This window comes from Argiope bruennichi, chromosome 8 (assembly GCF_947563725.1).
Source record: "Argiope bruennichi chromosome 8, qqArgBrue1.1, whole genome shotgun sequence".
Classification (NCBI taxonomy): domain Eukaryota; kingdom Metazoa; phylum Arthropoda; class Arachnida; order Araneae; family Araneidae; genus Argiope; species Argiope bruennichi.
In genome coordinates, this window is record NC_079158.1 from 7,592,760 (window position 1) to 7,664,848 (window position 72,089).

Here is a 72,089-nt window from a genome sequence, read left to right on the forward strand (position 1 = left end):
TCCGGAATGGTCTTTGATTCTCAACGCCCTAGTGGGTACAGAAAGTGTGGGAGTCAGCTATCCTCTTCCGATGACATGATGTACCTCCTAAGGGAGTGGTTGTACCTTGACTGATGATGGCCCTTAGGACTTAACAATAGTTTCCTCCTATGCTGTCTTTGTATCCGCTCATTCTGATAAATCCGAATACTTTCGGGCGAGCCGGAGTAGCTGCTTAGGGTATCCTTTACGATCATAGGTTGATTGACATAAAAAATAAGTATTCCACATAGTTTATGTTCTCTAAGAGATTCATAGTTTAGTTTAGTTAGATTGACATCCCGTTTTGAAGTTAAACGAGGATTGTTTTGGGATGAACATCGTCATTCTGAGCCCTGGTGAAAGAAAATCATAAATCAAATAGTTAAGAGGAACATCATGCGGGATTTGAAGTATTCTCCCATGACTCAAGAAATTTTATTTTCCCATTCTCTAACGCTTTGCTTCTTCGTGTCATAATTGGCCAGAGTTTAAATTTAGCATAGCAAAATTATGCATTGCAAATTTATTTTTCTACTTTTGTATTAGAAAAAGCAAAGGTAAATTAAAGCATTTTCAAAATCTAATTAAATTTATAAAACTAGCTATATTGTGAGAAACTCATTTCTGTATTGCATGTATTTCTTCCTGAAATCAGGAAAAGATAATAATGCAGAATATAAATATGGCTACATTTTTCGGCTTGATTTAGGAATTCTTTGTTCTTTCGATATTTATTGTTTGAATTTTCATTCAGACAAGCAGAGGCGGCGACAGACAAGACATCACCGACGGAAGACGGAGACTCAAGAAAAATGTTTCTAATTTTGATTACAATAACACACCGTAATTAATTTGCTATTTATATCAAGGTAATTGTGATTATTTCCTCAACTTTTCAAGTCTGTAAGATGGCAATAGTTGTTTCGAAAATTTTTGGTTGTAATTAAAAGTTTTTAAGTATTGTCTAGTAAAGTATTGTTTAATAAAAATTTTAAAAAAATTGTTGATAAAAAGATTTTTTTGCAGAAAAAAAATATTTTGAAGCTTTTTAATTAAAATTTTATTTGCTTAATTGCAGTTCAATTTTTTAACTATTCAAATAACTTTGAAGAAATCTGCATAAAATCAATTTTTTTTATTACTATGCACACATTTTCGTCCACAGTGATTATCTTTTAATGTTCTGCTATTGGCAGATATTTTTGAAATGAACAGAAACATCCATTTCAATTCATCTTTATGATCTTGTATTTTTTAATAATTTAATTTTGATTAGTATAAAAGTCAAATATTCTAAAAACTTAAACGCAAATGTTTAAAATACTTAAAAACATAAAATACGAATTATATTTCCATTTCTGTTAAGTAGTTACTGATTTTCAAGAAATGTCGATGTTGCAATTATATCTACATTTATTAAATGAAATCAGCTCTTAGGAATAATGACGTACAATGTAAACTTTCATTAGACTTTTCAATTTTGAAATTAAATTTTTGTAGACATTAAAAATTTTATCTTAATTCCTAATATTTATGAAATTACTAATATTATATTCATTTAGGTGCAATAAATGTATTGTTAAGAATAAAGGAATACCATAATGAAAATATATTTCTTTATTAAAAATATTGAGAGGTGAACAAAAACACAAAAAATGCAAATAATTATATATAATTTATCATTTAAAAGTAATCTCTCTATATCATCTTTGGCATTCAAGCTTCCAAAGATTATCACATTAATCGGAAAGTGTAAATACAGTTTCTTCCTTATATGTGCAACATGAAAATGAATATCATTCTTCATTCATTCTTCTATGGGCAACTGAATACATTATTAAAGCATTAAAAAGAAAATGCGGTTTTTCATATTTTTTTTGTTATTAGATTCAATTAGACAAAAATTATTTTGTGTTTTTCAATTGAATAATCCACGAGACATCGGGATATAAAAATATATGATTCATGAATCACATTATTTGCAGCAATATTTTTTTATAATATTTGTCTTATTTGATGCACTATTTTTAAGCACATTGTATTAATGAGATAAAGCACATTGTATTAATTAGAATTTGAGGTCCATGTTAATTGTCTCTAAATATATCAAATAAAATCAATAAGAATAAATGCATATTTCCAATAATCCTACCCCTTTCTTTCTCTTTAAATATTATTAACAAAAATTCAAAAATCACAAATATATTAATCTTTTTTTTATTTGTCTTGCTTTAAGATATATTCATAGTCAGCGTTGCTTCTACAGTTCCCCTTTCGTTGGCATTTCATAACTGGCAAGTGAAGGTGATTACATGGCAAATTATTTGAGTTTTAACATCATAACCATGTTTTGTAAACATAACTAGATGTAGGTAGCTGGTGTCTATTCACCATTATACTTCATTACGACTCATTAGTTCCCTTGAAATAAAACGTGTTCAGCCCAATAGACCCAGACCTCCTCCTCTTCCAACTTCTACACCAAAGTACAATTTGGAGTTCATTCCGAGAGAAGGTCTTGGCAACAACGAAGTTACTATGTTCCTTGCCACTCCCAACGCTCCAAGAGGTAATAAGCTACCTAAACTTCCACCACCGCCTCCTCCTCCCCCAATTTGAACAGTAATACCACGTGGAAGTGGTCCGATTCCAACCCCTATGCTGCCCAATCTATCGGCATCATTCGTTCTAGGTACATCCGACAAGTTCACATCTCCTAAGGGGTCAGAATTTGACGGGGGAGGCTCATGGTGATGGTGGTGGTGGTGATGATGGTGTTGGCCGTCTTTAGAATAATCCACAGAGCTCTGTGCCACTCTTTCATATGACGCTAATGACGAACCAGACAGACTCTTAGGAGGCGGGCGGTCGTAGCTTGTTTTGGTATGAAATGTCTGAGGGGGAGGAGCAAAATATTGTGGTCCATTATTCGATAGATCAGATTGGAAAGGATTTGTGGAATGTTGAAGATTGTTGTTAGAAAGAGTCGATGCTAATGAACTTGGATTGTTATGTGAAGGTGAGCTTGGTGGAGGAGAATGATAAGATGGAATCTGACCAGAAGGATGATGGAAGGATGGATTGTCTTGAGGCGAATGTTTTCCATAATCGAGTGATTGTGGCCAGTTCTGGGATGGCAGAGATTTTCCAAAAGAAGCAGACGGGGGGTTTTGATTAACAGATTGAGATGGAGGTGCACCGAGAATCGGAGGAGGTTTGTGGAATAGTTGCCGAGCTGGTGCTGGACCTGGAAATGATTGAGACTGAGAAGAGAATCTTTGTTGTCCCTGAGAACTTTTTTGTTGCTGCTGCAGAACATTAGGAAGCACTGGATTCGGTGGTACTTTTCTAAAAGTATTACTTGCTTTGTTTGCATTTGCATTAATTGGAGGAATTTGTACAGAATTTACACTATTTTGAGATGAATACAGTGATGGTAAATTGCCTGTTATTTTATTAAAATTATTTTGTTCCTGTTGAGGTTTTGAATCATGGTAAACTTGATGCAGGCTAGTACCAAACTGTCCGTTATATCTGAAATCATGATCATTAGTCTTACCTTTGGATAACGGTTGCGTGATTCCTCCATTTCTATTTACTACGGAATTTGCTTTCGTTGCTGCCGCGACTTCCTCAACTTGGGAATGACTTTTTAAAGATTTCAAATGATAATTTGCCTCACCATCAGTATGCATTACAGTGGGTTTTCTGTTTCCCCTCATTCTCATGTTCAGTTTAACATCTGGAGACTTTGTTTCAGGAAGCATAGAAGCCGAATTTTCTCTAGAGGATTTTCGACTTCTACTAAAGGCAACATTTTTATCTGGAATTTCTTGTGAAAATTCTTCAGAAAGCCCGCTCTCTTCAGCTACTAAATCCTCATCATCATGGAGAACTAGTTTGCCATCGAATCGCCTGCCTTTAGGCATGTCTCTCGGTTCATCTGCTACCGGCGCAAATATCACAAAGTTCTTTGGATTCTTTGGAATGGGCATATCAGAAATAAGTCTTGATATTATATCGGACACTTTTGGATTCTCTGAAATGTTTTTCACGCTTGCAGATTCAACAAATATTTGCGTAGGTGAACTTGTGCTCTTTGACTGAGTCTTTTGAGTGCCGACTTTCATGATGACTGGTGGAATAGTTGAAACTTTTGAAGATATGCTATTTAACTGGAAGACATCTATATCTTGATCGTTCCGGTTTTGAAAACTATCTATCTATTAAAGAAAAAAGAGACAAATTAGTTATATCTAAGTATAAAATTTATTTCAATTTTCTGCATGTAATTATTAATGATAAGAGACAAAACATAATATTATTTAACAACTATTCTTAATAAAAAAATGCATTCATCAAAATAGCATCAATAATACAAATGTTCAGAGCCACAGGGCAATACACATTTTGAAATAGGGGAATTTTTCGCTGTTTTTATAGGTATTTCAAGTATTGAAAATAAATATGACTTTAGTTTTAGCCCACGAGTTCGTATTAATGAGATTTGATGTTATGCTAATAAAATTAACGCATTAAATTTCGCTCAAGTTATGAACGTTAAATTAAAGACGGCTATATCTATCTATACTCATAATAAGCTGAATGTGTGTGTGTGTGTGTGTGTGTGTGTGTGTGTGTGTGTGTGTGTGTGTGTGTGTGTGTGTGTGTGTGTGTGTGTGTGTGTGTGTGTTTGCGCTGTACAACGCAAACCATTTGACTTACAGCGATCGAATTTGACACATGTATACCCTGGACGTTGGGAATGTCCGCCTCGGGGTGATTTTTTGAATTTTTAATTAATATTTTAATTAATTAAAAATTAGGCGAAATTTTGGCATTTTTTCGCTATAACATCCAAAATTATTGTTGTATAAAATTGATTTTTACATCACATTGAAGTTACAAAATTATTTTTCCAATGATACTAATATTTTAACCAAAAAATTAAATGTCTGTTTTTAATGAATTTTTTAAAAAATAATTTAATTAGATTTTTCAACAACTTATTTCACTAAAAATAAAAATTAAATTAAACCTGCACGAGCACGTTACGCACCCATGGGAAAAAATTAGCTTTTATCAACGAGTTGCCATCTGTTGACAAAAGCTCAAATTAAAGCATAAATTAAATATTACTACAAATCTAGAAAAGTGTAATTTTTCAGCACGTACGTGTATAAAGTGAAATAAATAAGAACAATAATATTTTCTAAAAAATAAATGCAACACAAAGTACTCTAGGATCTTTTTCAATATCTATATAATTAATTCAATAAATCAGCTTTATTTAAGACAAAAATAGTTTTATATATATATATACTTTCAATTCAAGGCCCAAAGGTTAATTTGTAAACCTTTAATAATAGAAAAATATGTGTAAAATGGTTCAAATGAAATAAATAGTTATATTATATGTAATTTGAGTCCATAAATGCTCTAATAAATGATGAAAGTTTAGTTTTTATCTAGATCCTCTCTGTGAATTATATTTAACAAAATATTCTTGAGATACTCATGCTTTAAAAAGAAAGGGTTGCACTCTAATCAATTAAATCAGTCTCTAAAACCGACTGATTTATGAATATTTGAATATCACTATCAATAAAAATGGGTGATTTTAGACCACTTCATCGACCTTCTCAAGGATGATAATCAGTGTCCAGGATTTCTCAAGACTGATTGGTCTAAGATTATGAAAATGTTGATTGTTCTAAACTATTCAATTCGAATCTTGATAAATCGATCAGATTTGATAACAGAGGATAGAAACGCTCATTTATTTATTTAAAAGTTGAAATGTCAAAAATATTTCGCAGAATATGATTCCTTAGAACCAAACGACTGCATAAAATTTAGACCATAATTTTTTGTAGTATGTTTATAGACCGAAACAAATTAAAATATTATTACTCACGTCATTTAAATCCTTTTGAAAATAAAATTAAAAAATTAATTTTCTGAAAAATCTGAACATTTTTTGAATAATTCTTGGGATATTACATAAATTATGAAAGATATTCTGTAGTGCACATAAGATTAAAATGCTGAATGACTCTGTTTTCAGTACTCATATTTTAAAAATATGCTTGGTTCCAGTAAAAAAATGTTTTTATATTAATTGTAGTTTAGTCATTTCCACTTTAATTTAAAGTAGACATTTTATGGGAGCTGATGTTATATAAAATATTTAATTGAAAGTTTTAACGAGCATTAAATTTGGCGAACCGGCTAGTCTTTAATAAATTATGTAAAACAATTTAACTGAATAAAAAACATAATAACCTCTTTTAAATTTATAACAGTTTACTAAAAAATTAGAAATGAGAAGAATCAAACAAAAACAAAGCCTTTTTTTTTCGTTCCAAGGGATTCTTTTGTTTGACATTTTAGAATGAATTTTATTTATGTAGCTTCTTAACTGATTCCATAGTAACGTGTAATCAAAGAGCCATAAAATTTGGCTTGTATTTATTCTCCATTTTTTATGTCATTGAGAAATCGTTCCTTTTTCATTATTATTGCTGAGAATTTCAAAGAAATGATTCGTGTGACTACACTAAGATTATGGACATTCAATTAAAAAACTTATCCCTTAATGAGATTTGTAAACATTTTAATTAATTGCGAAAATGCATTAGAACTTCTGTAAACATTCAATAGTATAATTAAAAGTAAGAAATGAAAAAAAAGCATTTATTTTCATAACATTTATTTTCTTTTACACCGAAAGCTTTTTTTATTTTGATTCTTCTAAGTAAACACTATATACGGATTTTTTTTGAAGATTACAGTGATAATTTGCCATTATATGAGTATTTCATTAACCTGGTTCTCCATCCAGTCTTTATATCACCGTTTTTTGACTCCTACTGTTTTTAGGGTAACTTGCTTTTAAAACATTTTTTTAAATTTAGCTACATTAAATCAAAAATTAGACCTATTAAAAAATTATTTTTATATTTGAAATCAGTGCAAATATATAGTCAAAAACCGTCAAGGTATTCAAGTTTCCAAAAACATTTTATTGCCTTGAGTTAAATATTTTTATAAATATTATAACAAAATTTAAACATATTGCTGCCATTTTCTTTCTTCTTCGTGGGCAAACTTTTTATAAATTTCAACAAATCTTCAAATTTAAAATAGAGGCCTTATTGCTATGCACTTGTATGAAAAGAGATGAAAAATTATTTTAAGGATATGCAAGAAACAAGCTCAAATCCAATCGTTTCACTTGGGAAAAAGCCAGGCAAAATGATTTCAAATTATACAGAGAAGTTACTCTTCAGATAATACAGATAGACAAAATCCAGAGTAACAGTCTATCTGTCACTGGCGAGTGGAAAGACTCATTTCGAGAGTTGTAAGCTCAAAAATTAATTTCTGCGATGATACTGGAATTGGCTAACATGAACATATTTCCGCGATTTCCTGAATACGTTCCTGAAGACATTACAAAAGTAAAAAAAAGGTTAAAGAATATTTTTAAAAGTTGAAATAAAAAAGTTCAGTGATTAAGGAATTTAATGTAAATTATTATCAGAAACAAATATCAAACAATTCATCCACTGAGTTTCTACTAAAGAGTATTTGTTGAAAATAAACAGAAATTTTATAATCCCAAATTTAACCTCTCATAAAAATGCCACCATAACAGAGTCCATTATCGAACTAATATACTCTATAACTAAATTCAACTAACTGACGAAGCGTTTCACTCACTCATTACGCTCAATTTTTTTTTCTTTTTAGTTTTTGTAACAGCTTATTAAATTTAAAGTAGACGATAAAATACCGCAACGTGTTTAATGCTTTGAAAAATGATTACTTTCGAAAGTTATGTTTACCTATATTCAAAAACATTTATAATCAAACATACGAATTTTTATGTCGCATTTCTTGTCTTCAGATTTTGCAAACATAATTATGTTCATTGCGCGCAATAACATTACAGCAAGCCGTTGTCATATTCTATTGTTTGGATTTCCTCAATAGTTTGACACTCTTTTAAAAGAATCCTTCATAACCATTATTCAAAACGAAGTGGAGGTTCAGTGGCGATTTTTTTTTCCTCTAGCAGCTCTCTCCGAAAATTTCCTCCTTCATTGTAACTGTCACCGTGGCAGTTGAACCAGAATATTTTTAATGAAGCTGATCTAGCTGAAATCAAATAACATGCGTTTTTGATTTCACGATTATGTGTAAATGAATGACTTTATTTTGATTTCTGTAAACATAGCCCAAAATAGAAAGTAAATAAAAAATAATAAAAGAAAAACCATTAAAATAAGCAAATAAATATTGTTGATGATATTTTAATGATATTTACATCCATATAGCAAGCACTTTTTATCGCTATCATTTTGAAGTAAATCTAGGCGATAAATGAATAAACCTGTGTTTGACATAAATGAAGCCTAAATACTGATGATTAAACTTCCCTTATAATAATTTCTTTTTTTTATCAGTGTTTTGCCATGCATCAGTAAGTCTGATAATGAGAATGATGTATAAAAATAGAGTTTTGACCGTATAATAAATCAAAAACAATCTCTCTGAAAGGTGGTTCAAAAAATTTCAATTACTTTGATACTAGTCACTGATGCAATCATCTGCGATTAATTAAACTTTCATTTGCTTTACTTTCTCATTACTCTCTCAAATACTGTAATAAAATGTTTTCTTCATTAATTCGAGTGGTAAGATGTGAATACATTCAATCAGAGATTTAAGATTTTAGTTTCTTTGGATTATCTGGGATATTAAGAATTGTCTATCAACAAAAACTCGATATATTATAAACTGAGATCGACAACCCATCACGAATCCGACTTTGTAATTAATTATATGGCTAATGCTTTCTTAAATTTGTTGAAAATAGTGTCGCTTTAATAGAACATCTCTATAGGATTTGAAACTGAAGAATTTTTATCGGCCGCACCGTATTTAAAGGAAAATCACTTGTTTGTTGAGAGAATAGTCATGCGAGAATAGTCATACGAAGAGAAAAATAAGTAATAAAATAATTTATAAAAAATGACAATGATTGCAAAATTCCTTTCCAGCTACTCTAACTGACCCTATCTAGACTTTTTTTTTAATTAAGTAATACAATTTATTTATTAAAGATCACGGACCATCTTTTTCAAAATTTACATACAAACGTAATTGGTGAAAACGATTTTCAAAAATTTCTTTCATACAATAACGTGAACACTGTACAAGCGTTATTATCGTTTGATAGCTATTATAGTATAATCGCTGCAATAAATGTGCTGTGACTTTAGGATGAGATAAAAGGGTATTGTGCATACCTAAACATTTAATTCTTGGGATATGGATTAAAAATAATTTGCCTTTATAATTTAAGAGTATTTGCAAAAGATGCATAATAAAATGTTGATTATATCCCCTTAAAGAAAGTTCCTTTCAATATTTTGTTAAAATTTGTTAAATTCTGTTATACAGAGAAATAGATATTTACAATTCTTCAAGAATCTCAGGAGTTTATTGTTTTCTTTTTGTATATTTTAGTCATCAAGCCGTTCGTTATTTTAGTGGCTTTTTTATTTTAAAGTTTGTTAAATTTCAAAATTAAATTAAACTAAGAGTTTTTAAAATTTGGAATCACAAGCAGATTTAATTATATTTCACAAAGATTCAATATTTTCAACACGCAAATTTGTTTAAAAAAATAACTCTTAATGAAGACATTAAAAACTACAGAGAGAATAAAATCTTTGTTTAATTTACTACTCTTTAAGAATCCTTAAATAATATTTATTAGTTTTTCTTTTATTGGTAATAGATTACGTTTGAATCTTAAATAATTTTTGAACTAAAATCCAATTTATCATGGAATTACATTTTCATTTGTTCTTAACTTTAAATATAAAAATTTGTCAAATGTACAAAATAATTAGACAGCAAAATCTTTAACTAATATTATCCAAAGGAATTTAATTTTTTTTTCTTATTTTTATTCTTAAATACAACCTCAAAAATACCAATTCATCGAATGAGTAATTTATTTTGTAAAGTATTTTCACATACATAGCCAGTTTCTAAAAAATTCTAATAAATTTTATTATATTATTATTAATATTTTATATCAACATGGAAAGAAATTTCATAATTTATTTCTGTAAAAAGAATTGCTAATTTTTTTAATTAGTAATTCTTTACGAATTTTATTTTATTTTATTTAGTAGCAAAAATGCAGGAAAAAAAAGATTGCAGAATTTTCAACGATATATCTTTGAGAAAGAATCTTAGATCTCTCTTTTAAATAATTATCAACGAACTTTTGTAACCTCTAAGACTTAGAAATATATTAGATATGAAATTCGATTTTATTATGCAATTTAAATAGCCGCAAATAAAAACAAAAAATATTTCATATAAGATGCCGTGTAATCAAACAGGAAATATTGTTTGATAGAAATAACTTTATTCAATAATGCACGCTATCAAAAGAGTATAATATCCTAACAATAATTTTGATGCTGTGAGATGTTCTGCATCTGAGGCACATTTTGAACATTACGTTTAACTAATCAGAAAGCATTTGAACAGGCAAAATGTCAATATGTTTAAAACAAGAGGATGTATAATTACACCCCTTTAAAATGTTAATGCAAGAAATTGAAATATTTAAACAAAATTTAGTTTTTAACAACAAATGCTAATAATCCCACATAAAGAAATTTTATATGAGTAAAACATTTCCTCCAACTTTGGCTACCCGGTCATCAGTAGCATTCCTTATCGATTTATAACATATGATATCAACGACTTAAATAAGAATAGATATTTCCAAAGAATTTTAACCAGATAAAATAAATATTTTCAAACATTATTCAAAATTATTTGATAGACACTTATTATTAACTAAATATATGAGTGAAATATTTTTTTAAAAAAATCACATGGCATGATTTTGTGGATTAAATAAATTAGAAATTTCTTGTTGGACATTCACAATTTTGTTTCTTTAAATAATAAGCACTTTTGTCTTTTTTTGAAATCACCGTTGCTCATCTTAACATCATAATAAAGTTCCATCAGCACTATTGTTTTTGTAATCATGCTAGAATAAGATTCCGTTCTAACCATGCTTAAAAATTGTTCACTAGCAACAGGATTCGGGAATAGGGTACTTTCGGCGTCTTTCGTAATTTTTTACTATATACACATACCTCTGTAGTTTTCATCCAATTTCAGTAGCAATTAAGGAAATTACGTTATCTTAGAGAGTATGTATATAACCTCTAATTATATGAGAGTCAAACTAATTGTTTGACTTAATGGAATTTTTTCCATGCACGTGAAACGCGGTAGGTTTTGAGAAGTGATTAGGTGATTCTTACTTTTATAAATATCATCAGTTTGTGCCGTCGTTTGTGGTGGTGTCCTTAAGTATGACTTTATCCGGCAACTAATTTATATTTAAAAACAGCAATTTTGAAAAAAAAGAGGAAACTACTTTTACAAATAAAAAAAAAAATTTTAGGTTTCCCAACTCAAGAAATTCAAATCTAAATATTTATAAAAATGAACATGGGATGATAAATTGACTCATAACGTCATCAAATTTTGAGAAGTCAATTTGATCTTTCTAAATATGGTTCCGATTTGAAGACCCCACTGAACTGAAGAAAAAAAAATGCCCCAAACCTTAAACAAGAATACCTGAACAGGACACATTTTAGAATAGATGCGTTGACGGTCTTGTTATTCCGGTTACTAAAGGACATTAAGCTCATGATCAGAGATAATTTAACCTTAGCATCACTCACTACGCATCGCTGCTTCCGCATAGCGATTTTCCAATTATGATTGAAGTTAATTTTCTGTCAACAGTTCAACTAGGTGAAAATAGTACTTGCTTGGATAAAGGTATCCTGCTTTTAGAATTTGTGCATTACATATTTTCTTTTAATAGAACCTATTCTCACGGTATAGTTATTTATGTGCATAATGGACCGATTATTATGGAGATCGCTTAAGCGAATCTTCTTTCTTCCCAGGAGAACTGTTTTCTCCGGGGGCAATCTCTTTTGCTTCTTATAATGATTTCAGAAGTATTTCCAGCTTCTTGGAAATAGAAGAACTGTTTCATTTCTTATGATAACTATGATTTATATTTAGGTAAGAGGAAAATTTTCATCAAAACATAAAAACTCTTTCTCTTGAAAAAGGATTTCTTACAAATTATTATTTAAGGTTCGCTACCGAGTCTGTAATGTCCTTTCGTCTAGCAGTAAGCCTTATGGAACAGCCTTTCGATTTTTTATTATAAGCACTTAATACCTTTATTTACCATCATACCATCATTTGCCGTCATATCATCATTACATCATACCATTACCATCATTTGTGAGTAAAACTGACCGCGTTTAAACTCAATTAAATCTTACTCACTTTGGTCTAATTGATTATTATTATTATTAAATGACAGGACTTGGAAATGGCAACAGTATTTTCTCCGAGTAAAAAAAAAATCACAGATAACAAGGGAGGGAGGCGAGTAAAAAAAATGTTAATACATGAAGTATTCTGAAAAAGTTCGCATTAAATTTCTGCGGTATTGCATAAGTTTAATGGGTATCGGATGTGATTAAAATTTTCCACAGTCGTCAAGTCTCATTTCATGAAGAAACTCCATAAGCATAATTCATATCAAGGATTTTTACTTTGAACATGTTCTAGCATTATGTCTACAGCTTTCAACACAGTCTTGTTCAAATGAAAAGCTTTTGCCATACCGCAGCCAATTACGTAGAGGAATAGACCACTTTTCTCTACGTAGGAATAACAGCTGAATGAATGCAAATGGAATCTGAGATCACAAAGCTATCCATGACTTGTGATAAATTTATTAATTTTATTTGAATGAAAATTGGTTAATTTTCACTTGGGGCATAAATAGAAACATTGGATATCACTTTTTCGACCGATTTCATTTATCATGACAAAAGAAACATTTTTTTTTAAAGGAACATAAGGAAAAATTAGAAAAATTGATCCTTACGTTAACTGTATTACCATCAATAGTCTAAATGCGATGATTAAATATACTTATTTCACACATAGGAAATACTGAAAAGCTGGAGAGCGACATAAAATTCACAAACAATAATGCACTGTATCTTAATAAAATTGTTTTGCAAATAAATTATAAGTTTGTTCATTTCATAAATCCATTGATTCTGCCATTTTATTGTTTTTATTACAAGCAATGATATAAGCAAAGGAAAATGAGCAGCCGCCCAGTTTTAAGAATTTTTATACATCAAAAAAAATATCGTGACAAATTTAGAAGCATTTATTCCTTGATTTGATAAACGCTATTAAATGTGTAAGGATGGCATTTTTTTTGGTGAGACGAAATGAGACGCTCTTGCAGAGGTCGACTGTCTTATCAGCCCTAAGTGAAATGACAGATTCAGACATGATTGGATGAAAATGGCAATATCGTCAGGAGGAGAATAAGAAATTATTCTTCTACTTCTGATCTGTTTTGAATGTAACTGCTTCAATATTACTTCAATCCATTTTACGTCATATTTAGTCCTAATTTGCATGATTTGATCCCTTAATCCAAGTAAATTGAACACATTTCCATTCGAAAAATAGATATATTACAGAATTAGTAAACCTATGTAACTAGACTTAAAAAAAAAGGTGAAAATATAATTTAAAGTAAATATTCATTAATTATTTATTTCTCTTTCTTAAAAGAAACAATTTTTGTTTTTTTATTATCTGTCACTTCCAACTGTATAATTTTCTTATAATAACACAGAGTTATTATCTAATTTTTAAAATGATTAATACTTAAAGAAAGACAAATTTACATTTATGTAAAAATTTTATCTGTTTATGATTATTACTTTTTTGCATACGTACTTGATTGAACTGAGCCAAAATTCAATGTCACGCGCTTGAAATGCCTTTCAAATGTGAAACAAATGTGCATTTAAACATGTGAAGCCTGAACTGCTTTATTCGAATCTCTTGTAATTCTTGGGATTGAGAATGTAATTACATTTCTTTATAAAATAAGTGATCACCAAATTTATATTAGCAAATGATGTTATCTCTGCTTAATATAAAATTAATTTTTATTAATATTTGTACAAAGGATTTTGGTTTGATATATTTCATGTTTTCTTTAACTTTTCTCACCCAATTTAAAAAAAAAAATACTACATCCATTATTTCAACCACAAAATTTGAATGAACGCTAATAGTTAATCCAGAATTTATGATAATTAAAAATTAGTAAAAATAATTTACCTTCAAATTTTGGCTAAATATTTTAAGTCAAAACAATTAAATCGATAATATGATGCTATTTTTAAGCTAGCATATTATCTGTTAATTGTGAGATGTGTGAGACAGATATAAAAAAGGGAGATCATACTAATATTACAATGAATGGCTTCCAGAAACCATCTTTGATTAAAAAAACCATTAATTGATTAAAAAAAGTAACTCTATACGAACAATTATGTTTTTGAATAGAAATTCGAGTTTTCTTAATATAATAATTTATTATTTAAAATATAGTAGTTTACGCAGATATCGAATAACATGATAAATCGCTACATTAGTTTCCTTGACGTGTATATTGTTCCATGCAATTCCTTTCAGGACCAAAGCCTCCCCCTCTAGCATGCTATTACTTTCACACTGATTGTTTCCGTTCTTATCAGTCGGACACGTATGAGGAAGCTCTGCCATCTTCTCGAAACTATATTCCATCATGAATATTTGCATTACTAAAAAAGATTATTCACCACTTACAATTAAGCAATCCCTGAACTATTTAGAATTGCGCTGCAGTGCAAACAAACGACCTGTTTGATGTGAAGAGTGAAACGCTTCAGAATGAATCACTTTCACCCACACAAACAGCTCTGCCTCGGAGGAGGACTTTTCACTTACTTCCAGCTAGTATCTCCTTAAACTGTTATGTTAAAAATGAGTTTACTGCTGTGCCGCCCGACTTAGAATGCTCAATTAAAATGGTGGCAAATGACATCATTCTGACTTGGTTACTTTATACTTGGACTTAAGTGCAGGTTTAAAATGTAAAATTTAAAATTCAGCTATTCGATGTGCGAGTCAGCCAGATCAGTTGCATGTGAGGGGGTTAGTCTGTGGATCCGTCGTAAAAGAGGGAGGAGATTTAATATAATGGTAATATACCTTTAAGATGTTCATCCGTCAAAATATTAAAACGCAACAGCCAGTTTCGAAAAACTTTCTGTATGACTTATATTCTAATAATGTGTCCTCCGCACGGACGATGTAACGACCGCAGGCGGTAAGGCAGTGGCTTAACACTCACAAGGATTGAGTTCGGGGACTGAGATATTGTTTTTCACTTTTTTTTTCTTTTCAAAATTATTTCAAATAAATTTAACAATTTAAAAATAGTTTTAATTAATATATTTTCATTTTTTATGCAAAAATAAAGGTTTATTTCCTTAATTTTGAATTCAAAATTTTTTTAGCAGAATAATATTGATAAATTTACATACGTTTTTAAAAAAATATATTCAAAATTACTTAAATTAACAACTTAAAGATGATATGGTTTTCATTAATATTTTACTCATTTTTGCATTCAAAAATAAATGTTTTTTCCATTAATACTTGAATTATAATTTAATTTATAAAAGCAAAATAATCATAAATTATAAAAATTGTTTAAATAAGCAACTTATAGATAGTTTCAAATCAAGTACAGTATGAAGAAAAATAATTTTTACATTAAAAAATTAGTTACATATTAATTGAAAGTATCTGTAAGTGATTGATTTAATTTAAATATTTTTATACTTTTTTGAAAAATGGGTCTGTCTCTTTTCCTTTTATGAATTAAATTATAATTCATGTATTAAGAGACAAAATATTTATTTTTGTGTGCAAGAATGGGTATCATATTAATTAAAACAATTTTTACATTGTTAATTTAAGTAATTTCGTATATTTTTTTAAATCGCATGTAAACTTATAATTATTATTCTTCTAAAAAGCAAATTATAATTCAAGAATTAGGAGAATAAACATTTATTTTGCATAAAAAAGAAAACTTCTTAGTTAAAATTATTTCTAAATTGTTAAATTGGTTTGAAATAATTCTGAAAGGAGACAAAAAAAAAAAAAAAAAAAAAAAACGAAAGGCACTAGCCCGGGTCTCGTGAATGCTAAACCAGAGCCATCCCGATTGAGGTGTCCAGATCTTCAGTGGATTATTAGAATATAAACTATACAGAAAGTTTTAGGAACTGCCTGATATGCCTGGTCGGAAATCGCTACTGAAAAAGTGACTCTCTCCACTATTGTAGTAGATCACCAGAAAAATTTACTGCTGGTCATTAGAAATTACAGTTTTATGTCAAATGATATGAAACAGAAACGATAAGCTAAAAAGGGATGCAGTGGAAAAAAATCGAGCAGCATGAAGAGTTTGTCGAATGACCGTAAAAACGCAAAAAGCCTGCATATAAAGATTTAAAAATGCATGTTTTCGTGCGATGATGGTCGCTTTTGTATTTTCTGAAAAGAATTGGAGCACGCATCAGACATCATCTTTTATTCATTAACTGCAAAAATGTAAGTGAACATTTTAAATTAAAACTTATAATCTGTTATTTTATAATGGAATTTGCATTTTTCAATATTAATAAAGCAAGTACAAAGACGTTAAGACGAGCAGATAAAAGGTTAGAAAAAAACACATAACAGATTCTTTTAAAAAAGTAAATGGGTTTTAAGTAAATTAAGTAATTTATTGGAAAGCTCTCTGGGGAAGCCATTCTGTACTTTGATAAACGCTTTTTATAGTCATTCCATAGAAAGAAATTAAAATAAAACAAAATTTTATTCCGGCCAACAAGCTATCCATCTCTAAATAATCCCCGAAACGAAAAAAAAATGAAAATGGAAGATTTATCACTTATTTATCCAATTGCGTGATTGCATATTTATGAGTTTTCGAAATATTTTGAGATTATTTGCGCTGAGTACACGCAAATAAAGCAATGTGTAAAAATACATTTTTGGGGGGAAAAGATTTTTTTTATCATAGTTGATTTTAAAACATAAAAAAAATGCATTTATGAAAAAAAAACTTAAAGAAAATGGAATCACTAATCTGAAACTTGTAACAGAATAAGGTTTTCGTCTACATTCGTATATTTTTATTTAAATATTTATCACCGATAACGTGATTAAACAAAATGTATTTATTATTATTGTAACAAATTTAAATATAAATCCAGAAAATAAACAATTAAAATTAATACTAGAGAGAATAAAATAATACTAATTAAAAAAATAAATGCTACTACTACTAGTAGTAGTTACAATAAAATTAATACTAGTTATAATAATAGTAATACTAGTTATAATAATAGTAATACTAGTTATAATAAAATTAATACTAGTAGAGAATATTTTAAAAAAAATATTTTTAAAGTTCTATCAACCTTTTACATTCGGATGGCACCTTTCAGACACCATTCAAGAGGGTGCATCATTTTGACGTTTTATTTATTTATTTATTCGATTTACGATAATTAAAAAAATACCTACAAAATGATAAGAAGATATAGATTAATTTTTCGGGAAAATTTAGCTAAACATATTTATTTTTTGAAGTAACAAACAAGATCTCTTATTAGGTAAATAATTATGAATAGAATTATTTTTCGAATACAAAGGATTAAAATCACAGAAAAAATGAATTGGAAATAAAATGAATGCCAATGAATTTAATTTCAATTTTCAAATAGGGATAAAATGGCATTTTCTCAATAGCATACTCCGAAAGTATTAAGGAAGATGTTAATCTTTTGCTTCTTGCATTTGAATCGTATCATCTTAAATTACTATGTACTTAAATTTGTTAAAAAATTTCTAGTAATGAGTACCCATAATCCAAGAAGTAAGTACCAAATATAGTAGTTATATATCCAGAGATTTTGAAGAGCTTTTTGAGAGGGTTTTTTTTTCCATCTTACTTGTCTCAATTTACAGAAAATAGGTCAGCTTTATGTTAAAATGGATACAGATAGTCCTATAGCTATAAAACACATTTTTCAATTTATTACATAATAAGAAGTACAGAATAATTTTTTTTTCTTTCAAAGAAAGAATTTTAAAAATTAATATTATTATTATTAGTTTTTGTGGCATTTATTTGGAACGATAATAATGATTATTTGGGGGCAAATCTCACAACATTGAAAGCACATTCAGCCACCGTTGACGACGGATTTTTGATAGTACCACGCCTCGAATCCACAATTCTTTATACACCTTTAGTCAACAGGTTCTTGGGTTCATTTTATTGTGCTGTAGCCAAGGTAACCGATAACTTAATTAATAATCTATTTCCATATTAAAGCATTTTTCAAGATAAATATTTTATAATGTCTGTACATAAGAAGTTTGTAGTACCAATTTGTTAATGTTTATTTTTGACAGTCATTAGTCATAGCCAATAGATATATTAGAGTATATTCGAAGACATTAAAAAATATTTAGGTAGCTATACAATAATCATTGCTGTAATGAAATATAATGTGTTGCATCTTATATTGAATTCCATTACCAAAAATTGCATTAAAAACTATGACTAGAAAATATTTAAAATGACATTTACTGCAATAATGTTTTTAATTTCTCAACCATATGAGAGTTATTAAATACCTCATTTACGTTTTCTTGAATTTTAAAACTTATTTGCTACTAGAGAAAATGTATTTAGAATAATACCCAAGATAACAAGCACTACATACGATGCAATATTGTTCAATATTATACTGCATTATATGATATTGCCAGTATAACACGGCATCAAACTATATTATTTAATGTTATAAAATATTGACAGAATAACATGGTATCAAACTATATTGTACAGTATCTTTGTGTCACTGGGGCCAAGGTATCCGCGTAAAGAAATTTTAAAACCGTTATAACTTTCAGAGTTATTACTAAACTGCTTTTGGTGATTCAAGAAATTTCATTCGTAGAAATAAAAAAAAAAATTTTTACTTTCAAAATTTTTGTGAGCTTCTTAACAGAGAAAATAATTATTACTTTCTAGTAAAGGATGTATACATAGTATACATAAAAAAAGATGGTAATCTTCGAAAATTTTGAACTCTAGTTTTTTTAATCTCTACGTCTCTTTGAGTAGGGAAAACGCATTTCTGTGTACACGATAACTTAAAAAACAGCTTTAAGCTAGAAAGATGAAATTTGGTTTTTACACCGTATTTGCTGATTTCTATTAAATTTTCAATAAAATCCACTCTGAAGAAATCGGTCTGGCTGTCCAAGTGTACATGATAATTCCAAAACAAAAAGCTAGACAGATAAAATTTGGCACAAAGTTTTAACATCTAAAGAGTAGATCCGCGTCACATTTCGAACCTAAGTTGTCAAGGAGTTAATCCTCTGTTGTTCTGCATTTTTGTATTACAATTCAAAAACTTAAAAACTTAAATAAATGAAATTTGATACGTTAACTTTGACTACGTAGTTCTATGTCATATCATAGTTGTTTTTTCTGATACTTGCCAGAAAAACAGAATATTAACTACAGGCCAGCAATATAGCCCAAAATGCTAAAAATCGTTCGCTAGATTTAGATAAATATCGATATTTCTTTGCTATAGATCTTCAATGTCATGCAATGAATGCGGAAGTACTGGCTTTCTTTACCATACTACAATGCGCATAACTCTCAAGCTTCGGCTTACGAAAATAAAGATGTGAGCACTCGCGACATCCATGTCCTTGCTCAAGATCCTCAATTTCATGCATGGGGAGAGGGACAGCTCCTTTATTAGAAAATATCTGAGAAGATTTTAAGGAGACTATCCCACTGGTTTTCTTTGTTTATTTCAATTAAATCCTTCTAAAGAAGATTCGAAATCCAGCGGAAGAAAGAAATTTCACAGAAGTTTATAATGATATGGATGGCAAAAATAAAAAGAAACCAAACAAAGAACGACATTAAATTTATCTTTTTATGAAGCCTTATTTCAAATATAATTCTGAAAAATAAGTGGTTAAGCAGTTTTATTTAACTTGGTTCGTGTTTATAAATATCGAATTTTGAAATCGCTCTTTCAATCACTTCCTAATAGATAAGAAAAGTGAAATGTTAAATTTTTGTTTGCTCTCAATAAAAATGCATTGTTTTAATAATTTCAGAACTTAATAATGCGAATCAATCCATTTTTATTGTGTTTTTATTTTATATTCACAATATTTAATACAAGCCGGCGTCTTGGCCTAGGGGTGGCGCGTTTTCCCCGTGATCTGGGCGTGCCGATTAGAGCCCCGGTTCGGGCATGGTTGTTCCTCCCCCTGTATTCTATCTGTGTGACGCGTGAAAGAGACCCCCTGGAAAAAGGGGTTGTGCAAACGAGGGACCTTTACCCTCATAAGCTACTGCACAAACTCAGCTTATATTGCTGACTTCATCAGCGGGTTTGTCTATGACAAGTGCATAAGTAAAAACAACAACATATTTAATATAATGAATCATTTAAAGACTGAGAAATTAAAATAAAAAATTTCTGTCTTTTAATAAAAATCTATCTCTTAATAAAAATGCATTTTTAAAAACTGCTTTGATTAAATTCATTTTATTTTTTAATTAAATTTTTAAAACTTACCCAAAAAACTTCGAAAAAAAAACTTTTTTCAGCCCGTTTACCTAATTTTTCTATTTCATATATAATCAAACCTCTTTAGTGCGTCATTCAAGCACGAATAAACATCTTTTCTTGGAATATTAGGTCAAAATGGTCACAAAAAACCTAGCTTGATCAACCCATACTGTAATGTGCGGGTTGAGCAAGTTAAAAACCCGCACATTATATGTGATCTAAATGCATATTCGAATTTCGGATGCTACTAACCGCATCCGGGAATTTATCGCTAATGATCAATATTTTTTTAATTATTGTTTATCAGTATCGCACAAAGCATCCGGGGTGTTACCCAAGGCCCACAATTTTACGCGGGAAGGAGGAGGTTATGACCTTTGTCAGAGAATCTGTGAGAAAACATTGGGGGTACCACTATTACTGGTTTTATTTAAGATGGAAGATTTTTAACAAATTATGACTAAGATCTCGAATAATCGAGAATTTACCTCATTTCTAAGGACTTTCTGAGTATCCACTATTTGATCAACAAAAACACAAAAAGTAATAAGTTGATCATTTTAAGATTTTCTGACCATAAAACGTGCTGAGTTGTCTCGCAATTTTTTTTCGAATGACTTGCATTAATAAAAAAAAAATGATCTCTAATAAATGAGCCAGATAAGACATTCAGAAGAGAATCAGAACATCGTCAAATGCGATGTAAATAAAAAGGAATCATCTGGATTTGATGGTCACTGTCATTGGATGCCCCAATTCATTGGGCTTAATGAGCATGTCTACAGTTCGCTGAAGGATTCATCACTCAATATTTAATGATCCGTGTTAAATAATGAAATAGTGTAGATACCTTCTACATAATTCGGATGAATGATTACAATTTTTCTTTAGTCAGATGTTCTGTATTTTATGCACCCACTTTCTTTTCTATTTAATCCTTTTTCATGTCTTACTTTATAAAGAAACGCGGTATTAAATACAAAACATTTTCTCTTTTTAATTAAAAAATGATTTTTTTTTTTAGTTTGACAAACATTTATTACTTTGCAGGGATCTAATGAAATGTTTTATTTCACTGTGTAATTAATATTTAGAATACCATCATAGATATTAAAAAATAAACAAATAAATGAACATTCTTCCAATCAAAATCTGAACTTTTCAGATTTGTTCGTTCAGATTTCGTTCTATCTTTCAAAATACAACAAAATATGTTTCAAAGTAAAATAAAATATCTTTCAAAACTAGTTTTAGCTACTATTCGGAATTTTTTAAGCATTTTTCGAGAGTAATCCTTTTTGTAAATTCTCTATCAGAAGTAACCCTTTCCTCTCAGTTTACCTTTATAGTAAAATCTCTGAAGGGAAAAATTTCTGCCACTTTGCTCTTATATTGCGCTGTGAACCACCGTTAGTTTATCATCTCCTCTTTCGTAACTATGCCTCCGGTAGTAATATGAGTCGAAGTTAAAAATTTCAAAAATTTCTTCTTTTCGGTCATGCATTTGCCGAAGTTGTGTGTGTGTGTGTGTAAAAACATTTTTTAAGCAGTTTCGTAACCGAAGAGAAGAGACTTAGGAATTTTTAAATTTCGTTTTATTTCATCTAGGGAGGCATAATTTATGTACAACAAAAAAAAGCGACAAAATACGTCAGTCCACGAAACAAAAAAAACAAAAAAGTAAGAGCGAAAAGGGACTGAAATATTTTTCCCCAATGATTTCATACTATGAGATTCTGATAGGGATATTTTGACATGGGTAGACTTATGAAAGGTTCTTTTATAAGAATTTGCTAAGCATAATAGATTTTTATCCCTTCCTTGCAGCGTGTGAAAATGCTGACAAAAAGCATTTTTTACAGAGTTCGTGTAGCATTAATTAAATTTTAATGTATATATATATATATATATATATATATATATATATATATATATATATATATATATATATATATATAATATTCCATAAAAAATTCAAAGTTTAATTTGAATAATAGATAATTACGAAGAGGAATTATTACTTTTCCACATAAATTATTGAGTAGTTACTCCAATCTTGCTTTCAATTCTTTTTTGGCTTTGCTTTAACCTACTACACCTGTTAAAAAATAGAACAAACTTTAAAAGTTAAAATAAATATCACAAATATTATTAAATTAACTCGAATATTTGAAACTGTCAACTAATTTAAATCTTGTAGAGTAATTATTAATAAAATCTTGAAATGGAGGAAATGTAGAGCTATGGCTGTAGGATGGAAGTGATATGAATATTATACCGGGGGTTATTCAGGAATAAAAAAAATTTGAAAAGAAATACGAGGGGAAATAAAATTTGGAATCGCTGAAATAAATGAAAATTTATAATTATAAATTTCCAAAAGCCAAATTAAAGAATTTTTTTTATTAAAATGTTTTTCCTTCTTTCTAAAAAAAAGAAGAAGAAAATGAAAAATAATAATTGTCTAGCATCTTTGCTAAAATAGCTCAAATCACTGTAATCCCTTCTCTACTAGTTTCATTTTTTTAAAGAAATAGAGCAATCCACGTTTAACTTAGGAACAGAACAATTTCAGTTAAGAAGCAAGCATAAACCTTTATTGGGATCACTTAAAACATAGAAGTTTTTCTTTCGTGATCAAGAGATAAGGAGTTACATGACAGTTAGTCAAGTCATAAACTGACCACAAATAATAAGCTGTGTTCACTACTTTAACAGGTTTTATTTCTTCCAAAAAATAGTTTTCCGTTCAATGTGAAACGACGGTGGAACTCAACTGGAGAATTCAGAGAAGTGATTCTGTTAAAAGAAAAAGGGGTCACCTCGCCTAAGGGGATGATCCGTATCATGAGTCTCGAATTTTCTTACAGATACGGAAACGGAAACTCTTTCCAGCTAACTTTCGTTTACTTTTTTACACGTCTGACTCATTTGTAGGTCACTTGCAAGAAGATAGTGTTCACAGACTTCTGGGATCCTAAAGCAGAAACCGTTTACTCAATCGAATAGTATAAATATTTGTAATAATAAAAAAATAAGTGCAAAAAGTATTTCTTTAACCTGCTTCTTTATGTTATTTCTCGTTTTGAAAAGGAAGAGAATAAAACTGGAAACTCTTTATTTCTCAAATCCGTAGGAGAAACAGAACCAGTCTGATCTGATGCTTGAACAAGTACGACTTAGTTGTCGGTTAAGATGAATAAAGTAAAACTGCACCGTTGAATCAATAAAAAAAAATTCATAAACAAAAAACATGACTGGTCGATGTTACTATGAAATTATTGTATTGGTATTGGTATTGTATTGGTAATTAAGTATTGGCTTAAAGTTGGCATATGTGTATATTGCTTCAAATGGTTAAATTTCTCTATTCAAAAAGCATGAAAATTCTTTTATTATTGCTTTCAGGATAAGGTTTAAAGCACTTAAATAAAATGTTCCATAGAAAAATACCTAATTTTCTTTTTAGCAATAATAATGAAATATACTTGCCGAACATTTAATGAATTCAATTCCTTTTTCACTTCAGCTATTCAAGTCAATTTAATTTTACATCTATATGAGCATTATCTGATACATCCAACACTCTGCATGCGTATCTAACGAATTATTTGACTTAAATATACCGGAATCTTGCTACTAATAAGTAGACGAATAAAAATAAAAATTTATCTATTTTTTTTTCTTAACCAAATGCTCAATTTGAGTAGGATGAGAAGAATTCAAATGCTCTAATTACAAATTTAAATTTTGTTGCTACTTCTAAAGAGAAAAGTAATTATGAACTTCACAAACAAGCATATTAAAATATTTGTTATAGATAGCGTTTTTTTATTTTTATACAATTCAGGTTCGAATTTTAAAAGTATTTATCCTACCACACCTTTCTGGTGAATTTCATCACCCCTGCGTCCATTTCAAAGTATTTCCAATTTTAAAAGTAATATTAAATATTTGAATCGGCATTTCCATCCATTACCTGCTTTTAAGGCACATTTGATTTTCGAACTCTAAGATTCCATTTTTACTTATTTTGAGTGAAATAGCAATTCTTTTCATATCTTATGTCCCTTTACTTGGTATTCCGCTTCCCAGACAACGAGCATGAAAGCAATTTGTCTAATGTCCTGCTCAGTGTGCTTGATAGTGTTTGTCATGTGTTTGCAGTGTTTGATAGTGCAGCCCGCAGAAATTATCGTCTTAAATTCTGTGAAATAATGGTGTAACACATCCTATTGCAAAACTATTTCGATTCGATCCCTTAGAGATAATCGTATCATCATCAGGAATTTTCTAACATTAATAAGAGTAATGTCAAGTCATTGAGGCAACATTATTCTTATTAGCGCAAAGTTGTATTGAGCAAGCCGTATTATGAACTCGTCAACAGTAAAATTATTAATTTATTGAAATTCAGAAAAATCTGTTGTAGTTTCACAATTTTTTTACCTCAAAACCAATACAAGCTCTTAACAAGATTGTTGAGTAGATTAATCTCGATAGTAATAATAATAATAATAATTAAAAAAAAAACTTTATCATAGTTATATTTCTTTTCTGACATTTATCAATCAAAATTATAGGTATACGTAATAAAGAAATCAAAACTATAACTACCAATTGCTGATTGACTTTTATATTATGCTTCTTTTTATCAAAAAATGTGTGCGAAATAATAAAGATACACTATTTCCAACTCTTTTGATGTCATAAAAATTCAAATTACGTAAAAAAAAACTTTTAAAAATAAACTGGTTCAATCTTCCCCGTCTACTTTCTCCACAGTCGGGTGCGTCTGTCGGTCACCGGCGTATATCGATATCAATCACGTCACAAAGAGCTGGATTCCATGCTTCAATAAACAGTTAAGAAAACCAAAAACAACATACTTTGGAAATCTTTTAAATCCAGATCAAAAAAATTTGTTTAGTCTTTATAAAAAAAACTCTTTTCTGGGGTGTTTCTATGATAACAATGTGTGGCATCTGATAGATTTTGTTTTTGAAAACGCATGAAGTACGATGGAAGACATCTTGATTAAATTTACCTGCGTATGATGATTTTTAACTTGCGAAACCTAGAAAATATTTGATTTTTTCTTATTTTTTTGCTATATTGTTAAAAATGAATTTTATTCTCATACTAGCCGCCTTTGGCGACCAGCCGGTTCGCCAATCTTAATGTTCGTTAAAATTTTCATAATTAAATATTTTATGCAGTTCCTACTTTAATAGCTTCTTCATTAAAATATTTTAAAACTTCAAATTTTGATAGGCATATAATTCACTTATAATATTATAAACGCCTTCAGTCATAACGTAATATGTATCTCTCTCAATTTCTGTTGGCTCAAATAGAATTCATACTTTAAATTAAAGTGGAAAGGATTAATCTGCAATTAATATAATAATATTTTTTACTGAAATAAAATATTTTTTTTGTAATATGATTATTGAAAACAGTCACTGAGTGTTTAAACTTTATGGGTACTAAAGAATATCTTTCTTAATTTATGTAATATTTCAAAAATTTGTCAACAAAATTTTCTCAGATTCATCATGACCAGATTGATTCATTAACAATGTTTAATTTTAAATGCATCAAACACTAAAAAAAAAAAAAAAAAAAAAAAAAAAAAAAACGAATCGTTTAAAATAATCGGGGTTGAAAACAGGTTAAAAAAAACTACTTAAAAGACGATGGTCTTAAAACTATAGGCATACACAAAAAATATATAACTAACATAAATACACTTTAATTACAAAAGCATGCAACTAATCTAAAAATAATTTAAATCGTCCGTTGATATTGGTTGCCATGTCAACAATCAGAACACAATGCGCATGCGTGAATTTACAACGCTAGTTACGGTAACGCAAATGCGTGAGTTTTTCTAAGCCAGTTGGGGTAACGCTATGCAGATTAGAAATTTTTATTTCCTTTATTCTGTTTTATTTTAATTCAAAAGTATTTCAGAATTAATCTGAAAGATCGATTAATTAACAATGTTTAATTTTAAATGCATCAAACATTACGAAAATAAACAGAATCCTTTGAAAAATCTTAAGCCTAGCCTCATTACTGTTGGGAAAAAAAACTGAACTCTTACTCATTTGGTGGTAGGGAAAATGAGTCTTAGAGTCGGTTCCGCTTTTACAATTCGGTTTCCTTTTACTTTTATCCCATCGGGGGTGCCTCAGATTTGGTAATGAGAAGCTTGCGAAATGGTGTTTGTTTCTCGCCTCACCAGGTTGTTACTGAAATAGTGTGGGTCAGTTACCCGCTATCAATGATAGGACTCACCTCCTACGGGAAGGTGTGTAGAGGGCTGTATCAGGGCCGGTGATGGTCCTTAAGACCCAAACTTAGTCCTTGCGAATGCTGTCGCGGTGGTCCAGTCATTATAAATTCTTTGTACAGGAAAATGCTTGTTTTCTTCACGGTTAATACAGAATAAAACACAAAATTGGAAAATATTATTCGAAAAAACGTTTTTCTGCTTTATTTATTTATTATTATTATTATTATTATTATTTCTTTTTTTGCCACAAATATATTTGCTTGCATAGTAAAAAATTTGAACGTATTAGATGTGAGATATGTTGCTTATTTCCAAGTTTTAATCTGCATATGTTTCATTCTAAATATTACATGATGTTTATTTATAAAAGTAGCTACTTCTTTTCATTCAATTTTTTAAAAACATCTAATATTAGAAAACTTCTTTTATTTATTATTATTACTGTCTTTTAATCTATTAATTACGTATTATTAATTTAAACTATTAAAAAGAATTCACTTTCCATTTTAAAGCTGTAGTTTTCTCTTTCTGTACTTTCTTCTTTTAGATCCAGTTTTCGTAATTCGAATTTTTTAAAAAAATACGAATTTTTCTAACGATTATTTCTGTTTTAAACTAGCCATGTTCCACTGTGATAGGAATATCTGAAATTATTTAATTATACAATATCCATCTTTTTATTAAACTAAAATTAATTCCTTAATTTATTCTTGCCAATAATACTGTATTTCTTAAACTTTTGCATCACATATTTCTTTTACGATATATTTTACTCCCCCAGCCTCAATCCAAAATCATATTTAACATTTCATAAAGAATATACCATGATGATTATAAATATGGAAATACACGAACAGTTTCTGGGAAAATATATAAAGCAATTATATTTAAGGGCGGCCGTTGAAAGAAACGAAAACAAAGTAGCTCTTAGAAGACATTTTAAAATAATGGCCAAATTGAGGGCACATCCTAGCGTATATTTACTGTTTGAGGCATCACTAGAGGGATTTTATTCAGTTAGTCCAGCGTTCTGCTCTGTCAGTCAGTTGGAAAGGAGTATCTTGGTTACGGTTGAGAAAAGCTCTTGGTACGAAGGTTGCTAAATTCTCAATTTGTTTAGCATTCTCACAATAAGTTCATTCATTAATTTCTTAACCTCTGTTGGAAACAAGGCACATTATTTGATTATGAGGTTGGTAATTGCATTCGCTATGTGAGTAACTTGAAATTAATTCGCAAACAAGAAATATATGTAGGTGAAATGCGATATAATGGACTCATGCGTTTAGTTTTCTCTTTGTCTCGTTATAATTCTGATTTTTCGACTATTTTGCTCAACACTAGCGGTTCTTACGATAATTGTCTACGAACTTGCTATTTAATAAGAGTGATCACAACACTGTTATTAAATAGAAAATGTAACATAACAGCTGTAGTGAAATCAAATCACATTTGTTTATTAATTTTGCAAATAATAGAATATATCTTTAATTTTTTTATTAAAGAAAAAAGTGTTGAATATTTGAAAGTAAGCTTAAGTAATTGTAATTAAAGTACAAAAGGAAATACTTCTATAAAACTAGGTAAAAAATTTATGGATATAAAATGTGACATTTCTGAGAAATAATATTGTAACGAAACTTGTTCGCGAAGTTGGTGCTAATTTAATAGCTCAATGGTGCTATGAATGCTTTGAACTGAAAGCAACAGTTCGCATATTCGTATCTGTCTGCAGGCAAGTTGCCTAAAAAAATTGTTTTGTGTTTGATTTACTTTCTGTTATTTCTCGTTTGTTCTAGAATGTTCTTATAATTCCTGTATTTTTCTAAACCTGGAATATTCGAGTCATTTTCGTCTCATGGATAAAAGCAGATGTAAGGTTTAGTTCCTTGAATAAAATCTCCAGTTGAGATTATCGAGTATTATCTTTGACTTTATCTACGCTAATTTTATTTACTAGACAATATTTACAAAATTGCATAAATATAGACCTGTGTATGCTCCAAAACAATAACAAGTAAGAAGATGGAAATAAAAAAATAATAAATTCGACTAAAAATGAAATTAAAAAATCTTTTTATACCAAACAGTTAAAAGTGCAAAAATCTAATGCAAAACATAAGAACAAAAAATTAATATGCTTTTAACTACTACCATCTAAAACCAGTTTAAATATCTTCTTATTCCTATGAAGCGCTTTCTTAAGCCATCCTTTGCTCGCATTTTGGTACGTTATTTCTATATCACCAGATTCTTTAGACCTTTATCACGCCTATAGTACAAAAAAATTTTCTGTTTCATACGATGTGTGAACACCCAAATGGTAAAATTTCAGTGCTAAAGGCACTTGAATTAATTTTTGTAACTCATTTAACTCATTAGATATTTCTTCTATAGGTAGGTTGAATAATTCCCAGCAGGTGATAGCACCTTTGGAGAACTTTAAAGTTTTGTAAGGACTGACATTTGCAGATATTGTCACTAAAGCTTTTAATTTGACTATTTGTTGGTCTTGCTTTTTAGAACTAACCTCAACCAGCAAGTCCCCAGAACACATTTTACAAATGCAAGAGACTTCACCTAAAAACTAAACTAAACTTGAAGTAAAAAAGGCGAAACATAGTTAAAAGATTCATTTTTTTCGGACACAAGCTTTATAACAAAGAATCTGTCATATGTTTGAACATTACTAAAATTAAATTCTTTATACTGCCCGCTGAAGGGACTTTTTTAGAGCAAACCATGCAAAAGGAAGAAAAAAAAATCGTATTCCGATGGCACCGCTCACCACCGTTTGGGAAGGCAATAACTGACTCTGGATTGTCCCATCCTGAGCACTTGCCTTAGTGCTAACACGAATCTATGCGATCAGAATCAACTCCCCGAACATTGACCACCTTTAACGATAAATCCCAAAGAACGGCCCTTTCGCTTGATCCTTAGCAAACTAACCAAATCATTAGGTTACCAGCCGAATTGATATACCAGGGTCCAACAGTACACCACTAGTCAAGTGGAATTTTTGGCTGTCCATCAGAAGCAAGAAGCAAACAGAGCAGTTACAGCTTTTGATGGAGAGCCGGAAAGCAGTAGACTGAGGGGAGGAGAATCTGGAAGACAGACCAGATCACTAGGATACCTCGAGGTTGTGAAGCCCGTCACACCTGAAGATGTGCCCCGAGGGAATTCCTATAATTGAACTTGTTATTGAATTATGTTATTGAATTATTGACAATATCTACTAAATATGAAAAATGTAGTTGATATTGTCAATAAATATCTATCTTTATAAAATAAATGATTAGTTATTAAAATGTTTGCAACTATTTTATCAAACTTTTTATGCTCACGGAATAAGGATTTAGAAAACAGGGGGGAAAAAACTATTATGTTATGCTGTTTTAATTTGGAAATAACGAGATTAGTTCAAAGAAACCAGCGAAGGCGAAAAGAAATATCATGATAGAAAGTTACTTAAAAAATAAAATCAAGTAAATTGTTATTACTAAGAAAATAATCAGATGAAAATAATAATAAATTGGAGTCTAACATCTTGTAGATAAATTAAAGAGTCTAATATCTAATCTAATATTTCTAATAATTGTAAAGTCGTACGAGAATTATTGTAAATCCCTAACCCATGGACTAAATTTTTGTAATGTCAAAAGAACATATTTAAAAATACACATCCATATTACGCACTTAACAATATATATACAAAGTGATTACATTTTTTCAACATATAGATCTGAATTATTCTATGTTTTTGAACGAATGCTTACCTGTTTTAAAGTTTTTGTTTTATAAAATATTTTCATGGTTAGTTAATAAGAGAAAAATTTTAATTTCTTATAATGTTAATTATTTTATAAATAATTAAATTATTTAAAATTAACATAATTTATAAATAATCTACATTATCTCATTATTTGATAAATAATCTAAAAATTATTTATACTAAATTGCCATCTATAATAGCAGAGTAAAAATGTCATTATAAAAATGATGCTTTCAAATATATTGTGTTCATAAAGCATCAACATATCATTTAAACCAGATAAGAATTCCCAAGTCCCTCTAAAATCTTCAATGGATTTTTTTTAGATAACAAATTAAATCAATGGATATTCGGTGGGTTTTTTAGATAACCAAATAGTCTTTAAAATGCTATGTCTTCCATGCTGAAATAATGACGGAATTTCATAATCAAAAAGAAACAAGAAATGTGAAAAGCATTGAATTCACCTTCTTCAATAGTTTTTTTTTCTTTTAATGCAATTGCTTGCTACTTTTAATTATGGTAATTATTAATATTTTCAATAAGCAAGTAGAAAAAAATGAACACCATTTTTTACTTAAATTCTATAGGTTTCAAAAATTACTACTAATAAAACTATATATGCTGTAATTATAAACCATGAAAATTAAATTAAAAGGCATTCCCCTTCATTAACATCTGCTAGGATTTCATTGGAACTATTATTCCTAATAAGATCAATTGAATTAGATAAAAAAATAGGAAATAATAATTAATATTTCCTGTGACTTATTAAACGCTTTTTTTAGAATAACACTGAAGGAATCATCAGAACAATTACATGTTCCTTCGTGCAAGATGTTAGCATTTCTCGTGGAATTCCTCGACAGATTAATAACAAATAAAATACCGGAAATGATTTAAGATCAATCAATCAGTTAACGAGGTGAACGGCAATTAATGCTATTCGTAATTTCTTTCTGCTTGGCACAAAAGCTCTGGCACACAAAGGCATTTGAGCATTGTAACTAATTTCTTACTCTCCAAATAGATGAATCGTTTTATTAAAGGAACTAAGCATTAGTAGAGATATCTTACCCTTGTTTTTCCCTGATGTCCGTATCTGTTATAAGGATTATCATGAGGTCTGGGGTTAATCCTCAAAACGTCTGTGGTCACCGCCCAGGCAGCAACACCTATAAATAAAGTTGCGTTAAAATGAAAAAAATCGAACTGGTTGTAGTTATATGCTTTTGTTGCGAATTTCAAACAGATTCAAAAAAAAGTTTTGTATCAATCAATTGCAATAACTCCAAAACAGATTTTCACGTTTACGTAGCATGAAGTTATAGATACTTTTTACTTTTATGAAATACAAAGAAAGTATTGTACTCGAGATTTTGACGATTCTCCACGAGACCCCCCTAAATTCGAAACGCATATTTTTGGTCTTATATCTACCTGTCTGTCTGTGTCAAAGGCTTTGAAAATGCTTTGAGCTAGATGGATGAAATTTAATATACGGTCTTTAGACCAAATTTATAAATTTCTGTCAAATTATGAGCGAATCCTTTCAGAGGAAGTATGTCTGTACTGGCTATTTGAATATAGGTTAACACGACAAATACAAAGGAATAGAGCTGGATGAATGAAATTCGGCACTCAAATTTAGTACCTTTGGTGTAGACACTTGTCAATACCATTGTTTAACTTAGTTAAATTATAATAACGAAATATAATCTTGTATTTCTACTTCTGTCTGTAACCTCTTAGCCAGATTATGTCTCCACGGGAAGAATTTGCCATCGTCGAAATCAAGCTGGTTCGATCTCAAATCACTTACGCTTTCCTCTAATCAGTAAGAGGCTCGTGTAGTTTAATTCATGTTCGCATTCTTACTATAAATAAGCTTGCACTATTTCAAATTCTAAATCTATTGCACATTATGCTACGCATAATTTTAAGCAAAATCAGTTCGTCATTTGGAATCACTTACTTTAGCTTTATATATTATTTGGTATTATAAATTCGGATCTGGCGCCATAACTTTTAATTAAATACTTCGGACATTTTATTCGCTTTTACACTGTTTCGAATTAATTTAAAATCGCTTTCATTAAATCATTCATAATCATAATAGTTGTTCATTAAAATTTAAGTTTGTCCCAATGAAGATATTTATTGGCGTTTTTATATCATATTTCATAGATTTATTAAAATTTGTTATTAAATGCTTTTTATAAGCTGCTATTATATATGCACAAGAAATATGTATGCATTATGTATGCTATTATATCTGCATTAAATAATCCTTAATGTCTAAAAGAGCACAATATAACAAAGCCTTAAAAACTTGCTTTCTAAATTTCATTCCATGACTTTAATAACTAACTCATCGTCCTTAGCAGAAACTTAAAAAATTGGTTTCGTATGAAAATTTCCATATAAAATTTCCATATTTGCCTTACAAATACTAAACAGTAACTCATTTTTTCGCGATTACAAATTTGTTATTTTAAAATTGTTCAGAAAATAAGTTATTAAAATAGTTTTTATATATTATAGTTTGTTTGTTTTTTGCCAGATGCAAATACGTAAATCTCGTGACTGAAGTTACTCTCATTCAATCTACATAATTTCCAATTCACCAATAGTAGTTTCTTCTTGAAATACAAATGAAATAATTGAAATTCTTCTTTAATATTTTATCTTTTTCATTTATTTCACATCAGTGGGGATTTCAAGAAATTCGATTGTGCCGATTACTGTTATCACTTGATGCACGGAAAGAAGACATTTCATTTGTGGAATCCAGTGCTTCTTTTGGAGAGGAGAAAGAATGTGTTATCAATACACAATGCAAAATAACTTACAGTTATATAGATATTTTTTATAGCATAATAACAATAAGTGATATGTTGCCAAGTTTTAGAGAAAATTCCTCTACGGGAAATCCATTTTTCTGTCCATCCAATTGCATTTGAGCATAATAACTCAAACATATAACAGACACTTGAAATATGACAACGACTTTAAAGTGAACCGAATTTTGCCATCATCGAAATCAAGCTGGTTCGATCTCAAATCACTTACGCTTTCCTCTAATCAGTAAGAGGCTCGTATAGTTTAATTCATGTTCGCATTCTTATTATATATAAGCTTGCACTATTTCAAATTCTAAATCTATTGCACATTAACGAAGCGAAATTCCACCCATCTGTTTATCCATGCCCATGTGAATGTCAGAATTCAAAGCAAGCATTCATTCAACAGAATTCAATGTGAATGTCAGAATTCAAAGCATTCATTTCAACAATAAAAACCTGACTGAACTGCCATATGGTTGGTGTGGAATCTTTATACTAAAAATGTAGATCAGGCAAGCACTTTTTTTATTTGTGTGTGTGTGTGTGTGTGTGTGTGTGTGTGTGTGTGTGTGTGTGTGTGTGTGTGTGTGTGTGTGTGTGTGTGTGTGTGTGTGTTTCTGTTTCGTCTTTGCATAAAAAAAATGATAACTCAAAAATGAAACCAGCAATATAAATAAAATTGAGTATACGGTCTTGAAACTAAAATTTAAGATGCAAGATGTCCAAAATACAAATTTCATATTTTTCTCTATAGTATGAATTTAAACATAAAAAGATGTAAAATAAGAGAAAGTCCAAGAATACTTCCTCTGTTATTTTACAGTATATTAAATGCAACCTATTTTTTTAATAAGCATAATTGATCATTTCGTTCAAAAATTAATAAATAATAAGTATAATTAATCGTTACTAATCTCTATCAAAATTGCTATCGTTAATTATGACATAATTATCTCATGAATTGTCAATAAATCATATTTCAGTAGATTATCCATATTTATCAAGTAATAGATGTAAATACAAATCGCATGTATTAATGCTTTCCAAATTTTACATTATCAGTAAAAGGCTGATAAATTTGATAAACGATGAATTATCTGGATGTTAGCTATTAATTACATTTTTTTCATCATCTTACAATAATTACATCTGCCACGATACTTTTACAAGCATTAAAGATAAGTAATGAGAAAAAAAAAGAAAAAGAAGATTATAAATCATTTTATCAAAAGAAATCCGGAATTATTTTTATGATGAATAAAATGTGAAGGGAATTCTATAATCTTCATCAAACTCACATTGTAAACTAAAAAAAAGTTGGTGTGAAAAAAAATAAAAAATAGTTTTATAAGTTGTGCAAAGACATTTACAATTGACTGAAACATTGTGAAGACTATTTTTGAAATCCAGGGCGCACTTTAGGAAGAATACCCCTTGCCTTCCAAAAAATTCTAAAATCAAATCAAATCTGAAATTCTGTTTTTTTAATAAAATTCTGGAAGCTCAGTTTTTCATCTTTCAAAATTAGTTTTGAAATGTAATAACGTTTTAAAGCAAAAGATTAAGGATAATGAACAAATAGAATGTGCGTCTTACAAAACTATAACACTTATGGAAAGGTCAAAAATAATTACGGGAAACTCAAAGATTTTATATATTTTAATCGTCCCTTTTTTCAACTAATGAAAGTCTATAGCAACCAGAGAACAATATTTTTCACAGATTGCGTTCAGAGCATAAAGATACATGATTAGTTTCAAATACGAGTTTTAAAAAAATCAAAAATATTATGAAGAATCTAGAAACAAACGAGCTATGGAGACAAGCGCTTATCACTAATGTGAGCTTTTTCAGTTTTATTTTGCCTAAAGAGAGCTTCTGTTATCGTGAACTGAACGAGGAAAGGATGTCATTCTCTGTAATTATGTAATTTATTTAACTAGTTAACTTAGAAAAATAGTATTGTTAATAAAATCTACTGTTACTGTTTTATAAATATCGTGAATCATCAAGGATGGGCAACTTTTTCTTAATCTTCTTTTCTCTAGTTAAAGGTAAACTATATAAATCACTTAAATAACGCATTTCTTTCCTAGAGTCATTAAATATGACAATATCAGTATTTGTATCAATTACCAAAAATGACAAGACGATAGCATTCTAATACTGCATATTAAGGATGTTGCGAATTGCAAATACGCTCACATTTTCTCTAGATTGTGATGTATCACCACGTGTCAGAACTCCTGAAAAATATTACATCAATCTGTCACGTGTATGAGAACATTAAAACATAATGAATAAGATAGATAGCTCTCGTAGGAAAATTATAGATCAGCTTCCAATTTTCAGCCAAATCCGTCAGCAGGAAAAAGTACTTTCTCTAAATAATACTAATTTCTAAAGATTGTATATTATATTACATACGCTATATGTACTATTGTGATCTAATCGGTTTACTATACACTGTAAACTGTATAATAAAGGCTCATATTTATCGAAATAATAATCACATCTCAATCTCAACTTAGTTCAACGGAAATATTATAAGCCATTTTAACTATTATGTTTTTCTTCCAGCGTGTTGCCATTATTCTATGAAGTAAACGTTTAATATATTTCAAATCTTTGCATTTATGTACAAGCGCGTTACTTTTGCATTCGGAAAGAGTAATAAATATATCTGTCGAAATGCAGGTTATAGGGAAACAGGATTTTAGCTTTCCCTTTTACAAAGTAAAAGAAGAAATATTATTGATGTTAAAATCGATATCGAGACTCTGGTGAATTCTCATGCTTCAGACATCTCTGAATCTGAAAAAGCATATTTTTGGAGTTATGTGTATCTATCGGACTGCAAATACGATAACTAAAAATGACAAGGAACTGAAGATATGAAATTGGATATGTACTATGTACATTGCAATTACATATGCACTAAAATCATATTTCTATCAAAAGCCAACTGTAGGAAACTCTTCTGTAGCTGTCCATGTATACATGATAATTTTAAAAAATGAAGACCTGTAGTAAATTCTGAACCCATTCCGTAAAAGGGTTCGTTGTCTGTCACTCTGTATATTGAACGTGCTGACATAGATGAACTTCTTTTTGGATTTAGTTTTGTTACCAAAATATTAATATGTATCAAATTTTGGAGGTAATCGGTGTAAAAGTAGATGCCCAAAATCCACATTTGATTCCCTTCATTGCATTATAAAGTTCAAAACTCGTTAATATTGTGTTAGCAAAGAGAAGAACATTCATACTAGGTACTAATATTATGTACAAAGAGCATGGCAAACAATTTGTCATTGAAGACATATTTGTGCAATTTTCAAATCATTTCTTTGAATAATAATTCAAGATTATTCTCAAACAACTATTAATAAATATAAAAAATTGTTTTGAAGACTTTTAGAGAAGTATTATGGATGTTATATATGGAAGTTTAATCATGTTAAACATCCTCACTTGTAAACAAGATCCTGATTCGAAGGAAAAAAAATAAGATATTCACAATTTGTTTCTATTCACTTTTTGTTCAAATAACTTCGTAAGGTTGAAGAAATTTTGAAGAACCCTATCATCCTATTTTAGTTTTCTATTCAGACTGCACCTACAACTTATAGAAGAATGCAAAAGATTTCTGAGATACGTAAAAATGTTCGAACTATTTTTAATTGTGATATTATTATTTATTATTACTATTATTTAGTTATTTATTTTATTACTACTTTAACCTAATTACAAATTAAATTTAAAACATTGTGTAATTCATTTTACGAGTCATTGCACAAAAGGGTTAAAACAATTTTTAAAAAATTAAGATGTATTTAAAAATTTAGGATAACATCAAAAAGTAAAAGCAATATACTGACACTCAATTTAAATGAATGGCAAAATAGTGGATGTGTCATGATATTTTAAGTATTAATGTAAAATCTTGTAATAAAAAAAATTGCTGAAACGCTATGTTTCCAAACTGCTTCTGTAAAAAAAAAGTGTTCTTTCTTCCATATGTGATTGATTTAATCACTTTGTTCTCTTTCTTAATCTTTTTTTTTTTCAAGAAAAGTAATACTTGTTTTAAAACATCTAATTGGCTCTGAAATTGATTAATCAACCGCTTCATATTGAAACCAAAAATGAATATCGGAATTACTCATATACATTTTATATATATCGGTTATGTTGTTTGGTGATCAAATGCAGGATTTGTTTGCTGTTTATAAGCTTATTTTAACGCACGATTCTCTTTGTTCTTTGTAATATTCTTTTCCATCGAAAAAATTTGGAAGGAAAAATTCAATGAAAACTGACAGAACTTTATTTCAAAAGGGAATTCAGAGGGTGTTCTTATATTCCAAAAAATGTGACAATTTTATAGAAAGAATTGGTAAAAATACTTCAAATGATATGCTTTTCATAAGCTGAATTAAAAATATTGCAAACTAGACGGCTCAGTACCGTATGAAATTTGTAAAAATGCAAATAAAATATCGTCAGTCTTATAACAAAATCTTATGCCAGTAATAATAATAACATATGACTCTAAAGATAAAATCAGATGGAAACAACTGATTAAAAACAGTTTCAAAGGATCAAAGATCTCTTCTTAACAAGAACTGAAACCCGTCCCGTTATTGCATAGCAGCCTGTTTACAAATTTTGTCATCCCAAATTCTTAACAATGTTCAAACTTGACACCATTTGGACAAATAGAACGCCCTCCAAGCCCTACGACTGATGAATTTTAACATGAACAACTGTACATGACAGAATTTCCGAGAGAAATACTCATCGTTGGGATACTTTACTTTTAAATCAAAACTTACGATCTGAAAGCATATCAGCATTCTCAGAGGGAATGTTTGGAGAATGGGGCGTCCACTTCGGCCACTCTATATTATCTAACATTTATTCAAAATTACGATGTTTATCTCAAGATATTTTTCGCATATATTCAAAACGTGGCATATATATTCGTATATATTCAAACATTTACTACATCTTTTTATAGAGCTTAACAGTGTTTGAAATCACAAACTCAAAAATTAAAAATTGCAAAAAAAAAAAAAAAAATCTGAACATTGGGAACGAAAGATAAATACACATTTTGGATGGAATCGTCAGTTAAAAAAATTTCGAAACACATTTACTAAAAGAATTCATTCTTGTATTTCTTTGCGAAAAATTTTCACTTCGAAGGTTGGAACTAAAAAGAATTGCAATAGAGAACTTCTGCCTAATAAAAAAAGAAGTTTTTATCATAATCTTTGTTAAAACGTTTTTTATTATTATTTTTCTTGCAGTTGGATATGTTTGTGTTGATCTTTCAATCAGACAATAAATGCAAATGTCCAAATTTTCTCGCCTCTGTTCGCCAACTGAGCAAATAACTTTGTTCTATGTTAAGACATTTCTACGGGTATTCAAATTGAAGAGTATTCGAAGGGGTGGAACAATACGAGAATAATGTTCTTTCTCAAATTAAAAGTAATTCTATCAAGTAAATACTAAAAGAATTAAATTAAAAATGTATCTCAAGAGAAACAAAATCCAATAAAAATATAATTTTTTTTAAAGCTTGAAATTATAGTCTACAGGATTGCAGCATCATAATGTTTAGATACGTCTTCATCCGACTTGAATGCATCAGTCATTGCATTCTGTAAATGGTGATCATAGAAAGAATATCAGCCTAAAATGTATGCTAATAAATATGAAATCGAAGATTCTGTTTTGAAGGTGATGTCCAAAAGAAACAAATTTATTTTATCATAAGATTAATAGTAATAAAACAAGTTACGGAAAGATTTGTTGAAGTAATGACATTGGTTAGAATTTCATTACCATAACAAAAATACTGTTACAAATTCTTCTTAAAATTAATTTTGAATTCATTAAATTTACAGAAAAACTGTGCACAAAAACAATTCTTGGAACGCATTTTTTTACTTTAAAGTTAATTGATGATTTAGAAGAATTTTGAAAATTGCTTATTTAGTGAGAACCCTCCACTCAAGAAATAACTACGTGCGAAATTTTGTACCTCTAACGGTCTGTATATCTGTCAATTTGAATGATTTTTGCATCACGCATGTCGAAATTTGCATGTTGAAAATGGGAAAGAGGAATGCAAAACTGATATAGATAATGGATCCCAAATCCAGAAGGTCGAGATACAAGGGCATAACATAAAAACGACTTTTCTGATACCAAGTATGTAAAATTTCAAAATCTATTTGAAAGGAGGGAAAATTCAATAATAAAAAAATTGTAAAAGAAATTATAAAACTGATATGGAAAATCTGGTCCCAAACACAAGAAGTTCGGAACCTCTCCGAATTTATGTGTAGTTTTCTTTTTTAAGAATTGTTCAAAAAGAATCATTTTATTGCTGAGAGCTCATTTTTTTAACTCTTTCATCGTTCAAGGTTTCCGCAGTTTTTTTCAATAAATTACAGTTTTTCTCTTTTTCCTCTAAGTTGAACTTCACCTTGGTGCTGAGACGTACAGAGAAAAGTTTTGTTCTACTTTAGTCAGTTTTGTTTGAACTCATTGCTTAGAGAAGCGAGATAATCCCCTTTTTTATTGTTATTGTTGCTCTGCGTCTCTGAAGACGAACAGGAGTAACTCTCTAATCAACTTCTTGCAACACATTTCTCAGAGGTATCAGTCAAGCTTTTCTGTTTTCTTTTATCGCAACAAAAACCATTCTCACAGATTTATAGAAAGATTATAAAAATGGCATCATCTGTTGCTCAATACCAAAAAAAAAAGATCCAGAATTATAAATGCATTCTCTCTTAATCTTCATTTGAAAGGAACAAGACTTTGGTTCAAAAAATACCGGTTAGTGATTTTATTTAAAGAGAAGGATACTCCAATTCAGGAATATTTTCGTTATTTGCAAAACTTTGATAAACACTTTTTGGACCTTTCTCCTTTTTTAAGAAGTTTGCTCTTGTAAGATGGGGGGTAAAAAAAGACAATGTTTTAATTAATTTCTCAAAGATTTTCAAATGAAACGAATTTATAAAAATGTATGTGGAAGAATTACATACGTTACGTACAGAGATTATATACGTTAAAACTGTGGAGTTTCGTTTTAATATAGGCTAAAACTCAATAAATAATCTATCTAGCTCATCCGTAATCTAACTCCCTAATAATTTGTATTTTACAGATTTAATACATATTCATTATCCTATTAGGAATGTTGAGACGAACTAAGACATCTTTTACGTAATAGTATTCTAAAACATTTTTAAGAATTGATTTATTACTAAAAAATTTGATTAGATAACAATGTATAGCAATATATGCGTATATCCAATAACCAAAATTTGATGCAAACTTACAGTTTTAGTAATGAAATAAATTTCTCTCAAATAACTGGTTGCGTTTAATAGTTACTCAGTACAAGTGCATAATACAAACGAGCAGACAGACAGTCCTCCTGTAAACAGATTTCTTCTAAAATAGGGCGCCGATCTAGATTTTTAATACCTAGTTATTAAACCATATACGAAAAGGTTCATTTGATCTTACACCTCATGAGTTTACTTTCGCATCTACAAAGTGTAGAGCAAGTATTGTAATCGTCAAAAAATTCAAATTCGATATTTTGACGAATCTCCACGTTTTAAACCTCTTTCAATTCGAAAAGCACATTTTTCTCATTTTGTCTGTCGGTGAACTCAAAATCGTTTTGAGCTCGATGGATTATATTTAGCAGATGGTCTTTACACCAAATTTGTAAATTTCTATCAAATTTTGAGCAAAAATCAGACGAAGTCTGTTCGTCTGGATATTTGAATATAAGTTAACACGATAATTACAAAACGCAGATGGATTTAATTGAAATCCAACAAGAGGTTGACCCTCTATCGGACTCTAATTTCAGAAACATTTACTAAGTGAAAAACGCAATGACTTAAATTTTACAAAGTCCGTTTGTGATTTTGTGACTACAAGTATAATTTTGTATCAAATTTTTGTTTCAATCAATTGGTAAAAGCGTTCGAAAACACAAATTTGTTTCTCGAATATTATTTAACGTCTGGCAAGAATTAATTGTTAAAAAAAAAACCTCGCTAAATATCCCGTGATAGATTCAGTAAAAATGTTAAATCCACGCCAAAAATTACTATTTCGTAACTGTTGTACTTCAATGCCATGAAAGGCGTTCTCTGGAGAGCATCTATTGGAGAATATGAGAGAAAGTTTTAGGGGAATCCCTCCCTCTGATTGTGTTCATATTCTGAAGGATAGATTTGACATATCTACAGTTAATGGATTATTCAAATTTCGGCAGAAATCTGGAATTTTAGCTAGAGATCAATTCAGTATAAATGCAAATAAAATATATTTTATAAATTGCATTTTTTTTCCACATTTTCATAAGAATGGACAAGCAGCAGAAATAATCTTAAAAACTCTTTTGCGGACCTTTTGATATCTAATGCATAAATATTCATCAGAAAATTAAGGTCATCAAAATTATTCTTTCTTAAAATGCTTACTCTGATCGGCAGAACACGAAAGTGATAAGAATTATTAACTGGCGCATTTCCTAATATTCATCTGTTATTTTTAAATCATCAGCAGACTTCCAATGCAGCTGAATTTTTAACGCTGAATTTTTCCCTATCTTTTTATTACCTTCAGGGTTTGCAAAATGGCCTTTTATAAGACTTCTAAGCTGTTATTAAATTAAACAAGATATTTTAATAGATTATTGATAGAAGCATCTTTTTTTTTTTGTAATGTAACACTATTTTTATTATGTTTCTTTTGTTGCTAAAATTAGCATATTTATTTACTTACTAATGGAATATGTTTTGGGAAATATGCCAAATGTATAATAATTTCTCAGGGAAATTGAGTCAACGTCAGAAAATTCAAATCGATCATCGTAAAAATAATTCATAACTTTGACAAACATTACCCGCTTTTAAAAATACGCAAGCAAACATTTTATGTAGATAACTATCAATTTCGTGGTCTTCGACAGCCAATTCAAGCATTTTCTCACAATGCATTAACATATTTGAAAGTTTAAACAATGTGTTTTCTAATATTTTCTGAATATTATGCGTTTCAAGAAATATTTAAATATGGCCTACATTACGCGGTGGTTTAATCCAAATATTGGGGCCATCAAATCAGTCGTTTTCCGCCCGAAGCGAAATGTGAAGAATTTTGAATCACTTTACGAATAAATGCTTCAAGGCTGCGTTTGCGCAATTTGTGGAACACAATGAATTGTTGCATTTGATTGTAAGTGGAAAGAAAAAGAATCGAATCAACAGGTGGAAAAAAGCATACGCGGAAATAGAATCGTTTGTCTTGATTACGGTAATGTAACCGGTGAATCGTTCTGTTTCTGGTGGAAAAATCTATTTTATGGAGGTAAAAGGGCCTTTTTTTCCCTTTAAGAAATTTATTCGAGATTCACATTGTCTTTATTTAATAAAAAAAAATGTTGATTTCGGTAAGTTTTCTTTTACAGTCATCATATTTTAAAGAATAAAAAACATTTTCATAATAATTGGCGAAGTAATGCTTAAAAATTACTGTCATAATATGCGAGATCGAACTTCTACGCAAAACAATAATGAAAAAAATTAAAAAGCAACGCTGGAGAAAAACCACTCATAGCCATGACCCCTTGCGTTGTGTCCCTGTGTTCTATTGTAAAAGTTAGTCGCTTAGATGGATACGATGAATCCTAGCTGGTGGATTCCCAGAGTGCCCTCCTGTGTATCTTTCATCCCGTCTGCCTCCTGAGGAAAGTGTGAGAACCGCAATACGACTGGTTATCGTTTCCGACGACAAAATAATTTTGATATGGTTTTGCAGTCCCTCCCTCAAAACGAATTCGTGCCGAGATGGTTATTTTATAACAAACCATGGTTCTGCGGTCCTTTAGAGCACTGCATCTAGCCACACCATAAATGATGACAAGAAAGTCTCTTCTCCCGAAAACATGATTCACGACGTAAATAATGTCGATGCTTTGAAATACGCAGTTTTTTAATTTTTGGGGACTTTTCATACATAATACATTTATTTTAAATTAATGCAAACGAGCTTGAAAATGACATGTCGAAAATGTTCAGAAAGCCCCTCCAGTTATAATAAAAAACATGCAGTATGTTTTTTATTAGATCGTCCTGAAGAAACCTCGTGCGCAATAAGCACGAAAATTACATAAAAGTAGACAATATTATCTAAATAATAGCATGTAGCAGCCATTGAAAAACAGGAAAGTGAATACACTTTGAACTATTTTTTTTATTATCTTTTACGCTTAAAATATAAGAACAGATTTATACTTGTATTAAATCCCTCAAAAGTTGTGCATCAGTTTTATTTTGGAATTCATCATACGTATTTCAAAAAGATAAAACTGATAGTGTACGAATTTGGCGGGGGAGGGGATGGAACATTTGACGATTAAAATAATAAAGACTTAAATAAAGGCTAATATTTTCATCAAGGCAATTCAAAAATATGAAACTGCAGTTTTCGGCTTTCCTAAACAGTGTCCTGAACAATTAAAACCAGCTTAGGACGTTTTTCAACCTTTAACCTGCATGCAGAATTGCACATAGCTAATGCAAAGGTAAGTAGCTATATTTTTAAAAACAACACAGCACTTTGAAATGTTTATATTTAAGGAATACTAAGAAATAGTTACATAATAATAATATAACTATTTATTAACAATATAATAGCATCCAAGTATCAGGTTAAAACCTGGCATTGCAACTGCTCTATCCAATCACCCAACGATAGATAAACTTCGCACTCTTCCGAGATACATTTGGTGATCAACATTATAGGAGAATTTGGGTTCACGACAGTTCCTGAGGATAGAGCTTTTAACATTGAAACTGTTCAATTGATCTGAGTGACATGCGAGTCTCGAATACCAGGCATTATTATTTTATTAATTTTTACTTCTCTCTGCAGAGTCGCACCCATTTGATATGTAGCCTAGGTGACATTTTGTAGGCTCTAATTCATAACGATTCCATGAATGTTTCAATGATCTCGAGTTTACAAATACCATTTTGAATTTTATCGAGATTTCTAAATGTCTTTTTGCAGGTTATTCTGTTTTAGAAAAGAGGATTTCTCAGTGGTTCTTAATGTGTTTGTATAGGGAAAAGGTGGCCTCCCACATTGCGTCATGCAAGGATATCTTGTCGGATGGGGGACATATTTTATTCACCATCGGATCTTTTCTCGAGAAAAATATAAAAAGAAGGTCTTTGATGATTGACTGAGAGCTTGCCTCTATAATGATGACAACTATACAAAGCCACTAAAGTGTTATCACCAGCTTCTGAAGATTCCTGATAGAATGAATTAATTCCTTAAATGCTGAAGAGAGTACGAGAGGCCACGAAAATAAAAAGTTGTGATTGGTAAAAAAAAAAAGGATCAAACCTTAACGTCTTTCTTTCACAGTTTTTTACCCCACTCACTTGATAACAACAATAAAAGGGCTCCCCTATTAATCAAAAATTCAAGTACCCCCAAGTTACCTTGTAAACGCTATGAGCTTTTATCGGAAGAGGGGGGGGGGTATGTTTTATAAAACCTTGGAATGGATGGGTTAAAATGGATTCCATTGATACAAACACTTCAACAACAAAAATATTTTGAGATAGAATATTAATAAATTAAGTGAAAAAAAACATATTGTTGTATGTTTCTCAAAATTCATAAATATTTAATGCATTAATAATTCCTATTGAAAAATATCTCTCCTGTGTTTAAATAAGTCTAATAACAAGTATAGTAAATTAAATAAAGAAAAGGCACTACAACATATTCAAGACTCGTGTCAGAATACTGTTGAGTTTTGATAATCAATTAATGCCTAAATCAGCAACATCACCAGACACAAAATCAGTGAAAAATTCATTTCAATTGGATGAATTATCTGCAAAAATTAGGAAATTGTGAAATTTTCATGTTTATTTATTGGATAAATTTTTGGATCAATTGGCATGTTCTTTATTGTATGATTTATTTGAAATGTATCAATATTTCAAGCAACATCTAGCTTTTTCATTTTAATACCAAAAAGGATCATGCTACGTCTCGAGTATTAATTTTGAACTTATCACCATGAATAAAAAAAGTGCAGAATTATATCATAATTTTTTCATTTACAACAGTTCGTAATCATATTACAATTGCGAACTACTGTAACTGAAATTCTATGAAATTGTTCCCTACGATGCTAAAAGTAATAATTTCCTTATTCTTTTCAGTCTCAACCAAAATTGAGACAGAAACAATGCGAAAAATTATTTAGACTGCCATTTTCTATGTAATTATATTACATACATGTAAATTATAATGCGCTTATTAAGCTATTCAGGTGCTCGTATAAAAAATACCCACGTCGTGCAATAAATGCAAGGAAAGTTCCAATTTTTTTTAATGTTTAAAAAATTGAAAATAAATTGCAACAATAATTATTTGTATAAAATACAGAATTAAAAAATTATTGTTGTGCTCACTTCAATGTTAGCATTCTGTGCAAAAATTGAATTTTGGGTTCCTGACATATTATTTTCCTATTTTTGTCCACAATCCTATTTCCTAGTTTGAATTTGGCTATAAAAATCGACATAAAATCTTTTAATTTCTATTGCAGTCAACTTTTGAGAAGAAAATCCTATTTACATTGTGATATTCTAAAGAGTAGTTGAAAGGCATTGTTGTCAATTTCAGCACTAAACTCCGTCATGTTTCATAAAAGAAAAATCACATGTGTCTAGAGAGTCTGTCGTATTTTTAAATCTTATATTAATATATTTTTTTATCTCCTTAGTGATGATAGATTGTGGGTGGACAATCTATTGACAATCTATCATCACTAATTGTGATGGATTGTGAATGAAGAAATTGCAAACATATCTTTGAGAGTGAGAAACTTCACCACTTGAAAAATATATTTAACTTTTCAGAGAAATATTATGTTTACTTATATCGAATTAATTAATCGACGATATTTTTACATCGTAGCATTTTGTACAAGATACATCGTAGATATTTTGAAATGATGTACAAGTACTGAAAATGATTGCTGTTATGCTGAAAAGTAAGCTCTTTTTTTTTTTTTTAAATTCTGGACACACTTTATTTTTACTTTTCATCAGAACTTTTATGAAAGATCTTTATTTTATTTTATTTTTTAAATTCTGGACACTTTTTATTTTTACTTTTCGTCAGAACTGCTATTTTCAATTTGTTACCTCCATTTCTGAAACGGAGCGAAACAAACAAAAAAAAAAGGCAAAAACATAAAACAAACAAAAGAGAACAAAGACGCATTTCACGCATCTAAATAAATATAAAAGGAGAATATACATTATTTTCAAATAAAACCAAAATGTAATCCTGAAAATAAATACATATAAATTACAAAGAATTATTTAATTATAATATAAATTAATTCTTTTAAATAATAATTGTGTGTGTCTAATTAAGAGTGATATGTTAGAAATCTATTTGTTGTAAGGTTGCATACATACTAAAAAAATTATATTAAATCTTATAATCGCACAAGCATCCATTTAATTTTGATAAATGAAATATTTAATTCAATAAACTTCTGCTAAAATTATATATTCAAATTTGCACCGTGTTATATGCTTATAATAAAGTAAGACTAAATTAACAATTTTTCTCGCTATTCAAATTCTGTATTCATAACGAGAAAAGTAAACTTTCGAAACCGATTTCTCTTTGCAAATCTTGTTTCACTCGCGTTTTTTTTAATTGAAAAACAAACTGGTAGGGCGGCGGCCACTTCGGACATTGACTTTGTAAAGAATAAAACAAAAGAACGGTTTCTCTAGCCTCTTCTTAAACCGTCCGTTTTCCGACCTACATAATTGGCATACAAATATCGGATAATTTGGGAGTTAGCTGTTGTCTTATTTCGTGGGTTTAGCAGCTGTGGAGACCATCTGAATAAATTAGAGGTTTATTTATCAAAGTTTTGCGCTAAAGAATCGAGAATTTTTGTTTCAACAATAGGAGTCTGTTTTTTGTGAGTGCCTGTTTTGTTAGTTGCGTGCTGATTTTTATTTTAGAGATTTATGACCTAATTAATTTGTGTAAAATGTTTTCATTCTGTAAACAAACACATGTTCTTTCTTGAATCGAAAACATCCAGAAATTTAGTTATTTTGCATTGTTTTTTATTTCAAATAGATCTACTTCAATAATTTACATGTTATATATTTTTAACTTTCTTAATTGATACACAATTAATCACCATCAAAAATGTTGTTTCACTGACTTTTTATATATATCGACAATATATCGTGTGTAGTGTGTGGGGCGCTCTACAGACGAGACTGTATGACGAACAGCTACCAAATTTTGCATATATATATGTGTGTGTGTGTGTGTGTGTGTGTGTGTGTGTGTGTGTGTGTGTGTGTGTGTGTGTGTGTGTGTGTGTGTGTGTGTGTGTGTGTGTGTGTGTGTGTGTAATTATCTTTTCAATGATATCAATGTTGTGAAATCTTTTTCTGATTTTTGCTAATTTTTAAGAGATTTTTTTTTTGCTTAGTTTTCAGTAATAGATTACACTGTTGTCCTGAAATTCAACTGTTTTAGTTATTTCACCAAATATTTTCACATGTGATTTCTTCTATTGTTGAAAGTTAAAGCAGAAAGTTTCTGTTTAAGAGTTGTGTAATCTGCAAAACAAAAAAAAGTATAAAGTTTCAATATTATGAAAGTTAAAAGATAGATCAATCGAACATTTACATTTTTAATAGGGCTAACATTTTTAATGGAACTAATCATGGAACTGTTCTCCATCAGAAGGGTACTTCATCACAATGAAGAGAATATATGTAAGAGAGTTAAAAAAACATGACTTTAATGTCTGACAATTTGACTAAATCATGGACATGAAATTATACCAAAACGATTTAAATTTAATGAAATATAACCGTTATCTCCGGCCACTAAATGATCGTCAAAGACAACTAGCAATAAAATAAAGAAGATCGAGCGTAATTTTTTGGGAGCTTTCATTTGCACACACCGAAACTAAATTTTCATATTATAATTTAGGTGTCAGGATTCATATTAAATTTAGTATATCTAATGCAGAGAGTTCTATCTTATGTGAGTAGTTCTGCAATTCCTGCAATTACGGGCAGAACAGTTGACCGACGGCAACTGGTCTGCCAGTAATTACCAGCTGGCAATTACCAGCAGACCAACGTTGAAGAAATGCTGATATTAAGGAAAACAAAAAGCATAAAGAATTTAAATAGGAAAATATGAAATTTTGTTTCCTAGTTCATTTATGAGAAAAATGTATGTTAGTCTTTCTGAGTAACAGCGCTTGAAAAGTATCAACACTCAATGTTAAAGAGAGAAAGTAATAAACGCCTGCCACAAACATAGAACTTGAGGAATGAACATTCTGGTCATATGTATACATCAATAGAAGAAATCCTGTGAAGTGTGATTCATCTCCAGATAAGAAATTATTTTTAGCTCTATTTGAATTTAATTTTATAAAACTCGGCTTTGAAGCAATTTCAAACATTGCATTGATGTTGTTTGAATTTTCCAATAATTGATGAAAATCCTTGTAATATTTCATCATAAATTAACGCGAAATTATTTCAATCATGCTGTCAGTTGTTTATGCGTAGAATTAATACTATTATTAAAATAAGGAATAAAATTTAAAATAAAAAATAAATCCTTTAAGCACGATCAAACTAATTCAAGTCGTTTGGCTCAAGCTAATCCATGATCATAGCATGATTATTAATACTATTACCGATAAGAATTTCTTTGAACGAAAGAATATATGGTTAAGGGTGGGGGTAGATGGAAAGTAAAAAATACCAAAAATAGAAAAGACTCATCAAGAGTTAGGAAACAAATAGTAGTCGGGATTGCGTTGTACACAATCAACTCACCTTCAGATTGTGTTTAAATTTAATACATATCTATAATTTTTTTGATAAAGTCGTGTAACAAAATTCTTTTGACTAGCTAGTTCCATTTTTCAGTTATTGTATTCATAAATAAATAGGGATAATACTAAAAATGGAATTTTTTAACTCCAGGAAGTCTTAAAATTAACCATTCGTCATAGTCTCAAAATCGTACATTTATGATAATAATTCTTTCTCTTTTTATACGAGAAAGTAAAAACATGAGCTTTCAGTGCTAATGCTCGAAGTTTTCGCTTTCTGTCAGTGAAAGAAAACTAGTTGTTCGAAAATTATTCGATGCTCTCCATCTCTTTGGCAGACAGGGTTCCATCATTTAAGAGTAAAATATAGGGTCTATAAATGTGATTAGGCTTTTCTGGATCATGGATTGAAATTAGGAATCGCATTACCACAATAAGCAAACTTAAAACAAAGCAACTCTACAAATTTTAACTATCACATGCTTATTTACATCGTCAAAATTTTTTAATGAAACGCCTCAGATATCATACCAAACATTTCTATATGTTTTTAAAATTTTTTTTTAAAAAAAGCACAATACTAAATATTTCAAATTATCTAAAGCGTTATTTTAAAGTATTACTATTCTTGGGGAAAATGCAGAAGAGAAGATCCTAAAAATAATTAGTAAATTTTGATATATTTAAAACATATAAGCATAATGCTAAAATGATGATTCACCGTTTTAAAGATATAATGGTCACGCAAATCAAATTTTTTAAGTATATTTTATTTCTTTCAATGGAATTACCTTGTTCGATTTATATCTAAGTAATGAAATTATTAACTATTCTTATTTTTATAATTAAAAAATAAAAAGATTTTCCTTCATTTGCTAATAAAATTGTTTTCAACTTATTTTCGGGAAGTAGAGTTAAAATTTAAAGTACCAGAAACTTTTAATTTCTAAAAAAACTAATGATAATACAAAACTCTCCCTTGAGACTCACAGATATATTGAAATAACTTATGCCTCATCACTTCGTTACAACAAAAAGTTTCTACGTTAAAAAAAAAATTATAATCGAAATAAATGTATATATATTCATAATGCGGACATTGAATCAGTTGCTATTTTCTTTCGTTTGCAGTTCAATTCCCTGATATTAATGGATAATACATATTTATTCCATTCTCTTCTAAAAAATAAATATTGTTCCTTTCATTTGTCTAATTTTAATACAGAAAGTGTTCGATTTCAAATTGTTAGTTTTAAAATTCATATTTCGTAAAAGAATATTGGTCAATTTAATTTATTTGGTAGAATTCTTGATGAACAGTTTCAATATGATGGTAATTTTATTCCTATATTAAATTTGAGTAAAATCCAGAAAACACGTTAATCAGTCAAAAGTAACTTTTCTAAATTTTTTAAATTTTCTAATTGGTGGCTAAATTATTTTTATTTCTCATTTTAAGGAACATTTAAATCAACAAAGGCTTTAAAAGCTAAAAAAAGTTACTAAATTTTGAATAGGAAAGAGTCTAATTGTAAAATTGGCATTTAAGGAATATTTTCATACCTTTACAGTAAACAATTTTTGTTTAACATATTTTATCGCTTTAAGTATCATTTGAATGGGGACAAGATTGTTAAGACTTTTTAATGTTAAATGCATTTAAAATATCTTTACAACATATTTATTAATTATTATCCCATATTAGATTTGAATAAAAGCCAGAAAACACGTTAAATTAAATCGTTAAACATGTTAATAATTTACTTATTATTCTTATTATATTATTATTATAATTCTGTTTCCATGTTTCTTCAACTAAAAAATACAATATTTATATATTCATATGCTTTAAGTGTTGAAAAGAATAATATGGATTTTATTGTCAAATCTTCAAGTAAACTGATTTAAACTTGAGTTACTTCCAAATTAATTTCAGCGAAATTATTTTTTAATAGTTAAAAAAGAAAACTATTTATTAGTGGTCTATAATTTTAAGAGTACAAATTTATAATTTTACTCCAGGATTGTCAGTGTATAAATATATTAAGAGTCTTACCAATGATACAGGCCAATACCGGTAAAGCTATTCCAAGAATAACTATTACTTTTGTCCGACTCTTTGAATTTCTTTTATCTTGGTCTCCAGGCACAAAAACTGATGGAGGTGGTAGTCTGCTAATATGAGATCCGGCTACCAATCCCCTGCCGGACGATGAACCGGATAGCGTTGAGGGTGGTCCGCTGGACCTTGAATTCCTCATTGGTCACTACAGAATCCAAAACGTTCCAACTTTTATTATCCAAAGAAATAGAGCTTCTGTCACTTGAGGAGTGTTTCCATGGTAACACAGTTAAAACATCCGCATCATAGTGCCATCGCACACTGCCCTCGTCTAAGAGAGGAACAGAATTTCCAACACTACTTACCTCTTTCTCGTTTGACTCATAAATGCCTCTCTTTTGGAACACGGCGGTCGTTTTGTTGTGTTTGCTCTTGCTTTTTCCTCCTCTCTTCCACCCCTCGCGTGACGGTAGGGTGGTTAAGTAGAGAAATGATGGTCTTCCAGACTTTTTCTTTTCTTTTTCCTTACATAGCCATTGCTTTTCTTGGTTCCACTCCCCCTTCTTATTTATGCTGGTACAGTGGCATTGCGTTCTTAAATCGAATTTTCGTTGCAATTGGTTGAGCACGGTTTCGAAGATGATGGAACATTTATTTCGACTTTAAGTGATGTCAAGTCCAGGAGAGATGTTTTCAAAAATTCGTTTTGTAATTGGACTTTTGAAAGTCTATCAAATTATGTTTAGGTTTGTTTGTTTTGTTTTTTCGTTAAGAGATGTATATTAAAGAAAGGTTTTGATGACAGACCAATTTGGAAATTTTGACGGAGAAATATGAAACGCATTTTCAGTGAAATGCATTTAAGCAAATGAGAAATTGGCTCCTCGAAACATGAATTTTTTTTTTCTTTTTATCTTATTAAGGTGTATGTGAAGTTAAATTCACAAAGCCACATGAAGTTAAATTCACAAAGCCACATGAAGTTAAATTCACAAAGCCACATGAAGTTAAATTCACAAAGTCACATCGGGATTTTATAAATTGTGTTAGAATAAGAGTCACTCCTTTTTATCCTATTTTTATTTGTAAAATTCCCGACTGCAGCAATAAGGGAGTTTGTCGAAAATTAAAGTAAGCATTTTAACCCAAAAGCCCAATAGAAATAAAATTTACGACTGACTTGCATTTTTATAAAGCATATAAGAGCTAGCTTACTGAACTTTTATCTTCCAGCATTTAATCCGAAAACTTAATTTAATTTCTTTTTAATCCACAAACTTAATTTAATAAAATTTATTTTTTCGAAAATTTTCTCAGAATTCTTTTTCTAATTCGATAATAAAAGATTGTATTGATTGTGAATATTTGGTGGGAAATTTTTCTAGTGGTGAACTCATTCATTAATTTAACTTTAGAACTAGTCCTTTTCAAGAAGCGGCTGAAATTCATCTAATTTTACAAAGTTAAAGTCTCGAGATTTATGTTCACTATTGAAATTTTTATATTAAAAATCTCTCTCAAAATAAAATATCTTTAACTGTCTTATGAAATCCATAATCTTTAATTTAAGGAGAAATCAACATAATAGAGAAAACTGCAACTCCATTAATGCTATGACTACAGAAATTCATAGCATTCCAAGAAAGGAAAACGGCTTTTTCCGTGGACATTTACATTAATTCTAAAAAGCATTTTCATTTCATAACAGGTGATTACGAGCTATTTATTCCGCAGTTTTAATAATCATCTAAAACTGCATTTCAACAACGAGGAAGTTCTAGGATTTACTTAATAATAACATAACTTATTAAAGGGGACAAAAAGCAAAAATCTGTTCCTGTTTTCATTCCTGTTCGTGTTTCTGTTTCTTCACGTTCTTTTCTTTCCCTTCTTTGATTCTCATTTAAAAATAAAACGGTATCAAAAGACATATTTTGAAATAATTTTCATTTTTATTAAAATAAGTTTATTTCATTGGAACTGTCTATCTATGAATAAATTATTTAGAATTATTTTTTGTGTTATATAATTGACACTGTTTTGCTTCTTCTATCTAATCATTATCAGGCAGCATTAAATGCTAAAAATAAAAGGGATAGCTAAAATGTAGTTTTATACTTTGTTAAGAGTAATACTTCTTGTTGACAAACTTAAAAAGGACAGTTGAGAGAAAAATAATAATTCTTTATAATTTTAATTGAAATCATGCAAGATTCAGATTTGGAAATGTACTTGCAAAATAAATTTTCATTTATTTTTACGCCAAAGGAAGAAAAGTATTATCTACGCTCAAAACAGTAATAGTATAACTATACTATTTACAGTAAATAGTATAACTATAATCAACACCTATAAAATGAAGTTTCTTTGAAAGAAATAAAATTCTTTTGTGAGCAACTTGAGTGAAATTCCTTTTGTTGTGCAATTTCAAGTAATTGTGAATTATTATCATCGCAAATTTTCTGCTCGTTTACTGTATTAAAAAACCAACTGAATTAAAACGTTTAGGATTCCAATTTTGAACAAAGTATTTTATTTTCACATTCTGAGTTTTCTTAATTTATAATGCTGATTAGTTTTAAGTATAATTTGCCTCCTATGTTAACATAGAAAACGACTGTAAAATTCATTAGACGAAAAAAATTGTTTTTCAACTAATGAAACAAACGAAATGTGTATAATGGAGCTTTCAGTAAAATTTCTAATTTGCATAAACAATTCAATTAAGTATTCATAATATATTTTTTTCTTATTTAAATACAAATTGCGATCCGACGAATAAAAAAGAGTTTCACTTAATGGACAAACATCGTATTCTTATTATATTTTTTAAGGCAATTACTTAGGATAGCCTAGCGACAAAATCGTCCTGCATGTTATTACATTTTAATTTAGTTTAGTATAATAATTTCCGGTTTTGAAGGAATACGAGAAGTTCCTTAGGAGTGAATTTAGTAATTTTGAACAAAGAATAGATTATGAGGGTGTCATCTTAGCTAACATTCCCTTCCTTAGCATCTTAAATTCCGCACCTTGCTAGCGAAAAAGTGATATACGAAACAAGGTATGATGCAAATCTCTCGAAGGGCGCCAGGCTTGATGGTAAAGTTTCTTCGGATTCGGTGGAGAGTGGATTAAAATCTCGATAATAGCGTGCAATCGGGTATGCTGCACCTTGTTGAATTTAGGTATTGATTTTTTAAAACTTTTTATAACATTTTAATTAATGAAAAAGTAAGCGAAATATTATTATTGCATAAAAATGAATTTCACACAATTTTAAGATTTAAAAGAATTTCTTTTTAATGATATCGATTGAAAAGACGTGCAAATTTTTGCTTATTAGTGGCAAAATTTTAAAAAAATTTGTCTGATTTCCAGCAACAAATTACATTATTGTCCAGAAATTCAAACTGTTTTCATTGTTTCGCCAAAAGTTTAATCGCGTGATTTTCTTCTGTTGTTGAAACCTAAGATAAAAACTCCATTTACAAACAACTTTATAAAAAAAGAGGTTTTAGTATCTCGCAATTTAGAAGATAGTACCGGATATTTACGGTTGTAAAAACGCTATGATGTTATAAGGCTCTATCTGTTAGAAAGGTTCATGCACACAATAAAAAAGACTAACTAAAATAACACGACTTTAATGTCAGACAATTTGGCGAAATGATGCCATTTGATTTATCTAAAATTAAATATATTGAATGTCTCTGGCGAACCAGGGGTCGTCTGCAGAGACTAGCGGATGCACAATGTTATTTAAATAGATGCTGTCTGTTTATAAACACTATCATAACACTATAAATAAACACTATCATAACACTATAAACACTAACATCTCTAATACAAATTTAAGAATCTTTTATTTTTCATTTATACAAGTCAAAGTGTTAATAATTTCCTAACATTTTTAAGTTACGAGAATTAGCACTTTTTCATAAATTTATTTATTTGTATTCTAGAATAATAATATTTTTTAAATGGACTTACTTAAGGCCGCCTCTTAGCCTAGAAGCTCTAGGCAATTTTGTCAGAAATTCATCACTGAAATAAACTTTCCTTTAGTGAATTTTGAGCAAAATTCAACACAAATTCTACAATTTTATAAAAAGAGGACAGATCAAATTAATCCTTCTTGGTCACTCAGTTTTTTTTTTTTATTATTATTATTATTATCTTATGAATAGACTAACTGACAAGCATGATGCAAAAACTTGTTTTCCTGACTTAAAAAAATCTTAAATATTTAAAAAAATCACAAAATTTTGATCTTATTGTTTGATGGTTATAAAACTTTTTCTTTGTAAAACTTCCCTTTATATAATTAGAAATGAATAACATTGAATAAATCCAGTTTGTAGCAAACGTTTTGTACTCACGAGATAAAAAGTATTTTTGTCAGTCATTAAATATGACTGACAAAAAAGTAACATGTTTCCCTAAAATATTTCGAATAACTATTTTCAAAGAATCCTGAAAATGCTCTTTGTTTCTATTCCTATATTTTAACGAAATGGATTTCTGTCGAAAGTTTAATGGATTTTAATACTTTTTGAGTTTTTGTGCCCGTTTAAAGAATTTTAATCATAAAAATACGTTTTAGTTTACTATTTTTTGCGATTGACAATTTATGAATAGCATTCAATAGCGCAATATGCCAAATCCAACCTAAATTTTTTTTCCCTCTTAGAGTATCAATTATCTATAAATTTAAAACTTCAATAAAAGCTTAAAAATTCAAAAAAATATTAAAGTTAGCCAATTTAAAATCAACCAAAATATTTTAAATTTTAGTTCCCTTTTGATGACAAATTAATTTATTTTTACAGTTTTGTATTTTACATTTTATCTCTACATATATTTGGAATTTTAGAAAGAACACTTTATTGAAACTGAGAAATAAGAAATTTTGGGATCTGCATATTTATAATAGATTCATGTTTATTAGCTTGAAATTATTTAAAACTATTTCTCTATCAAATCAATATATTGAAAATTTTAATTTTAAATTGTCTTAATCAAACCGTTTTTTAAGACGAATCTCGCTATCCGGGTTTTAAATAAAGTTATAAATATATCAAATAATAACTGCAAACAAATATTTAGAAAAATATTTGTCTTTACAAAAAGATAAAAATAATTTTATATCAATCATTTCAAATATACCATGTAAAAACGGCACAAAAATAATGAAGCAATTTAGTCTGGAAGTGAAGAATGTATTATTTTATGCATTTAATGATTTTTTAAAACAAAACATATAAAAAAAATATTGTTTAATCATAAATTGTTTTAATCCTGAATATTAATTTTTTCAATATATTTATAGTTTCTATTATTATTTCAAATGTAGGCTCGAAATAATTATATTTAAAATATAAGAAAAGGAATAATAAATCATCATCAATAATAAAAAAATTAATTGTCTTTAGTTCTTTCATCTAAATGTTTAGTAGCGCGAAACATTGGCAAATTTAAACATTTGACCAAAGGCATAAAATTGATGATATCTGTTAATTATCGTATTTGAAATTTCTGATGACAAATTTACCTGAATCACTACTCTGATTCTAAAATTGTTCAAAAGTCGGCATTAGGGAAAAAATGGAACACTCTTTTTCGTATTTAGAATAAAGTAGGTGAAGTGAAATTTGTAATCTATAATTAGAATAAGCAATGAACTGGAATTTTTATATCATTATTTCCATTCTGTTACTTTATTTTGAGAAATTTAACATAAAATTTTCTTAGAAAATTAATTGATTTAGACAGTGTTATTTATTTTATGAATATCTATCTATCATTTCGTCCCAAACCAAGCACGAGTTTATTTATATTTTATATTAGCGATTAGTTGTTTCTCCCAAAATATTGTCTGTGATTATTTTTAGAAATAAATTATAATAAATGCTTAAATCGTGTTAATTCATTAGATAGATCTATTATTTTTATTATGTACATGAACATCTCTATCATATGAAATCATGTGACGTCATATTTGAATGAAAAACATGAATTTATTTGATTATTCCTTATTTTTCATGTAATATTCACAGCTGAGTAAGATATCCTATAGCGAATTTTACTTTTATTATATGAACACATCTAACAGCATTGTGTAGTAAAATTAAAGTATGGTGATAAAAAATTGAAGAGTTGTTAAAATAACGGTTACGCATATTCAATATATTATTCAATATTTTTGAATTAATTAATTGATTGATTCGACAAAAAATTTGATGAAAGAAAATGAGGAGTAAAAATCGATTACAATATTTTAAGATAATAGGAAAAAGAAACCGAAAATTCATTTTCTTACCTTTCAATTATGGAAGGAAAATAATCGATTAAATATTTGCATAAATAGGGAAAAATCGCTAAATTTCGTTGAAATAATCAATAAAAAATATTCTTTTAAATCACAAAATTTAAAGAAAATGGCACAGCAACTAAATAAATATTTTAGATTTTTTTTTTTTTTTTGAATTTTTAAACGACGCAAAAATTCTATTTTTGCAATAAAATTTCAGAAAGTTGTGATAAAAAAAGCCAAAATATTGCTTAATTTAAATCAATTTTAAAAAATGATGCAAGTTGCATATTCTCATTCTTCAAAGTATTTCTACACCAAATTTAATATTCCTAAGTGCAGCGTTCAACCCTTTAGAACATTAATACATATATATTCGCTATTATTATCAGGTTAGTATATAAAAATATTTTAAAAATAATTTGAACAGATACTACCAAAACATTTTGTTAAAAATACAAGGAAAACAAATCAGAATTAATGTAAACAATTTAAATGATTTACAAAGTTCTATGAGTACTGTAATATCTTGATCCTGACTGATCCAATAAGAGAGTAGCGTAAGAAAATAATTCTTTTGTTTGCAGCCTTTTATATGTACACAAAAACAACTTACTCTCATTTAGGTACATATTATTTACAAAATTCACACAACAGTTGAAAGTTAATCATGAAATAGTTCCTCGATCAGTTTGGAGAATTAACACCAAAAAGCGATAACAGACTATTAGCTCAGACGGCTACTCAAGGGGGTCTCTCCAGAAACACCTTCTTCGAACACCGACGTCTCGCCGAACTTCTCCTTCCACGCCTCTCACTGCTCTCGTCTCTTCTCTCTCTCCTCTTTCTCCAAACAAAGAAAAGGCCCACATTTTATTACACAAGATTACATTTATTATACGCATTTTATTAGACAAAAGAAAGTCCCCCTCTGACTTTCTTTGGTGAACTTGAGTTCCTTATCACCCAATAGCTGCTCAGCAATGCTTACTCAATGCTCTCCAGTCGATCGCGGGAATCTCTGTTAATGATCCATCTTTGAAGCTGACCCTTCACGAACACATGTTAATTATAATCAATTCACATCTAACACAGGCTAAAGTCCGCCTGACTTCGACACTTAATGACAACGGTTGCTGGCGATTGATCGTTTGTCGACGATTTGAGGAGTCCTTTCATAATGGGAAGGAAGTTTAACATCTGGATGTTTTGACTTTCTTCTGCCTTGAAGATATGAGGGATCTCTTTGAAACGACGAAACACATCTGTGGTCCTTTATCTGGATACATCAAATGATCAGACAGAATGCCTGTGCTGGTGAAGAGGATTCCCATCTAGCGGTTAGTAGGCACTTAACTATGTGTGAAAAACGAGTGAATGAGTTAAATCCCAATTACTATGTGAGGAAAAAGGGGAAACGTTGCAGTACTATGCCGAATTCGATTTATCAAAAAAAAATCAATATTTCGAGAAAATTCATTTTTTTATATATTTTTTTTAAAAAAATTCGGATTTTGAATATCATGATGGTACACCTGCGCCAGGTCGTATTGTAAGTGATAATAAATTGAAATTTAAGGGATCATCGCAGGAACATCAGCTGCTCAAAACTTCATTACAGTTTCTTTCTACATCTACGTCGCTTTTGCTCAATCCTTTGTATCCCAATACTACTTTAACGTACCATTTAAATAATGCTCGTATCTTCATCATCCCCCGTTTTACTTTCTCGTATACGAAGTGTAAAAAAAATATTGTAATCGTCAAAAAATTCGAACTCGAAATTTTGATGAATCTCCATATTTTAGAATTCCCTGAATTCAAAAAACACGTTTAAAAATGTCTGACTATCTATCTGCGAAAACGATAAAAACGCTTTGTGAAAGACGGGGGGAAAACTGGCATGCTGTCTTTATTCTAAATGTGCAGATTTCAGTCAAATTTTGATCAAAATCTGATCTGAGAAATCTGTCTACCCGGCTTAAATTAACATGATAACTACAAATCGGAGAGAGCTGGATGGTTAACATTCGCAACACATATTTAACACCTATAGTGTATATATCTATCAAATTTTGAGCTAATTCCTATAAGGGTTTCTCGGTCTATACTTCTTGAAGCATGTAAATGTGATAGCTCAAAAACGCAAATGAAATATATCAAATTTGGTATGTGATTTTGAGACTGCTGTTGAAGTTCTATGCTAGATTTTGGTCGGTTGCCGAAAAATAAATTCAAAACACTAATGAGAGCACACGAGGATACTCTCGATTGTGTTATTCATATGTGTTATTTTCTACTATTTTACTTCTTTCATTTTCAAAGGGATTTTTACAAGGATGTCCATAATCTCAGAATTTGTTATGTCATCAGCTTCTGACATGACAAATTCTGCAATTTTTTTTCTCAATTACCCTAATCAGCCTATTTGTTTTACTTCTGAAATGCAATTATCAATGCAAATAATGTAATTTTGATTATAATGTATTGATAAAATAATATTATTTTGTATATTTATAAATTTTAGAACTTGGAATCATGAAAGTATTTCTCACTAAAATACGCAGTTCTTTTATTATTTGGAGTCTATGGGAATCGGGTGAGGAAATGAAATTTTTTGATTAATCAACAAAAATATTATTTCATTAAACAAGCTTTTAAAAGCAAGTATTTTGATGTAAAAAATATAACGAATCGGTATTGGTTTCAGGGGCGGTACTTCAAAATTTCATTTCACTAAGAGATGCATACTTTCTTTAAATACTGAAAGCTCTAAATGGAAAAGTGAGTTAAGCTGTTAATAAATCTAAATATAACGTGAAAAACTCAATGAATTAATAATTATATTTATTAACACAACAGGGACGGATTATTAAACTGGATAAGTAGACAATTGCCTAAGAGCCTGCAATTTAAAAAAATTGCGAGTACTGCTCCTCCGCAAAGCGCATACATAAACTGTTCTTGTTCAAAATTTTTCATGCAAAAATATTCGAATAACAGGAATTTGTACATTGACGATGGTTAGGCAGATTTGAAACACGTTCTTTAATAAATTGGTATGACTAGCAACCTTTTTTTTTTTTTTTTACCTTTATTACAATCTAATCGTATCAGTTAGCTTTGTAAGATATAACGTTCCATGTGAATCACAAGGGAGTTACCTCATCTTCCGAAAGGCGCAGGAATAATAAGAAATTTAGGAATAATGTGGATGATCGTTGCAATAGCACAGGAGAAAGAAAAAACAGAAAAGATTGAATTCTAAAGGCTGTCATCAGCCCCAGTGTAATCCCTCCAGTCCCCGTTTCTTCATGGGAGTGGAGTAGTTTCCCTCAGTAGTTTTTTCCTGGCAACTGTGGATTTATAAGCGTTGAGAATGGCTAACGCTTCCATCTGTGCATCTCTGAAAAAGGTGCGACTTACGAGCTCGTCGATATTAGCAGACTACTGCTGAAATGCCAAGAGTAAAAACCAGTGAATTCAGAAAAAGAGGGCAGAAAAGAAAACTGATGTTCAAATTCGGTGACTTGGTAATAGGGTCGGGCCTGAGTGATTCCAGGTTCTAGACTCGATTCCCCCTAAGAACCATCGTGTAAGTGGTTCTGATGCACTTTAAATTCGTTGGGACTAAATGTCCTTCCACTGGTGTGGTATGGAAGTTTGGAGTGTTGTTGACAGCTTAAGTGTTCTTCTCATCATCTGGTCGCAGTTAAAAATGATGAGCTCCGTCTTAAAATAATCTAGGGTTGCTTTAAAATGGGATGCCAGTGTAACTAAACTTCATTTTTTTAGGATGTTTGAATTATTATTATTATTATTATTTTACAATTAGAAAATATTTTGATAGTTCTTGCCTTGCATGTAGTTACATCATTATTATGCTTGCAGTTTTATTTTAAAATTTCTCTTTATGAAAATATTAAATGTATTTATTTGTGTGAAAGTTATTGGAGTAATAATTAGAAACGACCTTAGTTAAAAAAGTATTACTGGAAATAGAGGAAAAAATAGTTCGGCATTGAAAATGGCATCGTTAAATAGATAACTATAGAAGAAATCCTCCATCTCATGAAAGAATTTATCATTAAAAATTACGAAATGTGAAAAAAAAACTGAGGGAAGAAAAGGCGGATTTGAGTATTTGTTACTTAAAAGCACTCGGTTACATGATATCTAGTTAAATTACTTCTTTACTATAGGTTATAAAAGGTAAAAGTATTATCTAATGACTTTTAGCTGAAAGCCTGCAACAAGCCTTTCGACTAATATTTTTTATTCGAACTCCGACGATAGAATTTCTTCCACTATTTAGTTCACAAATTTGAAACTTAAACATGAGAAATTCCAAAAGGCATGCGATTGAAAACTGATTTACAGGAATGATCCCGCTACTTTTGGCTAATTGTATTATCTTACAAAATTTGAAGCTTAACTGAAAATTTTAACGTAAAATGTCGATTAAGTTGAATGCTTCTGCAAATCGCGTCAACACAAACAATTTGCAAAGGCATTCAAATCAAAAATGCTGTACGTAAATGATACCGTTTCTACTGTTTTACTTTAACAATAATATTTCCCATGAGAATTTTACTAATCTCAATACGGCACAATGAAAAATATATTATAAAATAATAACTGATTCAATCTTCAATCCATTATTATATAATTTTTAAAAAACATAATAGTTATCCATAAAAAAAATTAAATACTGGAGGAATTCTTTTTATTTTCAAAGATTTTATCATAATCAGTCTGTCTCGATTATTTTCCCACAAGAAAACACCTTTCTAATATACGAAATGAACAGGATGCAAAAGTTATTACTTAGTCTCTGTTGGGAACAGATTATAAGTTCCCTGAAAAAAGCCTTTTGAATAACCAAAGTCCGCATGTGCTGAGCAATTTTCCCCAATAAACCTTCCTTATGTATCTCCTAATTTTCCTTTCAAAGTTCAAGGTAATATTCCGTGTAATACTGAAACTCTTGTTAAAACAATAAGCAGAAGTCGATATCACATTTGCCTCTCCGCTTGACAAATTCTGAGCGTTTTTCTACAAATGTGTGTCGAATCGTTCAGTTTAATTTGAATGAATTACTTCCAAAAAACAGAAAATTATGGCTTCTTTAGCATTTTTCATTCCAAAACAACTCTGAGTAAGACTTTACTTCGTTACTCGATTTGCTCGAAGATAACGTATCATCCCTTTTAAAAATGGACTGCTCAGTATCCTCAAACTATAAACATGTGACAACAATTTCTGAAATCAAGTCTGGATACATTGTATTCTTTTTTCTTCAAAAGTGACATTTCATGGAAAAGATCCTAATTCTTCTTGTTTTTAACCCTAAATCTTTTTCCAGACTGACAATTTAAAACGGGAATTATGCACCGTGTAGAAATTTGAATTGTGTGATTGAAAAGAAAAGAAAAACTTTAGTTTTAAAATAAATCTCACATTTTTAATTGAATATGAATTCAAATCCTGAGCTAATTTTTTTTTTCCTTTTTTTTATTGCAAATATAAACTTTTTATATACAAACTTAAAACAAATCAACTGCATTTTTTTTTTATTTCACTATGATGATGAAATATTCATTTCAGTTCAAGCTCATAACAATTTCGGTTGGAATGAAAAAAGATGCTTTTAAGTTCTTGCATTATGAGCAGCAATCCCATCCTTACTAATGTATATTTTGAAATTAAATTAATCCAAAATTATTTATATACTTTTTTAGAAGTCAAAAACTTCAGTTTTTTTCTAAGCATATTTGTTTTTGAAAGAGTTACTGAAAAAGAGGAATGATATTTTATTATGTATAAAGCATCAAGTTAAAAGTAAAGAGAGGAATAAAAATAACATATACTCAGGATGTTACTTACATCATTGGCTACATAATGGACTCTCAACAATTCGTTACATACTTATCCGGCCTCTTTTTTCAATGCTTTCAGAAGGGCGACAGCGCAGCTTTAATGTGTAAACAATTCATTATAAGTCGATGTATATGACTTTAAGAAACTTAAACTATTAGTTGCTCAACAAAATTTATATTTTAATCCCTTGCCTTAAACAGAGAAAAACTTACGAGATTCTTCCCCCCAGGGCCACCGGTTTCCACAGAGGCGCGAGTAGTTTTGGTGTGTATTGAAGAAAAAGAAGAGGCACTCTTTTCAATATAAAAACTATTTACTTTTACAAAAAAAGAAAAAAGGAAAAGAAAAGAAAGAAAGAATGAAGTACATTTTTTAGCGATTCCATTACTTCTCATACTTTTTATCAAAGATTATACTCTTTCTTGTGTACATAGTCGTATAATGAATATATTCTGGCTCTTCTTCAGCAAGTGCAAACAGTTTTACTCCAAAACGAGATTTGTACCCATTATACCGAGCTATATCGAGCCACTGTACCGAGCTATTGTACCCACGACAGCCTGTCTTTGAAAAGCATCAAGCTTTTATCAATGCTCAAATCCCTTTCGGGTACATAAGAACACGAAAATTTCTTCATCAAGTCAGTAAAATGAGGCCATATTTTTCTGAGTTTTTGGTTCGGATGTGAATTTTTATAGAAAGTATCCTTTTTGGAAAAGTGAAGAATCTTCATGATAAGCTGGAAATGATTTCTACTCATGAATTTCCCCAAAATTGGAGTTTCGATCAATTTATTTTTGGACCAGGTTTTACTATTATCCCTCGTCGATTCATAATAGCTAAAAAACATTTCTCCTGAATTGGTTGGTGCCACAACTTTGTTTTGGATTTCTCTTTTACAGGATGTTCTTTGATATACTGGTATGCAAAATAGTTTATTTCAGTAACAATATGGAGCCCCAGCTCCTCAACAAAAAATAATTGAAAAAAAGCAATTTGTTCGTAAAATCCATAATATTTTTCTGTATCCCTAGCTGTGGCGAAATTGGAAAGTGTGGAGGCGCCACAGGTAAATGTTTTGTATCCAATCGTACCCAAAGTCGGGTATTTTTCAAAGAATAGTCGCAATCAGAGCGCTCTTCATCTGAAGTAATGTCATATCCCGAAGTTTTTGACCCCGAAGATGAAGGAAAATAGTCATCTAATTCATTCTCAAACATATTTGCACAAAAAATAAAAACTTTTATTACACAGGGAGACAAAAAAGGAAGCGAAAGGCAAGTAAAAAAGCGCGTATTACTCAAAAGAAACACAAGCAATAACTGTACAGCTGTGATTTATTTTCCAGAAACTTCACCTTCTCTTAACAAATATATTTTTGGCATTTAGTGGTTTATGCAAAATTTTAAAATCTCCAAATGGAGATCGTGGTAGATAATGAGTTAATTTTTTATAACTTTATGCGATTCACACTCAAATATCCTATGCGATATAAAGATGTTGAAACCAATAAGAATGAATCGAAACTAAGTCAAAATGAACGTGTTGAGAAGAACACCAGAGTACAATAACTTCGAAGGCGTTATTTGCACAGTTTCAAAGAACGACACAGAACTTAACAAGTATTGCTTAGTTTAAAAATAGCGTTGAAAACCATGGCAGGACCAAGATATACTTTACATTCATTTTTTAATTGGCAAATATGGAATTTTCAGCCAATATCTATATTTTAAACTAATTTCCTTAACATACAAGGAGGAATTCAAATTTTGCTACATTTAAATCAACAAATCAACATTCTTTCATAGACATTAGCACACAATTAAATGAGCCCAAAATGCCATCGTTAGACGAATGATGACTAAGCACACGAACTCACTCCATTAAGTACAAATAACCATTATTCTTTTGCTATAAAGATACTGCTATAACTGACCTGATTGTGGATTGCTTATTTTGAGGGTGAAAGTCATAAAATTGCATCCATTAATTCTTAAAAAGCCCTTTACAGTCACTTATGGAATACACAATAATTGCAATAAACATTATTAATCTTTTCAGATTTTTTCATGATCCATAAATCATTATAAGGCACTAAACATCTTTTCCTTTTTCTTTCTTTCTAATAATGCATTTGTCCATTTCCCGCAGCGATCATACATTTTCTAATTAGAGTCCAGAGCCCTCAAAATCCTTTGAAGCATTTAACAAGCTATAACAGCCAATGCACTGAAATGGCTGACCCCGGTATTAGCACGCAAAATATTGGACATACCCGGTTGACCACAAGAAAAATTCTGTCATTCCATATTTCTTCATTTGGAAGAAATAGAATACACGCTACGAGTTGTTATTAGACAATTCTTCGTTTTACTTGGAGGAAAAACGAAGTTAATTGTTCCTAAACAAATTGCTCTTTTATAAAATTTTTGGTTTTATTCAAAAAATATTTTTTCTTCCTTCAAGATTCCCCCCCCCCCTTTAATTGGAGATAATTGCTTATAACTGCATATTTACCATTTTAAAATTAAGGAGAAAAATGTTGTTCTTATCCATTTATAATATGAGAATAAAAAAAAGCTAAATTTACATTTCAGACTTCTACATTATAATTTGAACAAAAGTTTTTAATGAAATACAAATTCATTTTTTATTTATACTCATTTAAAATTGCAAATTATCAAATTATTTCCTCTTTTATCAACGACATTTTAAAGGAAAAGAAAGAATGTGTTTCATTCCTTTTTCTAAATTAAACTAAAATGTCGAATTTGTATTGTTAGCAATAAAAACATCTGAACAACCTTTATTATTATTATTATTCAACTACCATAAACTAATACAACTTTATTTGTTTTTTTATGCTGTTTGATTCTCTGCTAAGTTCTTGCACCAAAAAACGATGTGTTACGGATTTCATCGCACAAAGAAGACATTTAATGATATGTTTCTTTCAAACTTTCTTTCCCTTCTCAGTGGTTTAAAAATTTTAACCAACATTTTCTTTATAACTTGTTGAACAAATGATTTTGATATCCAGCGTAATGATTCGAACAGCATCTTTAATCAAATGCAAGTAAAAAAAAGCTATATGATTTGATATACTCCTTTCAGAATCACTTTTAGATTAAATATTATGTCACATTTCGGTTTAATAATGCAATTTGGTTAAGTTGTACCAGAAATCTGTGTAAAAATGGGATAACTTTGTAATTTAGAACTATCCACTTCTTATATACTTCTTGATATCTATTATTTTCTGTGCTTGCTTAATAAGTATTTCAGATACATAGACAAATTGGAATAGTCGCATTAGAAGCCACAGGTATCAAAGTTATGGTAAAATTACGTTAAATTCTGCTGTTTCTACTGTGATTAATAGAAAAAATGACAAGTGGAAAAGTATTAGAAAGTTATAATATCCTTCGAAAAATCATTGAAAATAAAAGTGATCTGTATTCGAAGAAACCAAGACGCCAGACTTTATTAAGAAGTGACAAGAAGGGTGAGATCCTCGAAAAAGTCCACACTTGTGCAGATTGGAGAAAGCTTCTTTATTTGCCACACATCCTGAAAGACTTCTTGGATTCTTTGAGAAGGCAAATTCTACAATTTTACTAATGTTGGGAAAAGACCCATCCCTGCCTAGTATTTCTAGAGCAAATCAAATTGAGAGTAGGGAGTCTGTAAATGAATGAACAATCTTAGAAATGGCCATAATATCAGACATGAATATAATTGTGTATTTTTTCTCAGCTTGAGATATCTGACAAATGTAATTAAATGTTGAAGATCAGCTTGATTCAAGAGATGGGTGGTAGCACTTCTTCAAAACTAAAGCTTGAAATGTTATAGTGGGTGGTTCTGGGGGAAAAAAAAGAGAGAAGTTAAATTCTTGAGAAAACATTTCGTTGATAAATTCATTCAAATATATGGAAATCAGGAAATTAGGATGATGTATATATTCGTATGGAAAACTAAAGAATAACCTTTTACTTCCCAAACAAACATGATACAGCTTTTCTGAATGTACAAAATATCGAGTACATAATTCACTCTCATTACATTCAAAACTGTGGGAATTATACTTTTCCTGACAAAAATGAAAAAAAAAAAAAATTTAGACATTGAGTTTTCTTTATTTCGAGTATTCCAGTTTTTATTTTTTGAATATGTTTGCATACCTTCTTTTACAATAAAGAGACAATATTACTAATACATGAAATGTTTCATAGTTTTAAAAAAAAACTTCATTTTCTTGTATTTTACCGGCGATTTCCAACGATTTCAACACAATTAGCAGAGTTTCCCCTTTTCCAAAGTAACTTTCTCAGTGCTGCTTTTTAACTTATAAATATCTATTAAAGTTATCGATTTTTGCCATATAATATAAAACTAACGATCAGAACAAATAATTAATGATGATTTTGAATTATTTTTATACATTGCTAGTTTGCAAAATAATTGAAAAGAAAAAAGAAAACGTAACAAAGATATCAGAATTTAAGGTATCTAAAAACTATTTTTTATAAAATGAAAAAAGAACTTTATTTTTTTTAAATAATTTGCTCTAAAATAAAACAAACGTAAATGAGCTGTCAAAAACTTTGTGTCATAAAATTTAAAAATTCTCAGAAAATTTTATCTGAAAAATTTCTTCTGCGGTGTTTCTTTTCATTTTTTTTTTTGTTTTGTTTTGTTACTAGTCTTCTTTCATATTTATAGAGAAGAGATTTTTCAATCTATTTTTCATTTACTCTTTGATATATTATATTTATATACTATTTTAATATTTTCAGGTACTATCTAATATTATTTATATATCTGAATAAAAATAAATATATAATAATTATTATCACTTATATATCTGAATAAATATAAATATATAATATTTATTATCTCTTATATATCTGAATAAATATAAATATATACTATTTATTATCACTTACTTATCTTAATCCATTATAGCATATGCTTCCAATGCATATTTAATTTAATCCGATTAGCACTCCGTTTTAAAAGAAATACGAAATTTCTAATTCTGAGTCACAATGAGACAACGATGGTGATACTTGATGCGGCACTCCGTCTCCAAACTGCTGAACTGCTGCACCACAACAGCTGAAGGTGGTTTTGACTCCGACAAATTCGATGTAGGTTAGCACAAAAATTCTTTTTTGGAATCAAGTGGGCGGCAGTGGTATAGAAGTACGTAAAGTACTCGTAAATTCTCGCCTCCGGGAACGGAAGGTTCGAAACTCGATTCCATTAAAGCTCTTCATACCTGATGCTTTGGACACATGAAGTTTTGATGTCTTGGGTGATTAATTCTCCTGCTAGTACGCCACGGAAGTTTGGAAAGAGGTTGCCAATTTATATATCTTGTTCATCAAATAACTGATAAAAATTATGATATTTTTTTTTCCTTAATTGCCCTTATACTGCTTCAAAATGGGACATTAGTATCAAATGGGGCAAACTAAAAGTTTCAAATTAATAAAAATCGGGACTAACTTTCAAACAAGACAATAACTAAACTGGAAACGCGCCTACGATTCTAAGACTCTTTCTCCTATGCATAAGAGCCATCTACAAAAGTCAGCTTCAAAATAACCTTTTCACAGTATGCAAATTAAATTTGAAAGAAGTGGCTTATTCACTGGAATTGTGTACAGATGCATTGAGAAGTTCAATTTATTGCCAGATTCTTAGAATCATGCCCAAAAGCTATTGCATCAGCCATGAATATGCATACCCCATTTTTAACAGTGCTTTTGCACTTATTAAAAACTTCAGAGCGGCGGGGAATAAAAAAAACTGCAATGAACTTTTTTATATATATAATAAAAGCTATTACACGAATCAGTGCTCCAAGTTAGGTGTGATTATTTATTTAGTCATGTTTTATTTATTTCATTATTAAAGTTCAGTGTTAATGGAGAAGAGGGTGACTAGAAATTAACAAAGGATGACCCTAAAAATTGTTATGGATTAGCAACAGCTCCAAAGACCTTGTTCAGGTGGGAACGGCCTCTTGGTTACGAAGCTTCGTCGCCCAAAAGACGCCAAGGGAAAGGCCATGCTGTTATGCGCAGCCGGCTGCCAACACTGAACTACGGAGTATCGACAGAAAGAAAAGCCATCGAGAATTAAAAAATTGAGCAGAATATACGTAACAGAGTTGAAGGTTGTCTGCAATGCAAATCTGCTAAAAGATAAAATAATTTTTTAAAAATTTATTTGAAAAAATAAAAGGGCTTTTTGCACAAAACTTCAAAACTTCATGGTCTATGAGAAGCAACTTGAAGTTATTCGAATGAACTAAAATTTTGCTCAAACCGGTTTTTTGTTGTTATTTTTTTATTGAAAAAAGATGGTGGTGATAAGATCCTAATTTTTAGCTCGCTCTCTAGAATTTGACGAATTTCTTCGTTTTGGATATAAAAAATGTTGGCATTTTTGGCATATTTGGCTTCTAAAAAATGGTGTTAGAAATTATGACTTTTTATAAAAATGATTTAAAAAAAGAGACAACGAATTAAAGAGATAAAAATTTCTATGTGTATTGTACCTCAACATTGTAGAATTTTGTCAACTCTTAGACAAAATCCATTAATAGGAAATCTGGTGGTTTTTCGCCTCAAGTACATGTAAATACTATAAATCAAAAATGCAAGAAGCTAAATAAAGGATTTTTAAAAAATTATATTCAATGTTATACATTTTATTCTGTTAAAATGCTAAAAATTTAATATCCAGTATTGAATGTTAAGCTATCACACCAATAGTTCAAATAACTTTAACTAGACTCAAATGCTTTTAGAGTTTTCTGAATGGAATGTAGAATTATGCGACATTAGAGCTTTATGAAGAAAGTCAATAGTTCATTTTTGATTTCATTCAATTTGAAGTAGTATTGCCTTAAACAGAAGTTCATAAGCAAACAAATTCAAAACAAAACAATATTTTCGTTGAGAAGAATGGCATTGTGCTTATACTAGGTCTATTCAAAAGCGCTTAAACAACATGACTTTTATAAATAAAAAATAATTCGTATTGAGATATAACAATCTTAACAAATTTCAATCTCTAAACAGAATCTCTAAAAAACAATCAGAACAAACAGAAATTTGATTCTCTTCTAGGCTTGGGGAAAGGCTAGAAGTCATGTCGCAAGAGCAAAGAACCTCTGGAATCAGAGGTGTGTTTGTCTAAATAAGAACATTTGCATCAAACGAAAATCTTATTAAAAAGAAAGCATCCATTTCACAAAATTTTTCAGGAAACACATATAATTTATAGCTATCTAAATATTTTGAGAAATTGTTGTAGCAGAAAGCTTACTGCATATATTTAGTTTTGATATAAAATATTGGATACAGCTGTTTCTTTCAAAGTACCTAAAATTTCGTATAAAAAAAATATTTTCAAAATTCCAATGAAAATGAAAATTTAGAAAAATATATTTTAAAATAAAGCGTGGTAATCCAAACGTCAGGCTTATCTAGGCAATTACATTCTTCAAAATCCTCACTGGAAGATATCATCATCTAAAGAAGCATTGATATATATATATATTATATGCTAGAATTATTTCAGTTCCGGAAGTGTTCCCCAGTCTTGGCTTCTATGTAAATACCTCATATCATTGGCCTTTCCTTCGGTTACCTTATTTCTCAAAGTAAGTGATATTAGATCGCTATTTCAGTGCCAGTTTTTTATTGAACTCCTGATCAGAACTGTTCGATTTTAGAAGCTATTTTACGGCATCGATTTCAGTATCCTTTTATCGAAAAGATTAATGATAATATGATTTTATTGAAAAATATTAATTAAAGTTGCATAGTTTTCTTAAATTTAATATAATAATAGTTTTTAATATGGTGATTCTTCCTAAAAAGATAATTTCGATAATAACCTACTGTAGGTACGAAATAAATATTTCCTTAAAGGGCAGAATACTTTTTGGAAACTTAAGATGTTTCCTTTCTGCCATCTTTCTATTTCGTTTAAATGAAAATAGATTCACTCTTTAAATGTCTCTTTTTGGCATAAAAAGCAATATTAGGGGACATTTTTATTCACTCATTCAACCATCTTGCTTTTTAAGATGTAAAAAGTTTTTACCTTAATTAATCAAATTTTTGAACAATTAAATAAAAAAAAAACCAACTTGTCTTTTTTTT

At 29.5% G+C, this 72,089-nt stretch overlaps 1 protein-coding gene across 1 annotated transcript; it reads right to left on the minus strand.

Annotated features, from left to right (window-relative positions):
• Positions 1–1,668: 1,668 nt before the first annotated feature.
• LOC129981399 (uncharacterized) lies at positions 1,669–52,079 on the minus strand. The gene is made up of 3 exons (XM_056092231.1): positions 51,705–52,079; positions 31,886–31,983; positions 1,669–4,244 (listed from the first exon to the last, which is right to left on the minus strand). Exons 1-3 carry the CDS (start codon positions 51,907–51,909, stop codon positions 2,460–2,462), a joined length of 2,088 nt encoding a protein of 695 aa, XP_055948206.1. The 5' UTR covers positions 51,910–52,079; the 3' UTR covers positions 1,669–2,459.
• Between the last annotated feature and the right edge of the window lie 20,010 nt (positions 52,080–72,089).

Coding starts and splice junctions, on each gene's coding strand:
- LOC129981399 (XM_056092231.1), bottom strand. CDS start 51,909: ATGAGGAATTCAAGGTCCAGCGGACCACCCTCAACGCTATCCGGTTCA. Junction 31,984..51,704: donor GGTATTGGCCTGTATCATTG/GTAAGACTCTTA, acceptor CTTTATTTATAG/GTGTTGCTGCCTGGGCGGTG. Junction 4,245..31,885: donor GACATCAGGGAAAAACAAGG/GTAAGATATCTC, acceptor TTTCTTTAATAG/ATAGATAGTTTTCAAAACCG.